Source organism: Zalophus californianus, chromosome 4, assembly GCF_009762305.2.
Source record: "Zalophus californianus isolate mZalCal1 chromosome 4, mZalCal1.pri.v2, whole genome shotgun sequence".
In the NCBI taxonomy this organism is placed as follows: domain Eukaryota; kingdom Metazoa; phylum Chordata; class Mammalia; order Carnivora; family Otariidae; genus Zalophus; species Zalophus californianus.
Genome location: NC_045598.1, coordinates 110,547,873 through 110,619,961, shown reverse-complemented (window position 1 = coordinate 110,619,961; position 72,089 = coordinate 110,547,873). Strand labels below are relative to the sequence as shown.

General features: G+C 37.7%; 2 protein-coding genes across 2 annotated transcripts; both read right to left on the bottom strand.

Moving 5' to 3' along the window:
* Nucleotides 1-27,439: 27,439 nt before the first annotated feature.
* PPDPFL (pancreatic progenitor cell differentiation and proliferation factor like) lies at nt 27,440-29,853 on the bottom strand. Its single transcript, XM_027601164.1, has 4 exons — nt 29,833-29,853; nt 29,353-29,451; nt 27,699-27,770; nt 27,440-27,597 (listed from the first exon to the last, which is right to left on the bottom strand). Exons 2-4 carry the CDS (start codon nt 29,405-29,407, stop codon nt 27,440-27,442), a joined length of 285 nt encoding a protein of 94 aa, XP_027456965.1. The 5' UTR covers nt 29,408-29,451; nt 29,833-29,853.
* On the bottom strand, nt 28,090-28,272 carry LOC113914266 (small EDRK-rich factor 1-like). Its single transcript, XM_035727375.1, has one exon. The coding sequence runs from the start codon at nt 28,270-28,272 to the stop codon at nt 28,090-28,092; it is 183 nt and encodes a 60-aa protein (XP_035583268.1).
* Nucleotides 29,854-72,089: the final 42,236 nt, after the last annotated feature.

The window sequence follows — 72,089 nt, the reverse complement described above, 5'->3', positions numbered from 1 at the left end:
CATAGAGAAGTGAGAGAAAGTAACTAATAATTTTCTCAATCTCTAAAACAACCTCTTGGAATGAGATAGTCTTGTCACCATTGTAAAATAATAGAAGGAATTCAGAGGTGTTAGCTAACTTGCTAATGATCACACAGCTATAATTCACATAGATAGATCTGGGTCTATCTGCCTCCAAAAATAGAATGCCAGCCACTTCACCACATTGACTCTGACTTCATGACAGTATTGGTAAAAACTCATCACACGATGTTTTAAATAGAGAAATGGAGTAATATATTGTTATTCTTACTATTTCTCTTCCAATCTGGTCTGCATACCTCACTGGATTGCTGTGACTATCAAAGGGGATATGGGAAATGCCTGTGCAAGTCATAAAACACTATTGTTTCCCTCAGATATTCATATTATTCTATCACATTTTAAAAAGTGGAAAATTTTTAAAAATTAGAAACTTCCATAAATAAAAATCTCTTTAGCTGATTAATTCACTTGGTTACAATATATGCTTTAATACATGCTCCACATGTATTAAAAGAGCTAACTATAAAACAGCTAATATGCATTAACTATTTTTTATATGCCAGCCACTAAGCAAAAAGTTTTATGTACATTATTTCAGTACATAATTACAATACACCCAAGTGATAGCTTTGGGTTTTGTTTTTAATTATCCCTATTCTGAAGAACAAAAAAGTGAAATTTAAGTTCAGTAAATCACTCCAAGTCATACAAATAGTGTTAAAGATGAGTTTTCAACCCATACAGTTTACAGCTCCAAATCCACTTTGTAACATAGGCTTAGATTTATGTTTTATCTTCATGCAAACCACCTATTTAATTATAGCATTAAGCTCTATGCCAGAAAAGATGATATATAAATAATTATCATTGCTCTCAAGAGCCCTAGCAAGATATTTTAGGCAAACAATTTGAATTAATTAATCCTGTGGTGATTAAAGTTTAAAGCACACATTCTAGTGTGATGATATTGCATATGTTTATTACAAATACTAAAATTAATTATTCTTTCTCTAGTTGTATATGAAGTTAACACAAAGTAGGACTGGAAACTCCAGCTTTAAGATGGCAACATCAAATCATGCTTTTACATTACTCCTCCTAAAATTCATCTAAGATAACCAAGAGAGTAAAATAAAAAACAAAACAAAACAAAACCCCAAAAAACAGAACTGAATAATCAAACTCCAGTGAAATTCAGAGAATTTTTGGACCACAATATATGAGAAAAGAAAAGTAAAAAATAAGAGTGGAGATGAAATAGAAATGCCTGGAGACACTCAGAGAAATCTGTTATAGATTTCAGAAAAAGTCAAGGGATCGCCCCTATGCATAGGAAATGATACAGCTTAGGTTTCCATAATCTCTGTGAGGCTGACCAGCAACACTTCTTTGATTCCCAATTAAAATAGAGTCTCAAAAACAGAGAAGATAGAAGAATGAAAACTCACACGGAAAAGCTATATTTTGAAAGAGCAATATATATATAAAACACGGGTGGAGGAAACTGTGTTGCAAACAATGCTGCAGTGACAATTTAAAGTTGCATTGGAACAATATAGTGTTAAGAACTCACAGATACATACTAAATTCTGTGAATGAAGGAGAATTAGTATTTGCTTACAGTACACAACTCTTATTCCACATACAAAACTCTTCAAAAAAAAAAAAAAACACCAAAAATAAACTCATTTAGAAATAACTTACTAGAAGGTCTTATATATATGTAGGGATGTGCAAATGCCCAGGAAAGGCCTGAGAAGATACTAAGCTTATAGAAAAAGCACAAGTATAAATCTTCATCAAACAATTGTTTCTTAGATATGAAACCAAAACCACAAGAAACTAACATTTCTTAAAAGATAAATTGATTTTATTAAAATAAAAACTTTGTGCTTCAAAGGACATCGTCAACAAAGTAAAAGGACAACCCACAGCATGGGAGAGTATATTTACAAATCTATATCTGATAAGGATCTAATAATCGACATATATAAAGGGCACTGACAACTCAACAATAAAAAAAGACAACCCAGTTTTAAAAGGTATAAAGAATTTGAATAGACATTTCTCAGAAAAAGATACAAAAATGGCATAAGAAAAGATGTTCAACATTATTAGTCTTTAGGGAAATGTAAATCAAAACTACAAAGAGATGAATGCCATTACACATCCACTAGGATGGCTATAATCAAAAAGATGGACAATAACAAGTGTTGGAAAGGATGCAAAAAAAATTGGAACCCTCATAAGTTTTCAAAAGGAATACAAAATGGTTGAGTACTTTGGAAACAGTTTCTCAAAAAGTTAGACATTGTGTTACCATATGTCTCAGTAATTCTATTTCTAGGTATGTAACCAAGAGAAATAGAAATATGTTCACACAAAAACTTCTACATGTGTACCCATAGTAGTGTTATTCATTATAGCAAAAAAGTGGAAACAGCCCAAATGTGCATCAACTGATGAATGAAGAAAAAAACTGTACTATACTCATAAACAGAATAATATTCAGCCATAAGAAGGAAGAAAGTACAGATAAAATCTAACAATATGGATGAACATTTAAAACATTTTAAGTAAAAGAAGCTATACAGAAAAAGTTCATGTATTATATGATTCCATGCATGAAATACCCAAACTAAGCAAACCCATAGAAACAGAAAGTAGGTTTTGAGTTGCCAGGGTCTGGGGGGAAGGATTAAGGAGAGATGAATGCTAATGTGAATGGATGCTGGAACTGCTAGAATTAGATAATAGGGATCAGTGCAGAGCTTTGTGAATACACTAAAATCCATTGAATTGCAGTTTAAAAGAGTAGGTTTTGTTGTATATGAGTTACATTTCAATTTTTAAAATATATTGTGAGAAAATATGAAAAAAAAAGAAAAATGGAAGTCAAGTATACAATGAATGTGTCCATGGAAAGAACTAGAACAATGAAACAGGAAATCATTATTTACATGTGCCATTAAAGAAAAATTTCCAGATATATTTACTTAAATCTTGATATTTAAAAGAAACACTGTGTACATAAGGAGGGGGAAATGACACCAAACAAGCAACACTAAATTAGCTTCATGAATTCACTTAAAAAATAATAATTTGAGGGTGCATGGGTGGCTCAGTTGGTTAAGCGACTGCCTTCGGTTCAGGTCATGATCCTGGAGTCCAGGGATCGAGTCCCGCATTGGGCTCCCCGCTTGGCAGGGAGTCTGCTTCTCCCTCTGACCCTCTTCCTTCTCATGCTCTCTATCTCTCATTCTCTTCTCTCAAATAAATAAATAAAATCTTAAAAAAAATAATAATTTGAATAGTTATGTAAAATATTACACTTTCTATACAGAAAGAAAAAGGCAGGAGTTAGCCAGCATATATTCTCAAGTCTAGACTACCTTAGAGCAATGGCCACAAAATCTTCATAGAAAAAAAGAATGGTCAAAGAATTTCATGACTAGCCAAACAATACTGCAAGCACAAAATCAAAATTAACACACACACACACACACACACACACACACACACAGAGGCATATGAGTGTCCAGGGAACATTGTTCCTATAAGTTACTCTTGAGGAAACTATTAGAGAATGAACCTCTGCTAACTGATTTGTGAATTAATTAGTGTAGCAAAATTCCAGCATTAAGTATTGAATACATGAATTTGACTAAAATCTAAAATAAATATGGTGATTATGGTTACAAATAATGGAAAAATTATAAACCTTGACAAAATAAAAATGATATAAGATTTTTAAAGGAAGGGGAAAGAGGGTAGGAGTTTTTGTACGTCTATGGTTTTCTCAATGTTTTTAAATAGCTGATTGACAGATATAATTAAAAGCTTAATAGCTATATTTTAGATATGTAGATATATTTGAAATTATAAAGAATAAGCAAAGAAAAACAATATAATCAGTTAAATATGTTGATGGAGAAAAAAAAGAAAACCTAATACAAAGGCTTTTTCTGAAATCCTTAAATCCTAAAAGTTCTAATGACAGCAACATTTAAGTAATCATTTAGTTTAAAACAATCTGGGGGAGGGTATGTGCTATGGTGAGCGCTGTGAATTGAGCAAGACTGTTGAATCACAGATCTGTACTTCTGAAACAAATAATGCAACATATGTTAAGAAAAAAAAAAGAAGATAGCAGAGGGGAAGAATGAAGGGGGGATTCGGAAGGGGAGACGAACCATGAGAGACAGTGGATTCTGAAAAACAAACTGAGGGTTCTAGAGGGGAGGGGTGGGGGGATGGGTTAGCCTGGTGAGGGGTATTAAAGAGGGCATGTTCTGCGTGGAGCACTGGGTGTTATGCACAAACAATGAATCATGGAACACTACATCAAAAACTAGTGATGTAATGTATGGTGATTAACATAACAATAAAAATTTTAAAAAAAGAAACATTTGAAAATAAAGGTAACTAGTGTACAAAAAAAACACTTAATCTGAATGTGAGGCTACTTGTAATACATAATAACTCTGTTCCTGCACTGTGTGAATGATCACATATTTTACTAAAGTAATATTAGGTGTGCTCAATTCTATGTTAGTATGTAATACATGGTATTATAAGCACCATGTTATCTTTCTAAAAATCTTTTTTTTAAGATTTTATTTATTTATTTAAGAGAGAGAAAGAGCAGAGGAGCAGAGAGAGAGGGACAAGCCGACTCCACACTCAGCGCGGAGGCCCACGCTGGGGCTCAGTCTCACAACCCTGAGATCATGACCTGAGCCAAAATCAAGAGTCGATCACTTAACTGACTGAGCCACTAAGGCGCCCCTCTATAATTCTAATAATGTTGAACTCGGTACATGTGGCTCCAAAGGTTTTGCCTGAGGAAAGCTTATATTAATTCTATCATCATATAGAATAGAAAAAAATAGATATTAATTAAAGAGGTTTAAAGATATTTTTTAAAGTTGTGATTACCTTAGATATCTACTGGAGTAAATAGTATACATCACAGAATTTTAAAGAAGGCAAGAGATTCTCAGGTTCTTTGTGCTAATCTTTGGTATCTATCCTTTATCAGGACCATCCCGGTTAAGGGGTGAAAAGAAAGAGCTTTCTAGTGAAGCCCATCATGTGTAATAAACTGTGTGAACACCCAGTGGTGCTACTCTATGGATTCTAAGGGACGTCCCAGGAACCCAAGGGTTCTGGGAGATGAGTGACAACCTGAACTGTGGCAACTGGCAAGAGACTGAGGACAGAAGAAGCCACCCCCAGGCGTCCCAGGTATGGCTCCATCTTGTATTAAGGAGGCCTTAGTAGCTGAGCTTGTGGAATGCTTCTTCTATGACTCAAGGTATATGGGCAGCTGGGCACAGAAGGTCATAGGCTCAAGGTCTGTGGGAGCCTGTACTTCTAGGAGAAACCAGGATGTTTGCAGTAATTACACTCTAATCATGTGTAGCAAAGTCTAAGGACTGCAGTTTCTTGCATCAGATGCCTTTGGGCAACTTGTGGTCAGCACAGGATGTATAAAGAACCCAGAGGCATGAGGGGAGGTTGCAAAAGCCTCTATTATGAAGAAGTATTTATTTTGGTGGGGTTTGGGGCAATTATGGGAGTGCCTGTTGTATTGCTATTTGGACATATTCAAGAACTTTTTGTTGGAGGGAGCTCCATTTAATGTGTGCTGATTTGCAGATAAGAGCATAAATGGGCTTAAGTAAGATTTGTAAATGAGGAATATGTTCCCCCCAGAACCCAAATGCCTAAAAGAAGTTGTGAATGCTGGGAAGGTCAATAGCTGTTTCTTGACAATCTCAGAGATTGAGTAGCTCTTGATTTACCAAATAATTTTTAGGAATTTAACCAAGTTAGGGAGCCTTGCACTATCAGGCACCATTTATTCTTTCCAGGTTTAAGAACAGGCCAAATTGGGCTGTTAGTTCTGTTAGTTAGAGAAGCCATAGGCATATCACCTTTTCACTAAAGAGGTCTTCTATAATGGGATTCAGGTCTTGAAGGCCCTGTGTAATTTACATCAGACCATACCAACTGTTTTACTGGTGGAAGGTCCAAGGAGTCTCATTTATTCATGCCAATTTGGAAGTGTCAAACACTTAATTTTACCTTATTATCCATTAGGTGAGAGCATCCATGCCCATTATGGGGTATTTTAGGGGAATGGGTTTTGTGACCCATGGGGGATAGTCCCAATTGTCGAGGTGAAGCATACCAGTTTGGCCTCTATTTTATATTCAAGAATGCCCCTAAAATTGTAGGAAGTACCTTATTTAAATTTAGTGACATTACAAGTGAGCTCTGATACTAATTAAGGTCATAAAGGTTTGTCAATTGATGCATTAGAGCACATATTAAATTTAATTCAGAATCTATGTCATAGAGGTGTAGGAGCCAGTAAGAGGCCTTTTATCTCTTTATTCTTTTAGTAGATTATTTTAATAAATGTTGGGTTGGATGTATTTCAGAGTGTTTTATCTCTGCTCTATTTATAAGTTTCTTTATCTAGAGAGCCTCCAATGAGTATCATAAGGGTTAATGTTATCCCCCATGACAAGGCTACCTTATAGGGTTGAAGGACCCTGAGCATAAGTCAAATTTTCATTAACCCCTTTGTTGTGCCACAGGATGGCTCTATAATCCTAAGGATCAGGATATAGGCATGGGCAGCAGCCATAGCCAAAATATGTAGGGTCCTGGTAAGTCAACGGCTCTCAGGAGTTTGGACCTCAGCACACCATCTTGTGACTACATTTTTATAAGCAACCACCCAGTGGATAGGCCTATATCTCACACAGGGTGAAGACATTTTCCCTGGTCACTATGTACATTGAAGCCAACACCTGGCTAAGACACACAAGTAGTTGGTTATAGGTTAAGGGTTTCTCCCCTAAGCTTAGTGTCAATCGGAGCTACCCAGATATTTGCTTATAAGAAGGAATTGGCTCATGTGGTTATGGAGGCTCAGAGGCCCCAAGATCTGCAGAGTGAGTTGGAAAGCTGGAAACCAGGGGAATTGATGGTATAAGTTTCTGTCTGAGTCTGCGACTGGAGGCAGGAAAAGACCAATGACTAAGGTCAAATTCTTTCTTTCTCAGTCCCTTTGTTCTATTCAGGCCCTCAAGAAATTGAATGAGGCACATGAGGGAGGACAGTCTGCTTTACTCAGCCTATAGATTAAAATGTTAATGTCATCCAGAAACACCCTCACAAACACTTCCAAAATAATGTGGGCTTTTTTTCCAGATAATGTTTAAACATAAAATACCCTACGGTCCAGTCAAGTTGCATGGGAAATTAACCATCACAGATGCACAAGTAAGTCCAGACCAAGATACATGACTCAGGGCTACTTTAAGGAGGGCCATAGTTCCATGCTCCTGTCCCTAAACACCAATTAATTCCTGCAAACTCTGGTATAAGTGAGCTAAATCTACAACAGAGGCTTGGTAGGACTCAACAAATACAGAACAGCACAGCCCTATCACAAGCTTGCCATAGGACAGCAGGGCCAATTAGCTGTAGAGCAAGAGCAGGAAGACCCCAGCAGCAGTGGTCATTGACTCAGCATCCTGCTAACAGCACCAATTACTGTTAACACCTGGATGAGAATGGAGCCCCCCCATGCAAAATTTGGCTTGCATGTCACAAAATGACACACACACCAAGAGGGTATGAAAAGGTGTATTGCCTATATAATGCAGGCTTTTGCAACATGTGAATTGCCCAAGCTGGTTGGAAAATGGCTTGAGAGAGCAGGGGAAGGAGACAGACTGGGGGGTGGGGTGTTCCATGTGATTAGGGGTGGGGCTGAGATGAGGGTACTTCATTGGGCAGAGGCTTGGGTGGTTTGAATCTCTTGCCAGAGCCACAAGGGGGCAGTACCCAGGCTCTCAAGGCAGCTTGCTCAGGTGTGGGGTGTGAGAAAAGAGAGAAGCCTTCAGACCTGCAGCCATAGGAATCGAACATGCCAACAATCTTAATCAGCTTGGAAGAGAACCGCAGAGTGGGGCCTGTGATACCCTGGGTACAGGACCCAACTTAGCTGCCCTGACTCCTGACCCATGAAAATTGCCAGGTCACAAGCCTGCGTTGCTGCCAAACTTGTGAAAAGTTTCAGGCAGCATCAGAAAAATGAATACAATAAGTCATAATTCTTGAAAACAAAGGTTAAACCTTTTATTTTTCCTTCACAAGCATCCATAGAGGTGTTCACAAAAAGTGAGATATATTAATCCACAACATTATTTGGTAATAATAGAATGTAACTGGGAATTGATGACAAAATTAGAAAAATAAAACAATATCAGTAAGTATTCTTTTAACTAGAAAGTTAAAAGTCTCTTAAATATCTGTTGAGTCAGAAGGAAAATCAAACAAAAATTATAGACAATGTTGAAAGTAACCAAAATTATAACTCTATTGCAAAAGGACTCAACTACCTCCATTTTGACCTCAAACTCTGTAATTAAGTTCTGCTTTCCAGCTTATTTCTTAATTCAGGCAAAAGATCTTGTGGGCAAAGCATCCCCTGATGGGATCCCAAACTTCCCCTTCAATAGGAACTGCCTTGAATGGGAAGACCCTGACTGTGATCTAGCCCTAGACATTGATGGAATGACCTGACCTTCAAGGCCCACCTGCATGGACCCACCTACCAATCTTTGTCTCACATTTTCCTTATTATATAAATCTGGGAGGGTTTTCAGCACTTAGGGGACAGTCTTTGAGATGTTAATCTGCTCTCTTCCAGATGTTGGTTTTACTGAAATAGACTCCTTTCTTGTTTCACCACAACTTGTTTCTCTGTCTTTGGATTTCATCAGTGGTATGTGGCCGAACCTGGTCTGTTTGAGACCCCCAAGCCGGATGCTCTTGCACCCCTTGCCCCCAGTACAATACCAGAGCTTTAGATCTAGAGCTAAAGTTGAAGTGACAGAAAAATTCATAACCTTAAACACTCATGTTATTAACAGTTTTCAAATGGAATGAAAATAAATTAATTAAGCTCCAACTGAAGACTTAACAAATAATAGAACAATTAAATAAATCAAAGAAAGTAAGATGATAGATAATATAAGTGCAAAATTTATAAATTCAAAATCATTTTTTAAAAGAGTAGAATTTTTAAAAGGTTATTTCTGACAAATAACAAAGTATATAAATGTTTACCATCCAGTGAATACAAAAAAGATAAAATATTTAAAAATGAGAAATATAATGATGGGGATCTCATAAAAACACAGCAGATTAAAAGAATTCCAAGTGATTATCTGGATCAATTGTATGCAAATAAATTTGATAACCTGTATAAAATGGGTAATGATGATGGTATCTGAGAGAAAAACCATTCAAAGGGCTGCCCTCTTGCAACCTCACACTGTTTCTAAAAAGCTGTGCTCCCAGGTGGATTTGCTAAGTAATTACGTCAAATAGTTAAGGAACAGATAGTGCTAATGCTGTTAAAATTTTCCAGAACTTAGAAAAAGAATATTGCAAAATTTATTGAAGACATGGGCCAACATTAAAGCAAGACTCCAAAATGATATCACAAGGGAAGAAAATTATGAATCAGTTTAAAGTTAAATAAACTGAGTTCTATGCTCAACTCTAGATATTTAAAATGCACTTAAAACATCACCTTCCTTTCTTTTTTAAAAAGCTCTCAAATATAGGAATAGATATATATATTTTTTAAAGGCTGTATCATGATGAATCCCAAAGCAAAATGCTTAATGAAAAGCACTGGAAAAATTCCAGTTGTAGGCAAACACAAGACAAAGGTTTTCAATCACTGCTCTAATATCATTGCACTGCAAGACAGGGGTATGTTTTCAAGGAATACGATGTGAGTGATGTCTCCTCCCTACCTTGTGCAACTCAGCTCAGTTGGACATTTTTATTTGACATTGATCTGAACAAATTGTCCAACAAAAGTAAGAAGAAGAAAAACTGTTATAATGACAGAAAAACGATTATAAATGACATGAGAGTTCATAACATATCTAGATAGAAAATTAATATACAGGAATCACTAGTCTGCAACACACAAACACAAGCAATTAGAGTAGCTGGGGGGATGTGTAATATAAAGTATCTATGAATGGAACCCCTTCTCCCCCAAACGCTGATCATTGTGAGTAAAATTTGAAACACTAGTGAGAAACACAAATGAGGCCATGAGCTGTGGAAAGACACACTTAATCTTGGGGGAAAATAATTCAATAAAAAGGAAAATTCTCCTGTTAGTATTGAAAGTTAATGCACTCATGTTGAAATAACAGCAACATTTTGGAAAAAAAAAGGAGGGGGGGCAAGGTTTTCAAACCCTATATAGAGAAATAAGAAAGTAAAAATAAAAAGGATATTTCTGAAGAAAAAATATGGAGGGAAAATTGGTTCTGGGGAGATGGAGTAGACATATTCCTCCCACTAATTAGAACTAACAACCCTGGACATTACATACAAAGCAAATATAAGAAGTCTTTAAAGAGGAATGGCCAAGATCCTTAGATTCAAGGAAGAATGTGGTGGTGAGTTCCCTGGGTTTTATTTTTCCCTCATATATCTCAAACTGAATACTGGAGAAGTAAGCAACCAGGAAATACCAATGGGCAACAAAACAAAACAAAACAAAACCCAAAAAGAGCACACAAAAATAAAAGCCCAAGGAAAGTCTTCAGACTCAGGTCCAAAGTACTCCAGACAGAGTACTTTTTTTTTTTTTAAGATTTTATTTATATGACAGAGAGAGACAGAGAGAGAGGGAACACAAGCAGGGGGAGTGGGAGAGGGAGAAGCAGGCTTCCCACCGAGCAGGGAGCCTGACATGGGGCTCGATCCCAGGACCCTCGGATCATGACCTGAGCCAAAGGCAGCCGCTTAACTGACTGAGCCATCTAGGCGCCCCAGACAGAGTATTTTTGATGATAATCATTCTCCTGCAGCCAGAACCACAGAAAAACTGTAGCCCCACCCCCATCCCTGCCAACAAAGGTGAGTGGGGACCTGGACTCCCACCCTGGCCAGGCAGCCATTGGTACCCCGATCCCCAGCACTGGTGTTGGAGAAGGTATTCCAGAGCAGAGCCAGGATGTGATGGTCCCCAAGCTCCTGGGAGCTTCCTGCGTGTGATTTGAAGAAAGAGGCAGGTGTTCCAGATGGAAAAGATGGGGAGGGAGCAGGCTCAATTAGCAAGGGACCTTATGTACATGGCTTGTTTTGGGCTGCGCAAGACAAGATGTCTGCATATGCCTGCCACATTTCAAGTTTATACAGAGCCCTTGACTGGGCTCAGTCATGTATCTTCAGCTCTCAGCACCATGTCACCCTTTCAAGGAGCAGCTTCTGGGAGAGGAAAGGCAAGCAGAACACACATTCTGAAGATGGGAGGAGTGTGGAGCCTCTGACTGCCTGGTCCAGCTCACAGATCAAACAGTAGTCATGTCGTCTTGATGACTGCCCCCAACACTCCACCTTCCAGTGACCCACTCTTACAATTCCATATGTACCTGCTCCCCCTGAAATCTTCTGCCTTGTGCCCTGAGATGTCTGAAGGAGTTCCATGAGGATGGAAGCTGGCTGCACTAGAGGCAAATGCCACAGCAACAATACGGGCTTATGCCAGAGAAATACAGATTAAGACAATGATTCCCAAAATCAGTGACAACGTTTTACCAAGAGCTCCATGATTTGAACCACTGATTTATTAAGTCTCTTACACTGGGGCATTCACTTATGTCCTCATGTGCTTTAATAAAAATTATATATTAGCAGACTCATGGGTATGAACACATGCATTCTGTTTGGATAACAGTACAGCTATCTCCTTCTGAGACAGTCATAATGTCCAACGCCATCCTACTTTGGAGGACAGTTCTTTTCATCTGCGGTCCCAGTGTTCAGTGTTCAGAAAGGACAGGTTTTTGTTACTATCATTTGAGACTTACTGGGTGAATTTAGTAAGGGCTTCTAAATATGTTATAACATCCTCCAGGCCAGTGGAGGGAACAAAGATGGCAACCAAACAATAAATCATTGGAAAACAGAATGTCCCCCCTTGGCCTTGAGGAGAGGGAGGCTGGCAGCTTTTTGGACTGTGACCAGGTTGTGCATACCATATAGGTTGGGGAGGCAGAACATTCAGGTGTGAGGAGACGGACTTGTAGTGGATATGCCAGACCAGGACTCCCAGGTTCTCCCCTCTTTCAATGGTGTGTGTTCCATTCCAGGTAGAGTGTTTTTAAATGCGTCCAGCTTGTAGCAGGACAATGGGATCCCATTGGAGATTGAGTAGTTCCCCCTCATCCAAGGGTGCAAAGTAATGAACCCATTGCAAATTCTAGTAGGTAACTCCTTACTCAAGTGTGATGGGATTTGGTGTTCTCAGCAGCATCACATGTTGATTCAGGATGAGAGTTGGGGCAACAGCTATTTCCTGTGACTACTACACCTTTATAGCAGGTATTGAGTATCTCAACAGAGGTCCCCAGCCTGTCCCAGGGAGCAGCAGGCCTCACTGTTTGATTATTCAAATGTATTAAAGCCTGGGACAGTACTTTAGTCTAGCCAGCTAAGGTGGTTTTACCTGTTAACAATTTAATTAGCTGCTTTAATATTCCGTTTTTTCTTTTTACCAACCCTGTTGCTTATAGATTTAGAGGAGATGAAACCTCATTTAATGCTATGTTCTTTTGCCCCATCTTATGTATCATGACCTCTGAAATGTAACCCCAATCACTGTCTATTCTATGAGGGTATCCATACATAACTCTGCTTCTGTAATCCCCTAATGGTGGTAGCCTGGTTTGCACATTGACAGGGGAAAGCTTGAGTCAGGCCAGATGCAGTGTCCACACAAACCAAGGCGTATTTAGAACCCTCATTCAGAGGGAAGGGGCCAATATAACCAATTTGTCAATCGCTTACCATTTGGGAACTCTGGTGAATGGTCCCAATCTCCTTTGGCAGTTGCCTTGTGCATTGTCTAAAACACACAAGACATGGTGTTACTGCATTAACCAAGTCACTATACTACAAGGGCACATCACCGTGCTTGGCAACACACCATCTCACCTGGGCACTTCAGTGGCCACTCTTTCTATGCACCTAATCTGCTATATCTACTGCAGGGTCAGTTGCTATGGTTTGTAGACTCTAGGGTATCAGATTTTTTTTAAGATTTTATTTATTTATTTGAGAGAGAGAGAGTGAGAGAGCATGAGAGGGGAGAGGGTCAGAGGGAGAAGTAGACTCCCCACTGAGCGGGGAGCCTGATGTGGGACTCAATCCCAGGACTCTAGCATCATGACCTGAGCCGAAGGTAGTTGCCTAACCAACTGAGACACCCAGGCACCCTAGGGCATCAGATTTTTGATTGCCTGGGAGTGTCAGTGGCTTATGAGCCAGGATGTGCAAAACAGTGAGGACTGCCTCAGGTTCTTGCAGATGGACTCAAATGCCTTTTCACATATCTTGACCCTTTTAAGGGCTTATATATAATCATCTACCCCTTGGCTTTTTATTGTCCAAGTCAGACAGTTAATCTTTAGAACAGCCCAACTCTCAGTGCAAAGGAATCCAAACCACTTTGAGTTCAGCCCACTGGCTACTGTGGTTCCTTCCTTCCTGAGAGGCCCCACCTGAAGTAGCACTCTGCACACTGCTAGGAGCTGTCACTCTGTAAGGGTCTCTCAGGCTCCTGCCACCTTCCAGAGCTGGGACCAAAACCTTAGGGGCACTCTTCCTTTTGTTGTCTCAGCCACAGTGCCTGATACACACCTTCCAGAATCACAGACACATCAAAATCAAATGGTAGCCCTGATTGGGGGATGCCCAGAGCTTTAACCTGCTTCACTGGTATTTTTGCCTCCTCAGAGGTGGTTTGTTGCTCTATCCCTACTCCTGCATGTGCCCTTTCTTTACGAGGTCATATAAGGAATGGGGGCACTAGGAAGGGTAAGAAATAAAAGTCCTCCAAACCCCTAAATTCCTAAAAAGCCTTATATCTCCTTTACATTTTTAGAGCTTGGATAGGCTTGTATCTTATCAAATCCAAGTTCTGGGACAGCATGTGTTTTACCCAACCAAAGGACTCCCAAAACCTTGCAGTAATACATGAGCCTTGAGTTTTCTGTGGTTTTACCTCCCATCTTCTTCCTCACAGATGTTTCAGCAAAGTCCGCAGAGTGTCCTGCAGCAGGGGGATGTCTTCACATGTTGATGTTATATTATTAATGTAACAAGCCCATGTTACTGTTGTATTACCATCTCATGAAATATTGTGGGGATGCACAGGTAGCTTTGGGTAAGCACTAAGGTCATTTTTTCATGTGGAAATAAATCTTTTTGTCCCTTCCACATGAAAAAAAATGATCTTAGCTATATCAGAAACTTGTCAAAGTCTTTTCCTTGAAAATAAAGCACTTTCATAGGAATACTTTTTGTCAAAGCATTGGAGTAAAACAGTAAGTATCTGCAAATGGTGAAGGACTTAAAATTGGTTATAGTTAAAGATATGATTGAGAGTTGTAAAGCAATGGACAAGGGAATTTATTTCTGTGACATGCACTTTAAATTTATGAATAATAACATTATACCAAGATATACAGATTTTTTGGAATTTTACATAAACAAACTCTAAAAAAAGTTTATCATTACCTCTTATTTGACAGTGTTTCCAATGAAATTTAACATATACAAAAATTTCATAAAAAATTACATATTTGTTGAAAACTGCTCTTTTAATCAAGACTCAGTTCCTTGAGTAATCAAAGACCTGATAAAAACAAAACACAGAATCTTTGTTTTCTAGGCAGACTACATCAAAGGTAAAATCAGACCAAAACAAAACAAAAGTCTTTTTTTGTTTGTTTTGTTTTGTTTTGTTTTTTTATTAACTAGCAAGCTGTTAATCGAAGACAACTTTGTTCTTTTAACAGAGAGAGAACCAAGTTCTAACATTGCACCAGTATACTTTTGGTATTAAAATTCTTTTCTTTGTTTCTTTTTTTTCCTTTTTAACTCTGTGGGCAGTGTTTTGGTTATCTCTTGGAGTGTTTAAGACAGGACAAGATTTACAACTTCAAAGGATGGAGAAAGAAGTCAAGTTTTCTCTTAGGAGCTTTGAGGTCATAGCTATTTAAAATTTTCTTTTGTAGCAGGGGTCAGACAGCATGAAACATTTGTCCACTTCTTCATCACAACATCCTCTTTGCTTTCCTCATTTTCCAGGGACTCCATAGCTTACTGTCCCAGTCAGGTTTTGTTACAAGCACTCAGACCTTAATCTGAGGCAGCTTGTGCCCTCTTAGCTTTGCAAAATACCATGCTAAGATCTCCACCTTTCCCACCTTGTTTGTAAGCCCCAAAGCCAGCAGAGAAGTGGACAACCTTGTCTAACCTCGGCTCCCCCAACTTTCTAACCTGAGCTTCAGCCTCTAGTTGAGCATCAAGGGCCAGTGGAACTGCCCATGGGAGAGGCCAGCTCAATGCGTCAGATATGCTTTTCTCTTCTTCGCCACAGTGTGCTGTGTGCAGCTCCTCCTACAAGTGCATTAGGCCATCTGACATTTTCAGGGCATCCCTGTATTCACAGAACAGTTCACATATGGGCCATCCCTCCCCACACAGAGGTCACTGCCAAGTCAAGAATTGAATTCCCCATGGATACCTCTTTCCCAAGATCCATTTCTTCTGTCTCCTGGCTGGCTTGGCAATTGTTGATTCACAAGCGTCTCAGGAGTTTCCCAAGTGTAATCTGAAACTAACCTTAGTATGTAGGGCAGGGACAGACTGAAGAAAGAGGCAGGCCACTCCAGGTTGGTAGGAGGCAGTTTTAATGAGCAAAGGGAACTTACATATGAAGCTTGTCTTGGACGGCTGCAAGATGAATAGATGTCTGCACCTGCTGGCCAAATCTTAAAAGTTTGTATGGTCTTAACTGGGCTCAGTGAGGTATACTGTTCAGATGGTCTCAACACCACATCACTATATCAAGGCTGTGTACTTGAGGCAGTTTCTGGGCTGGAAAGGCAAATGGAAAGCAAATTCCAAGGATGATGGAAGGGTGGGGAGCCTCCAAATTGCCCAGGGTCCAGCTCATGGATCAACCAGCAGTCACGTCCTGTCAATGACTTCCCCAGTAGACTGTCATCCCCAACAGCTCTTAATAAATCTCCTCACCCTTGGTGTCACTGATGGCCATGAGGGGGCCCATACTTCCAACATCATTCAACAGTAACAAGGGGGCTCTCCTGCTCCCCACTGGGTGCTGTCAGTTGAGCCCAGGTGGAGATTCAGGACTGTGGACTCACTGTGTAGTAACAAGGAGCTCTTCTTCTCCCAAGTGTCAAAAAATCTAGTGGACAGCCTGGATTCCCACATACACCTGGCAATGATGAGGTAGTGCTGTTCTACCACCCCTTGGAATGGTGTCAGAGGAGTTTGCTAAAAAAACATAAGATCCAAATAAGATCCAGAATCGTATAATGTAATACTCAAAATATCCAGGGTTCAAATGAAAATCACTTGTCATACCAAGAACCGGGAAGGTCCCAAACTGAATGAGAAAATTAAAAAAAAAAATTCAATAAATGCCAATGCTGAGATGAAACAGATGTTGAAATTATCTGACAAGGATTTCAAAGCAGTCATTATAAAAATGCTTCAATGAGCAATTTACAAACATGCTTGAAACAAATTTAAAAAAGAAAAACAGTCTCAGCAAAAATAGAAGATACAAAGAAGTATCAAATGAAAATTTTAGAACTGAAAGTTACAATATGCAAAATTAAAAGCTCAAATGTGAGCTCAATGGTAGGATGAGGAGGACAGAAGAAAGCATCAGTAAACTTGAAGATAGAACAGTAGAAACTACTCTTCATGAACAACAGAGAGAGAATAGAATAAAAAAAATGGGCAAAATCTCAAGGATCCATTGAACTATAACAAAAGATCTAACATTTGGCTCATTTGAGAGGAGGAAGGTGCAATAGGCTTTCCGTCTCTTGAGTTTTCTAAATGATGATTCATAATTGAAACAAAAATTAGCACCACACACTTATCAAAGCAACTAAAATAACAAAATGACAACATCAAATTTTGGAGAGGATATAGAAAAACTGAATCACTCATGCATTACTTGGGGAAATGTAAAATGGTACAGACACTCTGAAAACAGTTTTTCAGTTCCTTATAAAACCAAACAGCTACCATATGACCCAGCAATTACACTTGAACACTTATTCTAGAGAAATGAAAAGTCATGCTCACATAAAACACATGTACACCAATGTTTTTTGCAGGTTTGTTTATAATAACCCTACTTGGAAAGATGCCCTTCAATGAGTGAATGATGAGACAAACTGGTACATTTTTAGCCTGGAACACTACTCAGCAATAAAAGAAATGAGCTTTTGACACATGCATTCAGCAACTTGGATGAATCTCAAAGCAATGATGCTGAATGAAAAAACAAACAAATAAACAAACACCCAATCCCAAAAGTTTATATCGCATATATATTGTATTATTCCATTTATATATAATTCTCTAAATTACAGAATTATAGAGGTGGAAATAGGTTAGTGATTGCCAGGGGTTAAGGATGATGGAGAGGGAGAGGTATAGGTAGCAGAGGGAGGGAAATTCTTGGTGATGGAATAGTTCTGTATCCTTGATTGTGGAGGTGGTTACACAAATCTACATGTGATAAAATGGCATAGGACTATAAACACACCTTATATCAATATTGAATTCCTTCTTTTAATATTGTTGCATAAAAATTTAATTTGTTTATTTGACAGAGAGAAAGAGAGAGCACAAGCAAGGGGAGCAGCAGAGTGAGAGGGAGAAGCAGGCCCCTGCTCAGCAGGGGGGCCAACGCGGGGCTCAATCCCAGGATCCTGGAGCCGAAAGCAGACACTTAATGGACTGAGCCACCCAAGAAAGGAAATTACTAGAAATTTGAAAACTTTGTATGAACACTTTCCAGTAAAAGTAAATGCTTTACCTATCAATTTCCTGTAACTGTTATAAAATTTTATTCCATTTTTAGGAACTATTGAGTGAGCATAGTATATTTTAGAAATTATACTTTTGGGAAAAATACAAAACAATTAGAATTTTTAAAAAGAAGATCATTCTTAAAATACAAAATACATTGTATAAAACCTCATGCAAAAAAATAAGATAAATAAAACCTCAGGCAATAATAAAAGTCATGAGTATATGTTCTCATTTTTTTTCCTTCTTTAAAGCTATTTTAAATATTACTGTTGTTCTACTTTCTTAAAGTTTAAAGCCTCAGTGGTTATTTTTAACTTCAGCATACTAGTTATTCTTCCCTTTTACCATTCCACAATCTGGAAACTTCTTTAGCAGGCATTTAGTAGACTCATTCCCTCAGCTCTGCAGGAGAACAAGAGTGAATTCCAGCTTACCCAAGAGTCACAGATAGAATGTTCTCCTGAACTCGTATGAAGTAAGAATTTGGGAGACTAGAGTCTAGTTAAGTACCTGTCATATGGCAAACAGAAATAAATAATCACTGAATGAATACAACAAATATTGCCACTGAAATGTGCTTAGCAAAGTCAGCACACACCTCCACTGTGGGTAATCTTAATCTACAATGCTATAATTCATGTTCATGCTATTTTTGAAAATTAAGTGACTTTATAAGCCAGTTTTCTATATTTATTTTGACAGCCATAGTACTATCACAGAATCACAGAAAAAAAATTAAAATCAGATAAGCACCATAGGTGTTTTATGTGACAGATATGCAATGGAGATAAAGAAAAATTATCATTCTTTTAGACTGTACTTATCTCGGACATAGGTAATAAGTGAATTAAAAACTGAAAAACAAGAAGTATATTTTAATTAAAAAATTAGCAGTTTTTGAAAAAATAAAAAAAGAACACAAGAATTAGTTTTCTGTCATTAATATTTGAAGATGTATAAGGAAATTACCTACAAAAGTAAAAAATTCTTCCAAATTCCAATCTTTCTTTCTTCAGTCTTTGAAGTCTACTGATTATGCATATTCACTCCTAACATTTTGTCACTTGAAATGACCTCTATATTATGTGATTTTGTTTCAAGAATTACTCACATGCTCTCTCAGGCCAATTTGAGCTTTTCACATCTAAAATTACAACCACAGCAAACTATAGGCTAGTTTCCCAAGTTTGGGGAGAGGGACAGTTATAGTTTTTGCCAGCTTAATAAAGCCTTCTACATATCAGATACAATTTACCAGGAGCCCTTATTAAAGAATAAGATTCCTAGGCCTCAGCTCAGGACCATTGATTTAGGATTTCTGTAGATGGAGCTTTGATATCTGTATTTTATCAAACTCCACACATGGTTCTTAGGCACACTGAGTTTTGAGAACTGCAGGGCTGCAACTTTGCTAAAACAAGCATCTTCCTCTCTAGGCAACAATCAAGGCTCTTAACAGAGTTGTTACACTGTTGTAATATGCCTCCCTCCATTCTCCCTGTTCCTGTCATTTTTAATTACTTAGCATTAGAGAAGTTATTATTGCCATTTGAAGAAAGACAAAGTGCTTCACCCAAGCACTGTAAATAATGAATTAGAATAATTAGCTGGAGAGAGGTATGACTTGAAATTTAATATTTTTCTGGAATTTTGAAAGGACAAGGAGTATGGAATAGTTTTAAAAGGTGGTTTTCAAAAGGAAAATACTTGGTTGAATTGGAATTAATTGGTCAGTTACAGATTGGTTAAACTTTTCAAGATATGTGTGAGAAAAATTAATTCACTTCCACATTTCCCCAAATTTCCATTCCAGTCCTACCCTGCTGCTTTGAATGAAGGCTGCTTTGCTTTCAGTTTGGGACCCTGCTTCTGGAGTCCAGAATGCTGGGCAGATTGAGCTCTTATATTTGCCATCAAGTGGACTCAAATGAGCTCCTACCTCAGGGACCACAGAGAATGTCAGCCAGACATAAGAAAGCTAGAAGGATGCTTTCTGCACAATAGAAAGAATAATAGGGTGTCCTTCCAGAATATTAAGCAGTATCAGCAGTAACAGGAAATAAATAGATATGTGAAATCCATCTAGGATGACTAAGAAAAAGTAACATTATCAGTTTACTTTATGAGCTTTGTCTGTCTTCTCTCTTCATGGTAAAATTTAGCTTGAAATTTAAAGATGGATAGTTCTCTAAATGTGCTTTTTAAGATTGCAAAAATATTTTCAAAGGTAGTTTATTTGAAAATAAAACATTAGTCACTCTTCCTTGCAAAGGAATTTCAAAATCCCAACCTTTGTAGTCAGTTGACATATAAATAATAGTTCTGTTCCATTAACTGTTCATTCATTGATTTGAAAACCTCTGCTAGGCATGTAAAAAGGATAAAATATTTATGAAGCTTACATTCCAGTTGGCCTTTAATCAAGTAATTAGTATAATGCAAATGATTTAACATAGTTTGGGTTTACAACCTGGACCCAAATAAATTTCAATCTATCTAATTAAAAATGATGAAGCAAAACTTTTCTACCTGATCTATTTAGATAGAACTATAACTAAAAAATACAAATCATTTTTCCTGACTAGCTGAAATACATATTTGGTTAAAATGAATTTAATTAAAATGGACTAAAAGGTTGAAAGAAAGTTATTTGAAGCACTGTATTAGAATCACATACTTTTCTCCCCCTCTACCTTTTGGAAACCGGATAATTATACTGTAACAGAAGAATATTTTTCAGACACCCAAACTGAAATACATTCTTTCTAAACTTTTGAGGAAGGAGAGTAACTATGTAGCATTCTCTTTCACTAGTTTATTTTTTTTTTTTTTGGTTTTGTTTTGTTTTTATAAGATTTTTTTTAAATGAAACTCGAAAAGGATCTTTAAAATAATGTCAATTTGTTTATCCATTCGGTATGAGAGGTGGGGGAAAAATAACTGGATAAAACTTACCTTGTAGTTTAGAAAATTCTTTCTTTTTTTTGCTGGCGGTGGGGGGGAGGACTGGAGCCGCTCATGAGGCTGTGCCCCGCAGAATTCAAGGCATTCAGAAGAGCTGTGGGAGATGTCTGGCGACTTTACATGAATGTTGCTATGCAGTGTGATTTTGGACAATTTATAGGTCACACTGAGGGACTTTAAGAAAAAAGTACTGGGGCGCCTGGGTGGCTCAGTCAGTTAAACTTCTGCTTTCCGCTCAGGTCATGATCCCATGGTCCTGGGATTGGCTCCTTGCTTAGCAGGAAGCCTGCTTCTCCCTCTCCCACTCCCTCTGCTTGTGTTCCCTCTCTTGCTGTGTCTCCCTCTGTCAAATAAATAAATAAATAAATATTTAAGAAAAAAAAGTACATAACCCCAAACCTGACCAGACCATTTCTTATCCTAGCTTTAGTTGGAAAGAAACACAGTAGACAATTTGACCCCTATATAAAAAATACCAAATTCTCCTAAAGCAGCTATTTCTAGAAAATACCTAATTCTTCTAAAGCAGCTGTCTCTTGAAAATAGTGTAACAGGAAACTAAATATACTACGCAGAGTGTGGTAAATTGCACTGCCTATTTTTTCTGACTAGAGTGCTTTTCACAAAACTGGTTGCTTCCCCTCTTTTAGGATTCAGTCCTTGCCCACTTCTCAGTGAGGCTTTCCTAACTACACCAATTCAAGCAGCCCTTCCTCAACCTTTGTCTTACCTTGATCACTGTCCAACTAAAGTACATCATTTCCTTTACAGTACTTGCCACTGTTGGAAAAGGTTGTCTTTATTGATTTAGTGTTTACTCCTCTTTGCCAAAACATAACGCTTCTTGAGAGAAGGGTCAGCTCTAGCTAAAGAACCATTGTCATTCTTTTGACAAATATCTGTTGATACGTCAGAAGCTGGGTATAAAATGTTGAGTAGAGCAGACCTGATCCCTGCCCTCATGTAGTTTATGACACAGTGGGGAAAGTGTATTATAGTGCAGCAGAGAAAACAAACACCTAGGCAAACAAATGTAAGATTATAACCGTGACAAGAGCTAGAAAGGAGAGAAAATGGGCTATGAGAGCCTGTAATGAAAAATCTAATTTATTAAGTAGATAGAAGTTTTCTCTGAGGAAGAGATTTTGAGCCAGCATTTAAAAGATGAGTAGACATTAATTAAGTGAAGAGAGTCCAAGCTGAAGAAACAGCGTGTGGAAAGACTACATGACAGGAGAGAAGCTGATGTATATGAGAAACTGAAAGAGAGCTGACATAGCTGGAACACAGATGCTTTGGAAAGGGAGATACAAGAATAGATTATGGAGATCTGCATGGGCTAGAATAGGTGGGGATTTGTGTGAGCTGTGAGTTTAACCTGAGTGTAATGGAATTATTGAATATTCTGGGTGTGCTAGTGTGTTGGGGGTGTGTGTGTGCTCACAGGGGAGTATAATCAAATCTGTATTTTGTTAAGATGATTATGACTGATCTGTAGAAGACATTCAATTGGAGATATCTAAGAAATGGTGCGGTAGACCATTTAGGATGTCATGGCCGTTTTCCTCAGGAGAAATGATAAAAGTCTGGGTTCAGGTAGTGCTGGTGGGAAAGCAAATAGGTAGGTAGATCAAAAAAATATAAAAAATAAAATCAAAAGTACTTGGTGTTGGCTTGAATAAAAAGGCAAATATCACAGATAACAAACATGTTTGAGCTGGTGAACGTGTCACCATTTTCTGAGAAAGGAGAAAAAACAAGGAGATATTGTGAGCTAGCTGATCATGAGCTGGGTTTTGGCATGTTCTTTTGGAGGATGTCATTGGGAGGATGGATAAATTATGATCCTACATTTTTTGAATTTCTATGAGTGGGACGTTTAGCTACTCCATTTGACTTAAACAGTTATTTTCCATTATCACTTTTTAATAGGCAAATGGAATACCTGAATTTTATTTCCTACAATCTAAACTTCTGCATAATCTATAAAGCACCAAGTAGGCCTAAAATCCAGCTAGAGGACTTTGACTCTAGTGAGAATTGATGAATTGTCTGTCGGTGGTTTTATCCGTAAAAAAATGTGGGTTCAATAACGTGGAACCTGCTATCAAAATCATATTTCAGGACACCTGAATGGCTCAGTCAGTTAAGCTTCTGCTTTCGGCTCAGGTCATGATCCCAGGGTCCTGGGATTGAGTCCCGCATTGAGCTAAGGAGTCTGCTTCTTCCTCTGTCTGCCGCTCTCCCTGCCTGTGTGCACTCTCTCTCTCTGACAAATAAAATCTTTAAAAAAATCATATCTCAAAAAATTAGTGGAAACTTAACATATAATTTCACAGAGCCTGAGCAGAAATAGTCAAAACTTAGTTGCATTTAATACAGACATCCCAGCCAAGTCAAATAACATTTCATAATATTAAATTAGAGGGATTATATAGCACATCTCAAGTCATATGGAGTTATGACACCCCTGTAATATATTTAGTCTCCACTATTTGTTATCTAGCCAATAGGCAACAAAGCCAGGCAGGGGATGTTTGAACTAAAATAACACAGTTATGCTGAGATATATGTGTGAAGTACTTTTTAAACACAGCCCCAAGGTGTCTGAACTATAGGAAAACTACATTAGAAGCAATTAACTAGAATCTATCTAGAAGACATTTTGTTCTCTCTTTATATCATCCTCACTCTGTACAAATTCTGGGATAGCACACAAGAATCTTTTCAATTTTTTAAAAGTTCACTTTAACATTGCTTTTCTAAAAGATTCCTTATATATTTTTTCAGGATCCCTATCTATTATCTATCTATCTATCTATCTATCTATCTACCTATCATCTATCTATCTATCATCTATCTATCTAGTCATCCACCCATCCATCATCTAGTCTCACATATATATATGTGTGTGTATTAGCCACTCTAAAATGCTTAATAACTATTTATGCTCATTATGTTTGACTAAAAATCTTACGTAAAATCCAACCACTTTAAACAATAACTTTCAGCAACAGTAACACTAAACTACTTTAAAAGCAGTTATTTTGACACATTCAAAATATACAAATACATAGGCAAAAGGTATAATTTAATAAATGCTATCCTTCTGAGTAAACAAAGTAAATATCAACTTGATAACCTATTTGGGGAAATGCATCAAATAATCTAAACAAGCAATCTGTTCACACATATACCAAGTGGCTAAGAAAAAGGAATTTGTTGATAATCTTAAAGAGAAAAACAAAACCTCCCATAATTTACCATATTTGTTTCATCATATTTTTCTCTCACTTTAGAAAAAAAATAGTCTTCCATCACTGTAATTTAATTTCATGCTAAAGCCAAATGAGATATATAGTCTAAAAATTTAATCAGCCTCCTCAAATTTATTAAAAGTATAAATGCAAGCAACCACCAGAAGAGCACCAGCATGTAAATAATGATATACTATTGGGCCAACATGATATATGAGTCTCTTCATTGACAGCAAAGTGATAGAAAAACACAAAATTGAAGGAACGTATGTCCCATTTGGAAAGAGTAGTAAAAAATCGGTCAGTTGTGTCCATCACTGTAAATGGTCAGTCCTGATACAGCTGGGTAAGAAGACAGTCTTACTAACAATCATGTGTGTTCTCCTGGATGTTCAATACAACAATAGTCACATAAGACTAGTGACATCAACCTGAGTGAATTCACCATCCCTAATTTTGAAAGCCTTACATCTTCATTGAAAAATATTTGCATGCTGTATACAGAAACTTTTCAACTGAAACTCATTTAGTATTATCTACCCCATATTGAGGAAAGAAGGGAATATTCTAGCCAATGTAGGTTGGCTCACAAAATGTGCCCTGTGCTTCTTTTTATTATAACATCTATCATTTTCTAATTATACACAAAAACATCATATTAGAAAATTCGAAAAGATAAGGAAAAAAGACAAAGAAGAAAATGAAAATCATCTATAATTCTTTCTCCAGAAATAGCCACTCTTACCATTTTGGTGTATTTCTTCTCAGTCTATTATTATGAATACATACATATTTAGCACAACTAAAATCACACCACATATAGATTATTTTATATTGTTAAATATTTTTTAAAATCATGAATTTTAAAGTCTACAAATAAAAAATTATACAGGAATATAATGTAATGTATAATGTATTCCTGTACATTATACAGGAATATATTTTAACAGGTAATATATTTATGGGGATGTATTTTATTTCCAATGCTCATGATTAAAAATACAATTTTGTAACTGCTCTCTACATTTCTGAATTCGATGACCTTTAAACCATTCTTAGGTATCAATGTTTCACTTTTAAGGTATAATAAATCATTCAACAAGCATATAAAGAGTCTGACAATTTTCTGAAAATGTCAATTAGAAACTTTTGAAAACTTTTTGAAAAATAATGTGTATAAAAAAAGTCACTTCATACAAATCACTACATTTGAAGACTCTTTTTTTTAAATATTTTATTTATTTATTTGACAGAGAGAGAGAGGGAGAGAGAGAGACAGAGTGAGCACAAGCAGGGGGAGTGGCAGGCAGAGGCAGAGGGAGAAGCAGGCTCCCCACAGAGAAGGGGGAGCCCGATGTGGGACTCAAGCCCAGGACTCCAGAATCATGATCTGAGCCGAAGGCAGTCGCTTAACCAACTGAGCCACCCAGGAGCCCTGAAGACTCTTATTACATTAAAAAGGCACATGTTTTCAAAGGCATACTTTTCCAATATTCTCCATGTTGCTGATGCCACTTGCAGCAACAGTCTGTGTAATGAGGGAAATGCCTAATCTTTTGCTGTATGGGTGGCTGCAGGGATCCTATCTCATAAATGGCTTCTCCAGCAGGTTCCTGTCTTCTTATAACGAAGAAAGGTCATCTGGAATAGCTTAGTACTAAAAAGTGTGGTTCACAAACATAGCACTTCGGCAGGTAGAATCTTCTTGATTGTCAACTATTAGTGCTGTATAAAATAATTAGCTATTACAACAATGTTCATTGAACTGTCATACACAGTTAGCTGAGAAATGCTTAGCTGTAAGTTGTGTTTATAGTCAAAGTAAAGTGGAAAATGAGTGAAAGTTACCTAGATAACTCAAATTATTATACTTGATAAAGAATACATGTTTTCAACAATTAACTTCACTTTGATTTTTTTCTCTTTGATTTTTAAAAGTATCCATATTTAATTGATTCTATTTCAAATTTATATATGTAAAAAATTCATTCAAGCCCTTATGTTTTCATATAACACCCAGTGCTCATGGAAAACTACATCAAAAACTAATGATGTAAATATGGTGATTAACATAACATAATAAAATAAAAAAAAACTTATGTTTTAACAGTTGGATCTATGAAATCCATTATTATTTATTCTTTTTATTCTACTTAGTAACTAGTTGTTAGTTAAGTGTCTAAAAAAACAAAATAAGTATTTTAGAAACCATTAGAATAACAACTGTGCTATTCAGTGTGTTAGGGTTCAAAATATGTAGAAACACTTGTATGCAAATCCACCAATACAATCTTCTATCTAGTAACTGGCACCATACAGAGGCCAATCAAAGCCAGCAATGGGACTAAAGTAGGCTATCTAGGGCCTAAATAATTGTTTTCTGTTTGTTTTTGTTAAGGTGGTATCTGATAGTTTTCTCCAGTGGAAAATTACTATTTTCCTCTTTTAATTAATAAATATTTATGGGGAGACACTCTGAGAAGAACTCATTTCTCATACTTGTCCCCATTTATTTTAGCACCCATTGATAATCCTTGCCTGGAACAATTATTACTGTAATATATGTGAAGTGGTAATTCTCTATTTCCATCATTCCTTCTACATTTATTAGAATACTGCAATAAAGAGCTTTTCCTTCTCTCTCATTTGTTTATTCATTATTTTATATCAATAATAATTAACAGGTTTTATTTTATTCAATGGGCAATTATCTGTTACTATCATTATTTTGTTGCTGAAATTGTCCCAGATTTGGCTATTTGGGTCCTATGTCATTTTGACATATCTCCATCACTTTTTGAGCTTTTCTTTCTCTTTCACACCGTAAGATGATCCAGGTTCTTTTTTTTTTTTCTTTTCCTTCCCTGTCCTGGAGCTGGCTATTTCTCCAAGGAGCTATGTTTCCTTTTATTAGAGTAGATAAGTGTTATTTGTTTCCTAAAAGTACTGGAAAAACAAATTTAGAACTTTGCCTCTGATTCCCAATCTATCTCTCCTAAACAATGATAAAAATTGACACGTGACTTTCAATTTCTCTTTAGTGACAGAATTAGAAAGAGTGCTCATGATTTGACTGATGGTTAACAAAATGGGGGAGCAAACGTCTTCTCCATCTCAATCCCTCAAGTATGCTTTATATTAAAGCCTTCACCACCCTTAAGAAACAACTGTGTTTTATCCCTAATGGTTAACATAGTAATTACTACCTATATTGTTTCATTCTGATAAGGAAATATCTTTATGAGAGAAAAACTTAAGACATACCCACTAGCAGACAGATCTTTTCCTCTTACATCTGAAAGCACAGGTTCAGAATGGAAAAACGATTTAAACCACCAGCTGGATTCTTCCACTTTCGGTAACCCTATCAAATAAAAGTCATATTACCCCCTTCTCAAACAAATTTGGAAGATTAGAGACAAAGAAAACAATAAGGGTGACGCTGATAAGAAATAAACCAAATACCTTGTTGGGATTTGTCATCAGGTATGATGTTAACAGAATCAGTTAAAGAGCTAACTGAAGAAATACTGGCCTCTGTAGGAAACAAATGAGAATCAATAAACAAATAAATAATGGGCAAACAAACAGAAACATATTGTTTATGCATAAACTCCCAAGTAGCAAAGTAGCATGGTTTGAAACTCCTGGATCATGACTTCATGAATTGAAAAATGGATTAAAATGTCAATTAAAAAGTCTTCTGGAAAAAGCATATTACATGTTCTTTTCTTAAGTTTAAGATAAGTTTTAAAAGATATGTCATAATATATGACTGTTTGCTCCACATAATTTTGATCATAGAGCTTATGATACACCTAGTTGGCAAATAGCACCCAGGTTTTCCAAATAGTCATCATTTTTTTCTTGTCTGCATAGACTTCTCATTAGCTGTCTTCTGTATTTGCTGCATTATTTCAGAGTCCCTCTGCTTTCTCTGAGAGGTGGTCAAGCTATCCTTTCTTTTTCCCTTCCTAATTTCATGAGATTTCTTCATGTTTTTCTGGTGGGCAAGTTCTTGCTGATTTCTGCAGGCCATGCCGACCACCAGACCAAGCCTGGAAGAGAGCTATTGAAAGAGCAATGGTCTCCTAGCACACTCTTACATTTTCTATTAATAAGATATATTTCTTTCCATGGTGGACAACTCTGTCTCCCTCCATAGATATAGATGTAGAATTTAAAACATAAATATCACCAAATTCAAAATCTTAGTACAAAATCAAGAATGAATATTATTGTATTACATTAGAAATATTACATGTGCATATATTTAAATATTCTACAAAAGTTACAAATTTAGAAATAAAGGAATTATTTTTAAAGAATAAACATTTTATTTTGTTTTATCATACTTGTATTTTAAACCTATAAGTCTTTTAAACTATCAGAATACAAAAATAACTTCTATGGATATAATAACACTAAGTAAATGGAAATAGTTAAACAATTTTATAAAAAGAATAAATCAACAGACATTTCCAACTTTTATCTACAAAGAAAACTTGAAATTAGAATTTTTGACATGTGGGCATATTTTCACTAGATGATAATTTGTTTCTGAATGATTGTTTCATTCTATGAAATTTCCAAATTTTCTTTAAGAAGCTACAACTTTTTATTCAGCTATGAATATTCACAGATGGATAGATAAATAAAAATAAAACTGGCAAATAGAAGCTGACCTATTATCCAAGAGAAAATGGAAATTAAAGAATCCTTGAAACAGTCATGCTATCCCTTCTTTCATAAGAAAGAAATAGCATTTTCTTTAGGTAAAATTATCAGCTTTTAATGTATATCATTAAATGCAAGATACATGAAATTAAAACATAATTATGAAATATAAGCTTATTTTCACTTATTTATAAGTGTTAATGGTTTCATCAATATGGTATAATATAACAGAGTTAAAACAAAGAGATAAGCCTTAACTATATTGATTCAGAGAGGTTTCAATGAGTTCTATTCCTATTTTCCTCACTGTCACAGACAATTGTCAAGTCTTGTCCCTTAAGATCTGAGCAGGACACGATATGTAGGTTAATAATACCTCACAAACATCACCTCAAATCACATTCTCTAGGAGTATAGTACTCTAGTGATGATAACAACTTACTTCGATAATACTGATTTTTGGCCAGCAAGCAACCAATGGAAGGTACGGATGCCATTGTTTTCCCTGTGAACAAGAGCCAGAGAGACTGCGAACAGCTGTCTGGGAACAGTGACAGGGAAAGAGAGGTTGTTAATTGCACGGAGTTTCCTTTTCTTTTTCCATATATGTATACATATGTATATATATATATATATATATATGGAAAAATATATATACATATATATTTTTTGCAAAGCAACATAATTTACCATGTAATAAATATCTAATAGAAAGAATTAAAAAGCTTACACAAAATTGTAATCAAATATACTAAAAAAAAAACAAAAAATGCAATCAATGTGTATATTTATTTGGAAAAGCAAGAAAAAAATATATCCAACTATCCAACTACAAACAATGCCCACAACTTGTTCCAACTGAAGTAAACCTAAAGGTCAGTCAGAGAAAAAGTGTTAAGACAGCCATGATATAGTCTCTCACCTATTTGTTTTCTCCAATTTGTTCTTTTAAACAAACGTGTTCTAAGCTTTCCTCAGAAAACACACACTCAAAGAGTGGACGTGATCCAGGAGGGACCGAGTTCCACAGGCCAGGAGCACTCTGCAGTGAATGCAGTTGTGCTCTGGGACCCCTGAGCACACCTTATATTTAGAAGGCTGAAACCTGAGCTGTGGGCACAACAGAGGGAGGTGAAGCTCTTTGCCTGTCTGCCCTTCAGCTTGTCAGAGTGCCAACCAGGGCTGCAGGCAGCAGGGACGGACACTGTAAGGTCATGTCTTATGACTGCTTGTTTCTGCAGGGTGGAAGGTGATGCCCAGGCATCCCCTCAGCCTTCCATACGATCTCACACTGGGGAAAGCACCGTGCTAGGTTCCGTGGGGGTTGCAGGGGCGAGGGGGTCACTGCAGTCAGGCTGCAAGCCAGCTGAGGGAACTGGACATAACCACAGACACAATGATACAAAACTGAGCCACAGGAAGACCTCACGAGGAAGAGCTCCGTGAATTACTGAAGCCCTATGGGAAAGGACATGCACTACAGAAATTTATGGACGGCGAGTTAGAAATTCCAGTGAGAATGATAAAACAAGGATGGGGCAATCATGGGTAATGAGGGGAAATTATTGACTTCATAATATTGTATCGATATTATTTATTGATTCAAAAACTATATTTAAATTCTATTTTTGTAACATCTCTTAATGTGAACTGTTTTGCCATTTTATAGACTCAGTTTGTCACGAATCAAATCATGGCTCCACCCCGTTTCAATTTATTTAGTAGCCATTGGTTTTAACCAGCTTAAACCACACAAAATTTCTTGTCAGCTAGTTTCAAATATATTCAAAACATTGATTTCAGTATGCCATCGTGGTTCTTTCTAACTACTTAGTGCACCTGGTTATGGCTCCTTTACGTTGCAAGTGTTACTTACTTAGGCTTTTCTCTTGTCTTGATTAGTTTTTTAGGGGTTTCCCTATTACATTAGATCTGTCAAAGAACTATTTGTTCTTCTCTTTGTTTCTTGATTTTATATTTCCTCATTTTCTGTATTGTTTTATTGTTTTTCCTTTTACTTACTTTAGGAATATTCTTATCATCATTTATTTCAAAGTATTTTGTTAACTGCCATTATGACATTTCTTGAATATTTGAATTAAAGATGCTTTTCTTTTTCCAAATATATAAATGTTTAAAAATATCTTTTAGTTTATTTCTAAATCCACTGTATTGTCAAGAGAAAATGTTTCATTTTTATTCATTCATTAAGAGTGTTTTTAGAGGGCGCCTGGGTGGCTCAGTTGGTTGAGCCACTGCCTTCGGCTCAGGTCATGATCCTGGAGCCCCGGGATCGAGTGCCACATTGGGCTCCCTGCTCAGCAGGGAGTCTGCTTCTCCCTCTGACCCTCTTCCCTCTCGTGCTATCTCTCATTCTCTCTCTCTCAAATAAATAAAATCTTTAAAAAAAAGAGTGTTTTTGGAAATAGCTTTCTGTGTATTTGAGAGTAGTAAATATTCTCCATTTACTGCATATAGTCATTTTATTTTATTTTTACATTTAAAATAATTTTTATTTTTGCATTTTTTAATTTACATTTTTAGGAAAACATTTAAATTGCATTTATATTATTTTTAATTTAAATTCAATTAATTAACATATAATGTATTATTAGTTTCAGAGGTAGAGGTCAGTGATTCATCAGTTGTATATAACACCCAGTGCTCATTACATCACATGCTGTCCTTAATGTCCATCACCCAGTTACCCTATCCCCCCTCCTCCTCCCCTCCAGTAACCCTCAGTTTGTTTCCTATGATTAAGAGTCTCTTATGGTTTCTGTACCTTTCTGGTTTTGTCTTGTTTTACTTTTTCCTCTCTTCCCCTATGATCCTCTGTTTTGTTTCTTAAATTCCACATATGAGTGATATCATATGATGATTGTCTTTCTCTGATTGACTTATTTTGCTTAGCATAATACCCTCTAGTTCCATCCACGTCATTGCAAATGGCAAGATTTCACTTTTTTTGATGGCTGAGTAGTATTCCAGTGTGTGTGTGTGTGTGTGTGTGTGTGTGTACCACACTTTCTTTATCCATTCATCTGTCAAAGGACATCTGGGCTCTTTCCATATTTTGGCTATTTTGGACACTGCTGCCATAAACATTGGGGTGCAGGTGCCCTTTTGGATCACTACATTTGTACCCTTGGGGTAAATCCCTACTAGTACAATTGCTCAGTTGTAGGGCAGCACAAAAAAACATAAGATACCTAGGAATAAACCTAACCAAAGAGGTAAAGGATATGTACTCAGAAAATGATAGAACACTTATGAAAGAAACTGAGGAAGACACAAAGAAATGGAAAAACGTTCCATGCTCATGGATTGGAAGAACAAATACTGTTAAAATGTCTATGCTACCTAGAGTGATCTATACATTCAATGCAATCCCTATAAAAATACTATCAACTTTTTTCACAGAGCTGGAACAAATAATCCTAAAATTTGTATGGAACCAGAAAAGACCTTGAATAGCCAAAGGAATGTTGACAAAAAAAGCAAAACTGGTGGCACCACAATCCTGGACTTCAAGCTCTATTAAAAAGCTGTAATCATCAAGACAGTATGGTACTGGCACAAAAACAGACCAGTGGAACAGAATACAAAACCCAGAAATGAACCCTCAACTTTATGGTCAACTCATCTTCAACAAAGCAGGAATGAATATCCAATGGGAAAAGGACAGTCTTTTGAAAAAATGGTGTTGGGAAAATTGGACAGCCACATACAGAATGAAACTGGACCATTTCTTTATAACATAAACACAAATAGACTCAAAATGGATGAAAGACCTAAATGTGAGAAAGGAATCCATCAAAATCCCAGAGAACACAGGCAATCACCTCTTCGACCTTGGCTGCAGCGACTTCTTGCTAGACACATCTACAAAGGCAAGGGAAACAAAACTAAAAATGAATATTGAGACTTCATCAAGATAAAAAGCTTTTGTACAGCAAAGAAAACAGTCGACAAAACCAAAAGACAACCAATAGAATGGGAGAAGATATTTGCAAATGCCTTATCAGATAAGGGGCTAGTATCCAAAATCTATAAAGAACTTATGAAACTCAACACCCAAAGAACAAATAATCCAGTCAAGAAATGGGCAGAAGACATCAACAGACATCTCTGCAAAGAAGACATCCAAATAGCCAACAGACACATGAAAAAAATGATCAACACATCACTTGGCATCAGGGTAATCCAAATCAAAGCCACAGTGAGATACCACCTCACACCAGTCAGAAGGGCTAAAATTAACCACTCAGGAGAGGACAAATGTTGGCAAGGATGCTGAGAAAGGGGAACCGTTTTACACTGTTGGTGGGAATGCAAGCTGGTACAGCCACTATGGAAAACAGAGTGGAGGTTCCTCAAAAAGTTGAAAATAGAGTATATAGTCATTATTTTATATATGTTCTTTAGATTGTTACTTAACTTTGTTAAATTTCATACTTACTAACGTGTTACTGCTTGATGTACCAGTTTCTAGTATGATTGCATCATTGAATACTATCGTTTTTATTTTCTTATATTTTGAAGCTATGTGAATAGGTGCACACAAAATCATGATTGTAGTATTTTCTCAGTAGATCTTTGCTTTCATCTTCCTTTATCAGCACTAATGTTTTAGACAACCTGGTAATTTAATTTTCCCTAGATTTTTTCTTTCTCCCTAGGTTCCAGTTGGTCTAATATTAAGATTGCAGCACCAGCTTTTTTGTAAGTAATAGAAAGGTATATCTTTTTGGTTTCCTTTATTTTAAACTTGCTGTTCTGCTTCATCTTATATGCACCCTTTAGCTGTTTTATTTTTTTCCTAATTTTACATATATACTTTCTGCCACAATTATTCATCTTTTGGTTGCCTTTCTTACCATTAGATTTCTTTATAAGTTTTGGAATGTGTGTTTTCAGGTTCATTTTGTGTGAGAGAGAACTTGCATTGTTTTCTCCCCCTCTGTAACACATCCATTCACTACACCACTCCCCCCTCTCCAGGTTAGTGGTATCAAGGTTTTACCTACCTGACTCTAGTTTTTATATTTTTCTATTATAACACTACTCACATTTTATAAAGGTATTGTTTCTGTCACAAATTAGTATGTGAGTTCCCCAAAGGCAGAAAATACTCTATTCATTTTTGCTTTAGCAATACCCAGCACAAAACCTGATACATATAGAAGTCCTTGTTCTAAATATCTGACAAAACCAACATATTCTTCCTGTGCATGGTAATGAGGATCATATCCTTGGCTACTAATTTAAATATCATAACAGGGCTCAGATTTCCATGCTATAACTGTGACATAATGAGACTAATTTTTACCCAATTATTTTCTGACTCATGTTTTTTTTCAATAATCTAAGTATTAAAATTGGTTATAACTATATTTTCATTGAGCTTTTTGTCCTAGATTTAAGTTATGCTAAAATTTCTCTTTGATTGTAATAAGAGAGTGCCTGTCAACTCTGAGGACCCACTACAAACCAGTGTGGAAGATGGAGCTGTCATTCACAAATTTCTGTTCAGAAAGTTGAAAGATGTTGCTAATTGATGCCTCAAAAAGGGAAGAGAGAATTCAGCTAGATAGGGATCAAACCATTCTGAACACCTACAAACTCAACAGGAGAGCAAAGAAAAGAATAGCAGCAACTCTCTGAACAGAAAAGCGACCACTTTCTGGAAGAGTCATATTCTATCCCTTCATAGTAGTTAACCTTATTTTTGGTATATATATAAGTTGGTACCTATTTAAAATTTTGAGATACAGTTTCTTCTAACAGACCAAAATATACCCTAAATCTCTAGTGTATGGCTTTGTTCTAGTCTCCTGCTTGATCACATTCTCTCCTTTTTTTTTTTAATTTCTCTTCTTTCTTTTTTCAACCAATTTCTTATCTTATCAATTCCTTTTATAAAATCTTTTATAATAAAATTTAATTTTATTAAATCTTTACAGTCATATTCCATCCCCTCATCATATTTACCATTATTTTGTACATATATAAGCTTTTCTTTCTTTAAAATTTTGGGAGGCTGTTTTTTCTAACAGACCAAAATACACCCAAAATCTACTGTGTGGCACTGATCTATTTACCAGCCTGATCATATTTGATCATATTCTTTTTTTTATCTTTTTCTTTTTTTTTTCTTTTTTCTTTCTTTCCCTTTCTTTTCCTCCAGTTTCAGGTCTCTTCTGAATGTTTAGTGTACATTTTTCTGGGGTCATTGTTACCCTGTTAGCATTTTGTACTCTCATTCATCTATTGTCCTCTGGACAGAATGAAAAGACGGAAAAAATCACCTCAAAAAAAAAAAAAAAACAAGAGGCAGTACTGACTGCCAGGGACCTAATCAATACAGACATTAGTAAGATGTCAGAACTAGAGTTCAGAATGACAATTATAAAGATACTAGCTGGGCTTGAAAAAAGCATGGAAGATATTAGAGACACCCTTCCTGGAGAAATAAAAGAACTAAAATCTAACCAAGTCGAAATCAAAAAAATCTATTAATGAGGTGCAATAAAAAAAGGAGGTTCTGCTACGATAAATGAGGCAGAAGAGAGAATCAGTGATATAGAAGCCCAAATGATGGAAAATAAAGAAGCTGAGAAAAAGATAAACAACTACTGGATCACAAGGGCAGAATTTGAGGGTAAATGATACCATAAGATGAAACAACATTAGAATATTTGGGATCCCAGAAGAAGAAGAGAGAGAGAGGCAGAAGGTATATTGAAGCAAATTATAGCAGAGAACTTCCCTAATTTGGGGAAGGAAGCAAGCATCAAAATCCAAGAGGCATAGAGAACCCCCCTCAAAATCAATAAAAATAGGTCAATACCCGAACATCTAATAGTAAAACTTACGAGTCTCAGAGACAAAGAGAAAATCCTGAAAGCAGTTCGGGAGAAGAGATCTGTAACCTACAATGGTAGAAATATTAGATTGGCAACAGATCTATCCACAGAGACCTGGCAAGCCAGAAAGGACTGGTATGATATATTCAGAGCACTAAATGAGAAAAATAGGCAGCCAAGAATACTATATCCAGCTAGGCTGTCATTGAAAATAGAAAGAGAGATAAAAAGCTTTGAGGACAAACAAAAACTAAAGGAATTTGCAAACACGAAACCAGCCCTCCAAGAAATATTGAAAGGGGTCCTCTAAGCAAAGAGAGAGCCTAAATGTAACATAGACCAGAAAGGAAGGGAGAAAATATACAGTAACAGTCACCTTACAGGCAATACAATGGCATTAAATCATATCTTTCAATAGTTACCCTGAATGTAAATGGGCTAAATGCCCCAATCAAAAGACACAGGCTATCAGATTGGATAAAAAACAAGATACATCGATATGCTGTCTGCAAGAGACTCATTTTAGACCCAAAGATACTTTCAGATTGAAAGTGAGGGGGTGGAAAACCATTTACCATGCTAATGTACATCAAAACAAAGCTGGAGTGGCAATCCTTATATGAGAAAAATAGATTTTAAACCAAAGACTATAAGAAGAGTTGAGGAAGGACACTATATCCTTCAAAAAGAGTCTATCCAACAAGAAGATCTAACAATTGTAAATATCTATGCCCCTAACATGGGAGCAGCAAATTATATAAGCCAATTAATAACAAAAGCGAAGAAACACATGAACAACAATACAATGATCGTAGGGGACTTTAACACCCCCCTGACTGAAATGGACAGATCATCTAAGCAAAAGATCAACAAGGAAATAAAGACTTTAAATGACACACTGGACCAAATGGACTTCACAGACATATTCAGAACATTGCATCCCAAAGCAACGGAATACACATTCTTCTCTAGTGCCCATGGAACATTCTCCAGAACTGATCACATCCTAGGTCACAAATCAGGTCTCAACTGGTACCAAAAGATTGGGATTATTCCCTGCATATTTTCGGACCACAATGCTTTGAAACTAGAACTCAATCACAAGAGGAAACTCGGAAAGAACTCAAATACATGGAAGCTAAAGAGCATTCTACTAAAGAATGAATGGGTCAACCAGGAAATTAAAGAAAAATTAAAAAAATTCATGGAAACCAATGAAAATGAAAACACAACTGCTCAAAATCTTTGGGATACAGCAAAGGCAGTCCTGAGAGGAAAGTATATAGCAATACAAGCCTTTCTCAAGAAACAAGAAAGGTCTCAAATACACAACCGAACCCTACACCTAAAGGAGCTAGAGAAAGAACAGCAAATAAAGCCTAAACCCAGCAGGAGAAGAGAAATAATAAAGATCAGAGCAGAAATCAATGAACTAGAAACCAAAAGAACAGTAGAACAGATCAACGAAATTAGGAGCTGGTTCTTTGAAAGAATTAACAAGATTGATAAACGACTGGCCAGACTTATGAAAAAGAAAAGAGAAATGACCCAAATCAACAAAATCATGAATGAAAGAGGAGAGATCACAACCAACACCAAAGAAATACAAACAATTATAAGAACATATTATGAGCAACTCTATGCCAGCAAATTAGAGAACCTGGAAGAAATGGGTGAATTCCTAGAGATGTATCAACTACCAAAATTGAACGAGGAAGAAATAGAAAACCTGAACAGACCTATAGCCACTAAGGAAATTGAACCAGTCATCAAAAATCTCCCAAGAAACAAAAGCCTAGGGCCAGATGGCTTCCCAGGGGAATTCTACCAAACATTTAAAGAAGAATTAATACCTCTTCTTCTGAAACTGTTCCAAAAAATAGAAATGGAAAGAAAACTTCCAAACTCATTTTATGAGGCCACCATTATCTTCATCCCCAAACCAGACAAAGACCCCATCCAAAAGGAGTATTACAGACCAATATCCCTGATGAACATGGATGCAAAAATTCTCACCAAAATACTAGCCAATAGGATCCAACAGTATATTAAAAGGATTATTCACCATGACCAAGTAGGATTTATTCCCGGGCTGCAAGGTTGATTCAACATCCACAAATCAGTCAATGTGATACAACACATTAATAAAAGAAAGAACAATAACCATATGATCCTCTCAATAGATGCAGAAAAAGCATTTGACAAAGTACAGCATCCTTTCTTGATCAAAACTCTTCAGATTATAGAGATAGAGGGTACATACCTCAATATAAAAGCCATCTATGAATATTATTCTCAATGTGCAAAAACAGAGCTTTCCCCTAATGTCAGGAACATGGCCGGGATGTCCACTATCACCACTGCTCTTCAACATAGTATTAAAAGTCCTAGTCACAGCAATCAGACAACAAAAAGAAATAAAAGGCATCCGAATCAGCAAAGATTTCAAACTCTCACTGTTTGCAGATGATATGATACTGTATGTGGAAAACCCAAAAGACTCCACTCCAAAACTGCTAGAATTCATACAAAAATTCAGTAAAGTGGCAGGATATAAAATCAATGCACAGAAATCAGTGGCATTCCTATACACCAACAACAAGACAAAAGAAAGAGAAATTAAGGAGTCGATTCCATTTACAATTGCACCCAAAACCATAAGATACCTAGGAATAAATCTAACCAAAGAGGCAAAGAATCTGTACTCAGAAAACTATAAAATACTCATAAAAGAAATTGAGGAAGACACAAAGAAATGGAAAAACATTCTATGCTTATGGATTGGAAGAACAAATATTGTGAAGATGTCAATGCTACCTAGAGCCATCTACACATTTAATGCAATTCCTATTAAAATACCATCCACTTTTTTTCAAAGAAATGGAACAAATAATCCTAAAATTTCTAGGGAACCAGAAAAGACCCCAAATAGTCAGAAGAATGTTGAAAAAGAAGAGCAAAGCTGGTAGCATCACAGTTCCGGACTTCAAGCTCTAGTACAAAATTATAATCATTAAGACATTGGCACAAAAATAGACACATAGGTCAACGGAACAGAATAGAGAGCCCAGAAATGGACCCTCAACTGTATGGTCAACTAATCTTTGACAAAGCACAGAGAATGTTCAATGGAAAAAAGACAGTCTCTTCAACAAATGGTGTTGGGAAAATTGGACAGCCACATGCAGAAGAATGAAACTGGACCATTTCCTTACACCACACACAAAAATAGATTCAAAATGGTTGTAAGACGTAAATGTGAGACAAGAGTCCATCAAAATCCTAAAGGAGAACATGGGCCGCAACCTCTTTGACCTCAGCAACAGCAACTTCTTCCTAGAAACATCGCCAAAGGCAAGGGAAGCAAGGGCAAAAATGAACTATTGGGACTTCATCAAGATAAAAAGATTTGCACAACAAAGGAAACAGTCAACAAAACCAAAAGACAACTGACAGAATGGGAAAAGATATTTGAAAATTACATATCAGATAAAGGGCTAATATCCAAAATCTATAAAGAACTTCTTAAACTCAACATCCAAAGAACAAATGATCCAATCAAGAAATGGACAGAAGACATGAACAGACACTTTTCCAAAGAAGACATCCAAATGGCCAACAGACACATGAAAAAGTGCTCAACATCACTCGGCATCAGGGAAATCCAAATCAAAACCTCAAGGAGATACCACCTCACACCCGTCAGAATGGCTAAAATTAACAAGTCACAAATGACAGATGTTGGCGAGGTTGCAGAGAAAGGGGAACCCTCCTACACTCTTGGTGGGAATGCAAGCTGGTGCAGCCATTCTGGAAAACAGTATTGAGGTTCCTCAAAAAGTTGAAAATAGAGCTACCCTATGACCCAGCAATTGCACTACTGGGTATTTACCCCAAAGATACAAATGTAGGGATACGAAGGAGTACATGCACCTCGATGTTTATAGCAGTACTATCCACAATAGCCGAAATATGGAAAGAGCCAAGATGTCCATCGACAGATGAATGGATAAAGAAGAAGTGGTATATATATACAATGGAATATTATGCAGCCATCAAAAGGAATAAAATCTTTACATTTCATTTCATTCGTGGATGGAACTGGAGGGTATTATGCTGAGCAAAATAAGTCAATCAGAGAAAGACATATATCATATGACCTTACTGATATGAGGAATTCTTAATCTCAGGAAACAAACTGAGGGTTGCTGGAGTAGTGAGGGGTGGGAGGCATGGGGTGGCTTGGTGATAGACATTGGGGAGGGTATGTGCTATGGTGACCCCTGTGAATTGTGTAAGACTGTTGAATCACAGACCTGTACCTCTGAAACAAATAATACATTATATGTTTAAAAAAAAAAGAAGATAGTAGGAAGGGTTAATTGAAGGCAGGGAAATTGGAGGGGGAAAAGAACCATGAGAGACTATGGAGTCTGAGAAACAAACTGAGGATTCTAGAGGGGAGGGGCGTGGGAGGATGGGTTAGCCTGGTGATGGGTATTAAAGAGGGCACGTATTGAATGGAGCACTGGGTTTTATATGCAAACAATGAATCATGGAACACTACATTAAAAACTAATGATGTAATGTATGGTGATTAACATAATAAAAAATAAAACTACTGAAGTGGCAAAAAAAAGAGAAAAATAGATTTAAGAAAAAAATAAGTACTAATTAAAGTCAATTGCAACCTTTGTAAAAGGCGATCTATTTATCACATTTAAGATAACTCTTAGTCCTTCTAATTTTATTGACATTGAATGAAGTAGTAAATATGTATGAGATTGCTGTTTTAAAGAGCATGGAAATTTATGACAAGAAAAATGGTTAAGCTTATAGATAATTTATCATGACTCTGTGCTGCCACAGACAATTTACCAAGTATGTAGTATGAGATCAATATCTGACCATCCTGGAAGACTTAAATTGTCTATATCTAATTCCAGTCTGCAGTCATACAATATCTGAGTGTGCACACAACACGTCAGGGATTTTAAATATGTAGTAATATCCAGACAAATAAACATGCTGTATTAAGCATAGATTATTCTATGCTTAATAACTCTATGCTTAATAACTAATGCTATAAACAAATATGTGTAGCACGTGTCTTAAAAAAGCATGACTGTTTGCATTAAAATACTGTTTCATTTCATATTTTTTGTGGGAAAAATTAACATAAGTAGTCGCTGAATATTTCTTGGCCTCCACAACTGATAGATAAAATGGAAATAATAACAATTTACCTTACTTTAAATCCAATCCAGTCCTAAATTATATAATTCAATTGTTTAAATTTTATATTTCTCTGAATTACATATGGTCTATCAGTTATCCTGGCTGTACAAAACAGAAACCAATTCCATCTAGAAGCAGAGAAATGATTTATTGGGAGAATAGTGGTCAGTTCATAAAATCAATAGGAAACAGAGAGGTGTGGTCCGAAAAACAAGACCAACCAGTGAGATACTGGAAGCTGACATGGAGTAGTTTGGTCAATGAAACACCTGAGTGGGGGGTGCAGCAGGAGGTGTGACCACATTGAGCTTTATTCCATGGTTCAAGGGGCTAAAATTGTCATAGGTCCACATCCCAACAGCTGCTGCCTTTTCTAGACAAAGTCCAGTGCCCAATAAGTCCTTAAAAAGCGAACACCAGGGGGCACCTGGGTGGCTCAGTCATTAAGCGTCTGCCTTCTGCTCAGGTCATGATCCCAGGCTCCTGGGATCAAGCCCCACATTAGGCTCCCTGCTAAGCAGGAAGCCTGCTTCTCCCTCTCCCACTCCTCCTGCTTGTGTTCCCTCTCTCGCTGTGTCTCTCTCTGTCAAATAAATAAATAAAATCTTAAAAAAAATAAGTGAACACTGCAAATCCATTCTGCCTGCTAACAAGCAGTGTTTAGTTCTGCAATGAGAAAGTGGTTCCTACTCCCTAAGAAGGGAGAGCTGCTAGAACAAAGTACTACAGCATGTTCACCAGAAAATCCTAACCCTGTGTACCTCTTACAGGGATAATGAGAATTTGGGGCTAGGAATGCCTTCTCTTGCTGACCCTTTGCTCATAAACTTTCCCAACAAATCCTATTTCTCAACCCATACTATGCAACATTGCGCACACTGTCCTAAGAGCTGTTGCACTACTGGGAAGCCACCCAGAAGGAATCAGGCTTAGAATGTAGCAGGAACTAAATACACTTGAGCATGGAAGCACCTGCTCAAGTCACACCCAGGCAGAATATGATAAGAGGTCTTCTTTCAGTTATGACTAATCCTCCAATCCAAAGCGCCCAGTGGAACTGACCTTATTGACTAAGTTTAGGTCAGATGCTCAGATCAAGCTGCATATAGACAATGTATCCTTGCAGCAAAAATTGCTAACTGTACTTCAGAATCTATTCTCTCCTTTTCTTTTTAATATTTATGGGGCATAGTCTACCTAACTGGAGATTACATTTCTCAGGCCCCTTGCAGCTAGGAATTGGTGTGAGCCAGTAAAATGTGACTGGACTTATTGTGCAGAGGTAAGGGTCACAACTCATAGGGTGGCACAACAGTTCTTACATTAGAATGAAATAAAATTCTCTTCTTAGTCATTGTACCTTGTTACTGTTATTCAACTTATACTGCACCTTAACCAATAAAATCACTCTGACTTCTGTAGTGAGTGGTACAGAGTGCTGGATCCCCCAAATTGAATGGGTCCTCAGATGCTGGACTAACACGTATAAAGGCTGAGGTCACCAGCACTCTCCATTGTCTCTATTCCTGACATGCAACTGACTTTATTGAGCAGTTTTAGGCACTTTCTTCCACTAGGGCAATCTCACCCCCACCACCTGCTCTTATTTACCCTGTTTACTTGACCTACAAGTCTTTCTTTTCAGCTATTTTCCCTGATCCCTTGAAGCAAAGGAGAATTAAGTTCAAAGACTTCATGTCTGTGTAACTGCTGGGTGGGATAATGAGTCAGTTGCCAATTATACATATAGTCAAACATTTAAAAAAATCTCTCCCAGTCTTTATCTTTTTTTACCTTTGGCCCACATTCTCCCTAATCAGTCTCCAAACATTAGTCACAGTGTAAAAACACTGATTTATCATTAATTAATAAGCACTGGTCTTGATTCTTGAGGTTCTGCCCCACTGTCTGCAAAACCACTGGGCAGGTGAGTATCATCTGTGATAGCCAAATCTGTGAGGGCAGCAACCAGATCCTTCCTCAGTATTAATCATAGACAGAAGAAGATGGCTGCCTTTCTTGGTACAAAGACCATTTCTCAGTAGGCAATCTCTTCAGGATGCTCTTAGTTGCCAGTTTCCAAATTGCTGTCAGCATTTTCCTTCTTGTGGTAAGAAGCTATTACGCTCATCTAAGTGAGCATAATAGCTGGCAGAACTCCCCAAAGCTCAGCACCTTACATTCTCCAGGCCTGGCAGGGCAGATTCTGGAGAGCTTGTGAGGAAATTCATGACAATTACTTCATCAAATGCCTTTGTCTTCCTAAATGCTGAGATATTTAGCTAAGCAAATACACTGAAAGTAATAAATATGCTAGAAGGATTTCATTTCAATTTTCTCTCAGTTTTATGATTTGAGGCATAGATAAATATTCATAATTATCTAAGTCAGTATTTTCAGCTTGTGAATCCTATCCCTGCTGAGGTTGGTACCTGCTCTCAGCAATGATCAGTATAACAACAACTTGGAGCCCTATGAAAGAGTTTGGAGACATAAACATACTTTCTCTTTCATGTCTCCCCTAGCATCTGTGAGAGCCAAAAAAAAAAAAAAAAAAAATCATGGATTCGTTTCTTTTTTTAAATTTTAGATTCCTTTTAAATATCAGATCAAACTCCTAAACATCATTTTTTTGCCCTAATCTAATTGCTTCCATTTCCCACAAATCCCAAATCTAAATATGAGGAGGCTACTTATTTTGATATGCACAAAGATCCTAATCTGAATGCATGGAGTACCTAGTGATCGACTCTAGGTGTCTTAGGCTCCATTTTCAGGAAAACAGATACATCTGCATACAGTTTTACTAGAAACTTCTCTCCCCGCCCCCCCCCAAAAAAACACAAAAGAATGGAAGGGGAGCAGTGAAAAGAGGTGACGTGTGACCTTGCATGAGCTGATTTCATGAAGAAAATATGATGATGTTCCTAACTGAGGCAAAGCACCAGGCCTTTTCCCCTATACATCAGTGAGTCTTTGAATGTGAGCTGTCCCAGGGGGACACATGCCAGTGGAAGGGTGAGTGCTTTCAGTTGACAAAGATCCTTGGGGGACAGCTGCATCCTGTCAGCAAACAAGAAGTCATGATTGTTGGGAATGAGCACCTTTGTCCTAAAGGGAATGTGGGCAGCACAGCCTTGTCCCCAGAGGCCATGCCTTACATTGCTTGAATCAAGTGCTTTCAGGAGTAAGTTCATTCTGTTTGGGGCTTCTTTTCTTGGGAAAACTTACAAAAGGAAGGTGAGTGGAATGAAGTGTAATTCCTGACAGGGGGACTGGACTTATGTCACATCAGATAACTATGCTCCCATAATTTACTGTGTATCCTGTGTTTCCCTTATTCTTGGCTAGCATCTCTGCTAGTCCAGTTGATCTACCTGGAGGACTGACCCAAATCTTCATCTTTGAGTTTTATGATCCATTGAGCTGAGGATGTTTGTGTGGGGATGTTTGTGTAGGGATGGCATCTTAAGCTGAGGATGTTTGTGTGGGGAAGGCACATTCCCCTGAAAGACCTATTTTTATGACTGGCCCTTGGCTGTCTCCTGGGAACTGAGCTCCTGGAATGTTCTATCTCATAGGAGTATTTTTGCATTTCTTTGGCCTAGAGCCAAGCTGCACCAGTTGTCTAGAGGATTTATTCTAAAAATGTGATTTATGACAGTCTGGGGTTTCGGTAACTGAAGTAAGTCATGCTGGGACTATACGTGACTGACTCTCAATAAAAACCCTGGACTCATGGGGCGCCTGGGTGGCTCAGTCGGGTAAACGGCTACCTTTGGCTCAGGTCATGTTCCCAGGGTCCTGGGATCGAGCCCCGCATTGGGCTCCTTGCTCAATGGAGAGCCTGCTTCTCCCTCTCCCTCTGCCTGCCTCTCTGCCTACTTGTGCTCTCTATCTCTCTGTCAAATAAATAAAATCTTAAAAAAAAAAAAAAACCCTGGACTCCAAGGCTGAGATGAGCTTCCCTGATTGGTAACACTCCACACATGTCACATCTTTACTGGGGGAATTTAGTGTGTTCCAAGCGAGGCTTGGAAGGGACACCTAGAAGCTTATGCCTGGTTTCTCCAGACTTATCCCAACCAGGGGAGTTTTGGGAAGTCCATCATCACCTACAGAATCTAGCTCGTTTCTATAGGGATCAGGCAATTAGACTACATAGGTATATGATGGCCACCATATAGTCTTTGTACCTTTAGAAGTAGAATTAGTATCAACCATTCCTCCCAAGATGCAATTTTAAAAGTTTACTGTCTTAGCCATGGTGTGTGGGGGGCCAGTGTTGGAGGCTTACACCTGGTTTTTCCCACCAGTAAATCCTATACCACAGGATAATGACTAATATGGTGGTTTTGTCAACTAAGGAAATGACCATTAGGTCCATTGGACAGAGAAAGTGTGACCCAGACCTGGGTCAGGGCTCTGTTAATGACCTGGGTTCTATACCTTTCACTCTAAAAAGGATGTCATGAACGATATTTCTGATCCCTGGGAATCAATTTCAACACAGTCCTTTTGTTCAGAAGTCCTCAAAATGTCTGTGTATTCCCATCTCATGGTGTATGAATGGCCCTTAGGTCCCTTTGGGGAAGACCTAGGGGGGTTATTTTCAGATACACACTCCATTATGTTACAGGATCCTAACTCATGGGAACCCAGCCCTTCCTAGATCAATGAGTTCCAGGCATGAGAACTATCTAGGATCCAGACACTAGAATAGGGATCTGTGTATTTATTAATGAGCTGCTATTACAATCCTTGATTTTATCTTAATTGTATAAATTAAGCAAGGTTCTTGAGACTGCTTGCCTATATTGGCCCTGGGAACACCATGTTCTACAAGTCTTTCACTGTAGGTAAGTCTCCCTTTGTGGCTACTCAGACCTTATACCTGTTCTGATAGTTGCACTCACGGAGCTTCTAATGGTTAAGTGCCATCACCCAGCCTCCTTTTGGGGATCTTGTTAGCCACACTGAAGTTAGGGAGTCAATTCTAACAGCACTGTTTATTCTGAGTCTTGAACTATAGAGAAAAATCCTCACTGTGCTTTTCAGTGAAGCTGGTGCTCCTCTCTCCAAAGTGTTCCTTCTCATTTTGTGAAATGGGAAGTGTAGTCAGTTGGGTCTTCAGGCCTTAAGTAGGATATCCACTCTAGCATGCCCATTTCTATCTCAACCATCTTCCACAGCAATTCTGGAATTTCTATTTTACTTTGTAAGGACTATTATTGCTTCCGTGAATCACCTGACAACATATTAACATCATATGGTGGTCTTGCCAAGGCATTAGATCCTGTGTTATGGGAAATGTCACCCTTATGAATAGACTGTCTTGTTAAACAGCTTCATAACTGGTTTCCTTGACCCAGTACAATAAGGAACTGATTCCATTTGTATTTGCACATGTACATGTTGGAAATTTTTGCAGCTCCTTTAGAGTATACTCCCTTTGCACCTTAGTAGGCCCAGCTGCCTCAGCTAGCTAACATAACTGACCTGAGGTATTTGTCCAGTGACTAGGATAGGAAGTAGGGGGAGATCCTGATGGGGCATGTAGTGTCTTGCAAGCCAGAGATCTACGCATCAGCTTCAACCAAAAGAGGGACTCTGATTTTAACAAAGAAGTGTTGGCCATTTCTTTAGAAACAGAGTTTTGGGATGATCTTGACAGTCAACATTTTTTTAGTGCATTGGCTCAGATGTCCCTATCACAAATCTCAGTGTTCAGTTTCTTTCCAACTGGAGCCCTGAACTTGAAGAAGCAGACTTGCCAGGGTTGGGAATTCAACCTTCTTTGAACTCTGACACCTTTATAATCAAATCTTTGAGAGTTGACCTCAGTTTTTTTCTGCCTTTTAGTTGCAGTAGATAATAGTCCTTTTATATGCTGTCAAGGAGCCACCTGACTTTCATCATTTACCTTACATCAGTTAGGGGCACCTGGATGGCTCAGTTGGTTGAGCGTCAGACTCTTGGTTTCGGCTTAGGTCATGATTTCAGGGTCATGAGATGGAACCTGGCAATGAGCCCCACATTGGCTTCCATGCTCAGTGTGGAGTCGGCGAGATTAGCTCCCTCTGTCCCTCCCCCCACTTGCACACATGCTCTCTCTCACTCTCTCTCTCTCTCTACCTTACATCAGTTAATAATCACTCTCCTCCTTTCACAGATTTTCTCCATTGTGTCAGCGATATCCAGCTACAGACAGCTCATCCCATAGCACTATTAACTAATACTTCTAACCCTTTCAGACACTTGAGATGTTGCAAATGCTAGTACATCCCCTTCCACCATTATCCTAGGCCAGTTTACCTTTGGTAAACATTTTAACAGTTGTCTTGTGTATTCTTTTGCTAGGGCTGCTGTAACAAAGTATCAGAGAGTGGGTGGTTTAAACAACAGAAAATTGTTTTCTCACAATTGTGGGAGTTAGAAGTCTAGAACCAAGGTGTCTGCTTACTTGGTCTCTTCTGAGGCCTCTCTTCTTGACCTGTAGATGGCTGTGTTCTCTCTGCATCTTCACAGGGCCTTCTGTATGTGTCTGTTTTCTAATCATCTCTCTTATATGACTCCAATCATATTAGATTAGGGACCCACAGTAATGACCACATTTGAACTTGGTTACCTCTTTCAAAGGCCTATCTCCAGGTAGTAGGAGGTATTAGAGATTAGAACTTAATTTGGGGGGTAACACAGTTCATCCCATAGTCACCTGCTTAGAGCAGGTTAGGTACTATCAGCACTCCACCTATCACCAATGACACGGTCCACATTGACAGCCAGCTGAAGGGTGATCCAGCTCCAAAATCTCAGCTCTGCTGTCATACTGTCTTTGGCTGGGTTCCCTGGGAAGCAGACTCTGAGATGCACTTGAGGAGGTTCATTGGGCATGCCAGAGGGAAGACTTAAGCATCATCTGTTCAAACCATCTAGCTTTTCATCAATTACGTTATAATATCATTCAGACAAGTTAACTAAATAGAAGTAAGACCTCAAACACCAATTGTATGCTAAGGACAAAAATTTTAATTTTGGACATGAATTATCTATTTAATTGAATGCCCTGAATTATATCAATTTTGATTTATCTTTACCCATTAATATAAGCATTGCTATTGCTGGAATGTAATATACATAGTTCTGCCATAAAACCTCACACACTGCAGTCATCTTTTCACTGATCTTTTGACTAAACTTACACAAAACAATTTTTTGTTTTGAATTAAAACCAGACAAACTGAGCTTTAGAGGTAGAGATACAAGGTGCATTTTTAATAACCTCTTATAATTATCAAAGAGCCCAAATCAAGCCAATATGTTGTAAGCATTGGATAGTACATTATTTATCTGAAATAGTAGTTTTAAATGAGACCTACATATAAAAAGAAAGAATAGTTTTAAAAGTGGTATTATTTTATTGTACTTTTCATTCTTTATGCCTAATTGAGGATATAATTTTCAACTACAGTGTTATTTCACTTCCCATCCTTGTTTTTTTTTCTCTTATGGAAATAAACACTGCTGGACTGTCAGATTAAATATTAACTTTTATAGATAATCCAAAGCTCAAGATGGAATTTGAATTTCAACCCAGGGAAAGCCATGTACCTTGATGCTTTTCATCACAAGAAAGGAAGGGAAAAAATTACCTTTGGCAGTATCTTCACAAGCAGTTGCCAGAAACCATAGAAAACTCACTTGTATTGCAAATCCATTACGACATTTTTAAAAGTTTTTTATAATCAAGATCAGTACTTCAAAGTAGTTATATAGTTAACTATAGAAAGGCACAAGCAATTAATGTTAAGTTACCGATAGAGCTTTTTTCGAAATTATTTTGTCTAAATGTATTTAAACACCTATATTCAATTACAAAAAAATGCAAGGAGATATGGAATTTTAGGTGTTTCTATAGTAAGTGTTTGTAAAACAACAGTATTACGTACAATCTAGGGAAAATAAATTAGTAAAACATTTGCTAAAACAGAGTTCTCTCAGCAAACAGCACAATCTTTTTCCTATGCATCTTTAATATTGAACTCAAAGGTAAAATTTGATATTCTTTCATGAATATCCACACTCATTTGAAATTATTGGTGAACTTGTACAAATATTTTGAGGTTTTAGTGTTTCTTTTTTTAATTTTTTATTGTTATGTTAATCACCATATATTACATCATTAGTTTTTGATGTACTGTTCCATGATTCATTGTTTGTGCATAACACCCAGTGCTCCATGCAGAATGTGCCCTCTTTAATACCCATCACCAGGCTAACCTATCCCCCCAGCCCCCTCCCCTCTAGAACCCTCAGTTTGTTTTTCAGAGTCCATCGTCTCTCATGGTTCGTCTTCCCCTCTGACTTACTCACCTTCATTCTTCCCCTCCTGTTATCTTCTTCTTTTTCCTTTTTCGTAACATATGTTGCATTATTTGTTTCAGAAGTACAAATCTGTGATTCAACAGTCTTGCACAATTCACAGCACTCACCATAACACATACCCTCCCCAATGTCTATCACCCAGCCACCCCATCCCTCCCAACCCCCACCACTCCAGCAACCCTCAGTTTGTTTCCTGAGATTAAGAATTCCTCATATCAGTGAGGTCATATGATACATGTCTTTCTCTGATTGACTTATTTCACTCAGCATAACACCCTCCAGTACCATCCATGTCGTTGCAAATGGCAAGAACTCATTCCTTTTGATGGCTGCATAATATCGAATTGTGTATATATACCACCTCTCCTTTATCCATTCATCTGTCGATAGACATCTTGGCTCTTTCCACAGTTTGGCTATTGTGGACATTGCGGCAATAAACATTGGGGTGCACATACCCCTTCGGATCCCTACATTTGATTCTTTGTGGTAAATACCCAGTAGTGCAATTGCTGGATCATATGGTAGCTCTATTTTCAAATGTTTGAGAAACTTCCATACTGTTTTCCAGAGGGGTTGCACCAGCTTGCATTCCCACCAACAGTGTAGGAGGGTTCCCCTTTCTCCGCATCCCCGCCAACATCTGTCGTTTCTTGACTTGTTAATTTTAGCCATTCTGACTGGTGTGAGGTGGTATCTCATTGAGGCTGTGATTTGGATTTCCCTGATGCCGAGCGATGTTGAGCACTTTTTCATGTGTCTGTTGGCCATTTGGATGTCTTCTTTGGAAAAATGTCTGTTTATGTCTTCTGCTCATTTCTTGATTGGATTATTTGTTCTTTGGGTGTTGAGTTTGATAAGTTCTTTATAGATTTTGGATACTAGTCCTTTATCTGATATGTCATTTCCAAATATTTTCTCCCATTCTGTCAGTTGTCTTTTGGTTTTGTGGACTGTTTCTTTTGCTGTGCAAAAGCTTTTTATCTTGATGAAATCCCAATACATTTTTGCCCTTGCTTCCCTTGCCTTTGGTGATGTTTCTAGGAAGAAGTTGTGCAGCTGAGGTTGAAGAGGTTGCTACCTGTATTTTCCTTTAGGATTTTGATGGACTCCTGTCTCACGTTTAGGTCTTTCAACCATTTGGAGTCTATTTTTGTGTGTGGTATAAGGAAATGGTCGAGTTTCATTCTTCTGCATGTGGCTGTACAATTTTCCCAACACCATTTGTTGAAGAGACTGTCTTTTTTCCATTGAACATTCTTTGTGCTTTGTCAAAGATTAGTTGACCATACAGTTCAGGGTCCATTTCTGGGCTCTTGATTCTGTTCCATTGATCTATGTGTCTGTTTTTGTGCCAGTACCATACTGTCTTGGTGATGACAGCTTTGCAATAGAGCTGGAAGTCCGGAACTGTGATGCTGCCAGCTTTGCTTTTCTTTTTCAATATTCCTCTGGCTATTCGGGGTCTCTTCTGGTTCCATACAAATTTTAGGATTATTTGTTCCATTTCTTTGAAAAAAGTGGATGGTGTTTTGATGGGGATTGCATTGAATGTGTAGATTGCTCTAGGTAGCATTGACATCTTCACAATGTTGGTTCTCCAAATCCATGAGCATGGAACGTTTTTCCATTTCTTTGTGTCTTCTTCAATTTCTTTCATGAGTATTTGATAGATTTCTGAGTACAGATCCTTTGCCTCTTTGGTTAAATTTATTCCTAGGTATCTTATGTTTTTGGGTGCAATTGTAAATGGGATCGACTCCTTGATTTGTCTCTCTTCTGTCTTGTTGTTGGGGTATAGGAATGCCACTGATTTCTGTGCATTGATTTTATATCCTGACACTTCACTGAATTCCTGTATGAGTTCTATAGTTTTGGGGTGGAGTCTTTTGGGTTTTCCACATACAGTATCATATCATCTGCAAAGAGTGAGAGTTTGACTTCCTCTTTGCCGATTTGGATGCCTTTGATTTCTTTTTGTTGTCTGATTGCTGTGGCTAGGACTTCTAATACTATGTTGAAGCAGTGGTGATAGTGGACATCCCTGCCGCGTTCCTGACCTTAGGGGAAAAGTTCTCAGCTTTTCCCCATTGAGAATGATATTCACTGTAGGTTTTTCATAGATGGCTTTTATGATATTGAGGTATGTACCCTCTATCCCTATACTCTGAAGAGTTTTGATCAAGAAAGGATGCTGTACTTTGTCAAATGCTTTTTCTGCATCTATGAGAGGATCATAGGATTCTTGTTCTTTTTTTTTGTTAATGTATTGTATCATGTTGATTGATTTACAGATGTTGAACCATCCTTGCAGCCCAGGGATAAATCCCACTTTATCATGGTGAATAATCCTTTTAATGTACTTTTGGATCCTATTGGCTAGTATTTTGGTGAAAAATTTGCATCCATGTTCATCAAGGATATTGGTCTGTAATTCTCCTTTTTGATGGGGTCTTTGTCTGGTTTTGGGATCAAGGTAATGGTGGCCTCATAAAATGAGTTTGGAAGTTTCCCTTCCATTTCTATTTTTTGGAACAGTTTCAGGAGAATAGGTATTAATTCTTCTTTAAATGTCTGATAGAATTCCCCTGGGAAGCCATCTGGCCCTGGGCTTTTGTTTCTTGGGAGATTTTTGATGACTGGTTCAATTTCCTTAGTGGCTATAGGTCTGTTCAGGTTTTCTATTTCTTCCTCGTTCAATTTTGGTAGTTGATACATCTCTAGGAATTCACCCATTTCTTCCAGGTTCTCTAATTTGCTGGCATAGAGTTGCTCATAATATGTTCTTATAATTGTTTGTATTTCTTTGGTGTTGGTTGTGATCTCTCCTCTTTCATTCATGATTTTGTTGATTTGGGTCATTTCTCTTTTCTTTTTCATAAGTCTGGCCAGTCGTTTATCAATCTTGTTAATTCTTTCAAAGAACCAGCTCCTAATTTCGTTGATCTGTTCTACTGTTCTTTTGGTTTCTAGTTCATTGATTTCTGCTCTGATCTTTATTATTTCTCTTCTCCTGCTGGGTTTAGGCTTTATTTGCTGTTCTTTCTCTAGCTCCTTTAGGTGTAGGGTTCGGTTGTGTATTTGAGACCTTTCTTGTTTCTTGAGAAAGGCTTGTATTGCTATATACTTTCCTCTCAGGACTGCCTTTGCTGTATCCCAAAGATTTTGAGCAGTTGTGTTTTCATTTTCATTGGTTTCCATGAATTTTTTTAATTTTTCTTTAATTTCCTGGTTGACCCATTCATTCTTTAGTAGGATGCTCTTTAGCCTCCATGTATTTGAGTTCTTTCCGAGTTTCCTCTTGTGATTGAGTTCTAGTTTCAAAGCATTGTGGTCCGAAAATATGCAGGGAATAATCCCAATCTTTTGGTACCAGTTGAGACCTGATTTGTGACCTAGGATGTGATCAGTTCTGGAGAATGTTCCATGGGCACTAGAGAAGAATGTGTATTCCGTTGCTTTGGGATGCAATGTTCTGAATATGTCTGTGAAGTCCATTTGGTCCAGTGTGTCATTTAAAGTCTTTATTTCCTTGTTGATCTTTTGCTTAGATGATCTGTCCATTTCAGTCAGGGGGGTGTTAAAGTCCCCCACTATTATTGTATTGTTGTCGATGTGTGTCTTCGCTTTTGTTATTAATTGGCTTATATAATTTGCTGCTCCCATGTTAGGGGCATAGATATTTACAATTGTTAGATCTTCTTGTTGGATAGACCCTTTAAGTAGGATATAGTGTCCTTCCTCATCTCTTGTTAGGTCTTTGTTTTAAAATCTAATTTGTCTGATAGAAGGATTTCCACCCCAGCTTTCTTTTGGTGTCCATTAGCATGGTAAATTGTTTTCCACCCTCTCACTTTCAATGTGGGGGTGTCTTTGGGTCTAATATGAGTCTCTTGCAGACAGCATATCGATGGGTCTTGTTTTTTAATCCAATCTGATAGCCTGTGTCTTTTGATTGGGGCATTTAGCCCATTTACATTCAGGGTAACTATTGAAAGGTATGAATTTAGTGCCATTGTATTGCCTGTAAGGTGACTGTTACTGTATATTGTGTGTGTTCCTTTCTGATCTATGCTGCTTTTAGGCTCTCTCTTTGCTTAAAGGACCCCTTTCAATATTTCTTGGAGGGCTGGTTTCGTGTTTGCAAATTCCTTTGGTTTTTGTTTGTTCTGGAAGTTTTTTTATCTCTCCTTCTATTTTCAATGACAGCCTAGCTGGATATGGTATTCTTGGCTGCATATTTTTCTCGTTTAGTGCTCTGAAGTTATCTTGCCAGTCCTTTCTGGCCTGCCAGGTCTCTGTGGATAGGTCTGTTGCCAATCTAATATTTCTACCATTGTAGGTTACATATCCCTTCTCCCGAGCTGCTTTCAGGATTTTCTCTTTGTCTCTGAGACTCGTAAGTTTTACTATTAAATGTCGGGGTGTTGACCTATGTTTATTGATTTTGAGAAGGGTTCTCTGTGCCTCCTGGATTTTGATGCCTGTTTCCTTCCTCACATTAGGGAAGTTCTCTGCTATAATTTGCTACAATATAACTTCTGCCTCTCTCTCTCTTTCTTCTTCTTCTGGGATCCCAATTATTCTAATGTTGTTTCGTCTTATCGTATCGCTTATCTCTCGAATTCTGCCTAAAATTTTAAAGGAAGAAAGACATATATGTACAAAATAAGGGTTGATACAATGAAGGGATGGAAGATGACTGTAAAGATGAAAATTATGAAAGATTTTATAAAAGGAATTGATAAGACAAATTGTTTGAAAAAAGAAAGAAGAAGATTTAAAAAAAAAGGAAAAAAAACGGGAGAGACTGTGATCAGGCAGGAGACTAGAACAAAGCCATACACTAATGATTTAGGGTATATTTTGATCTGTTAGAAGAAACTGTATGTCAAAATTTTAAAGAGAGAACAACTTATATATGTATGCCAAAAATAAGGGTAACTACTATGAAGTGATAAAATATGACTCTAAAAATGAAAAATAAAAAATGTTTTTTTTTTTAAAAGAGATTGATAAGATGTTGGTTGAAAAAGGGAAAAAGAAAAATTAAAAAAAACAGTTAAAAAATTAACTTTGATGAACTAATGAATCATGGTAAAAAAAAAAAAAAAAAAGCCATGAATTCTATGTGCAGTATTCCCCTAGCGCTGGAGTTCTCCCGTTCTCGTTGATCAGTAAACTTGGTCTTGGCTTGCTGGCTGTTCGCGCTGATCTTCTGGGGGAGGGACCTGTTGCCGTGGTTCCCAAATGTCTTTGCCAGAGGAGGAATTGCCCTGCCCTTATCGGTATGGGCTAAGCAAGCTGCTCAGGTTTGCTCTCAAGAGCTTTTGTTCCCTGCAAGCTCTCGGTACAGATTTGGAGGACCAGGTCGAAAATGGCAGCCTCCCAATCTCCACCCGGAGGAGCTGAGAACTCGGGGCCCTGCTCTTCAGTGCACCCCCAGAGAAAAGCAGTGACTCCCGTCTCCCTGGTCTCTGGCCGCACTCCGTGCTCACCCGGCCTGTGACCGAGCATTTCTATCTCTGGCACCTGACCCCGTGTGGAGTCTCCAAAGCCAGCAGATCCCTGTGGTGCACTCCCGTGCTGCTCCTCCCCGGGGAGGAATGGGAGTCTCTCTGAATCTGCCGCTTGTTGGGTCCCTGCTGGGGGAGCAGTGGCCCGACTGTGCCGCGGATCACAGTTTATGGCAACCCCCAGCTGAGAGCCCGTGCCTCAGCTCTGTCTCTGCAGCCGGCTTCCCTGCTCCGATACCTGGGAGCTCTGCTGCACTCAGGCACCCCCGGTCTTTCTGTGACCCCGAGGGTCCTGAGACCACAGTGTCCCACGAGGGTTCCACTCCCTGCTTATCCACTGGAGCGACATCCCTCAGCGGAGCCGACTTCTAAAAGTTCCAATTTTGTGCTCAGCTGCTCTATCACTTGCCAGAAGTGGCCGATGGAGGCCCCCTCCCCCGCCATCTATCCTCCCGAATATCGCCTCGGATTCACTTCTCCGCACGTCCTACCTTCCAGAAAGTGGTCGCTTCTCTGTTCAGAGAGTTGTTGCTACTCTCTTGATCTCCTGTTGAGTTCGTAGGTGTTCAGAATGGTTTGATCCCTATTCAGCTGAATTCCTGGGACCACACGAAATCCAGGTCTCCTACTCCTCCGCCATCTTGCTCCGGTTTTAGTGTTTCTTGGCCAAGCCATATTCCCCCCCAACACATTCCCTTCCACCACTATAATTACCTTACACTTACCCTCACTTTATTTAGAGTCACAGATGTTTGGGGTTTTCTTCTATTTTATTCTGTCCCTCCTGTCCCAACCCTGAACAACAGGGAATGTATCTGGACCTAGGATCTGGAAACAAGAATATAACACTAAAGGGCAAGTGTAGAAGTAAAAGAATGAGACAAGATATAGCTCTCTTCTCTGTAGTGTTTTCTTTTTCTTTTATTTTATTATGTTATGTTAATCACCATACATTACATCATTAGTTTTTGATGTCGTGTTCCATGATCCATTGTTTGTGCATAACACCCAGTGCTCCAGGCAGAACGTGCCCTCTTTACTACCCATCACTGGACTAACCCATCCTCCCACCCCCCTCCCCACGTTAAAACCCTCAGTTGGTTTCTCAGAGTCCATAGTCTCTCATGGTTCATCTCCTCCTCCGATTCCCCCCTTCATTTTTCCCTTCCTACTATCTTCTTTTATTTTTTTTAACATATAATGTATTATTTGTTTCAGAGGTACAGGTTTGTGATTCAACAGTCTTACACAATTCACAGTGCTCTGTAGTGTTTTCATTCAAATTAAAGTAGGGATAGACAGACACTATTCTTGTGGGAAAGTGTCCATTTCTAATGGGGCCATAATAGCAATTGTTCAGTCCACATCATTATTCTGACTGTACAATATTCCTCAGGCATAGAGTGGAAGCAAAGAAACATCCCTGACATTGCATTGTTTACAGTCCAATGGGTGGAGATCACTTTACACACAGTCACCTAGAAAGAAGATACTTTTAAAGGAATCTATAAGTGGTGGAAGTAGCATTCTGGGTACTGAGGGAGAGCAGAGGGGAGTCTCAGTATGGAGCTGATCTAGCAAATTTCCTGGAGTAATGTTTCTAAGGTTAAGATTTCTTTGAGGCTCTTTATTATATAAATAAACCAATCATCCTTTCTGGTGCCTTTTCTTATGAAACATTTGTAGATAAAGTAATGTTTTAGATATCCTATCGCAGGCAATGTGCTAACTGTAAAATATGTAACCAAGGGAAATAAAGTGTTTCAATCTTTGTCATATTAGCATTCAGACTGCATTTAAGCTGTAATTAAACACATTTTTCTTTGAATGCTCATTTAATATGCTCAGTAAGATTGATTAAATACCTTGAGCAAGCTGATCTTTTACTTATTGGTTTCCAAGATGGCATATGCATTGATTCAGTATCTCACTTGGGATGCTTTCACTGTCTTCATCTCTCACATATTCCAAATGAGGACCCTCAAGCAACAAAAGAATGTCTAAACACGGAATTTGAATAACACATCATAGAGTCGCAAATTGTAATAAATGATGTATAATATACCATTAATTATGAATTGCTAATCTTTTTAATAAGACTATTTACATTTCACAGAATTGGGAAAAAATATAATTCAGATTTCAGGATTGAAAGCTAGAAGTCAGAGGTTTCAGGTAGAACTTTAAGTTAATTATATAAACCAAGACAATGTCCTTGTATTTAATCCCCACAATATATAATTTTCATTTATATCAGTTGGTAAAGAAGGCTAATGAAATTCAGAAGCCAGTCCATTTAGTCTGGATTTTGTCTAAATGTGCTGGGGTAAGCAAGACAGCAAATAAATACTCAATGTCTTTATTTCTTCTTGTGAAAATAGAGCTATTAAAATTTAAATATCTTTCAAAGTATTATATATAGGAATCTTTAAATTACTGTATGCATTTGGAAAGCATGACACATTACACCACTTGTTACCAATTTAACCCAATTAGTGTTCTCCTTTTACTTTTAAATTAACTCTAATTGTACATTAGACATCTGTGAAAGATCATGAACTATTTGCAGCCTCTTTTAGCAAATCCCCAGGGGGATAGATCTCCTGGAGTTCGGTTACCAGAGTTTATGATCATATTACAGGAGGTGAATGGCTTCCTTCAGCAAACTTCATTAAAACTAACTTCCCTTGGTCTTAAAATGCAGTTTGCCTTTGTAGCAGCTTTTCTTGGTGAATGTAGCCCTTTTGTGAAGCATCCTACACTGAAATTTGAGATTTTATTTAGAATTGCTAACAGAATTAGCATATCTTTTCCACAGTGCTTATGCTATCAACATATATAATGACTTCAAATTCACTATTATTTTATAAAATATAATCTGTCATGGGTTTAAAGTAAATATAACAGAATCCACTCTCTCATATCTAATGGGAATACTCTGAAAGAGTTTGTTTTAACTTTTAATTAGTTAAATTTTCCATACAAGGGATGAAGTGTTTATGATTTTTCAATGGATATTTATGAAAGCTCATTGTCCAAAATTCCCAAGCCTTCATTCAGACTCATAAAAGAGTTTATGAATATTTCATTAAAACCAAACCAAAATGAACCACTTTGTAATTCTTTCAAGAGCCACAATAAAGAATGTCCATGAATTAAAACCATGCATACGTTGGCAAGTATTAGTTTTTTTTTTTTCTTCAGAACGTATACTACAAATGCTTCCTTAGGTTCAACAGTGTTTGAGATTCCATTATGATTTTAGGAGCAGTGCTAATGGCTCCACAACTCCCACATATTGTCAAAATCTTTCAAAAAATATTGAGGGGGGAAAAAGACAAAATTCTCATATTAAGTTTAAAGATCATAATTCCCAAACCCTGAAACAGTACTGGGGAACTAATTTTACAATCTAGAAATCATGGATCTATGCTATGCATCATCAAATGACAGACTAAGATTAGAACAAATTTTCCCACATGTAGTTCACTGTAATAGTTATTTATAGAGTGGTTGCCATGTGGCAGGCACTATGCTGCTATTTTTAGCTCCAAGAATCTGGTAGACTTTAAGATATTGACATTTAGTAGAGTGTCATGTCCCTATCTACAATAGAATGGAAGGATAGGGATTGAAATCCTGCTTTTGTTTTGTTTCATGGATATTGTTCTGTAAACATGGTGAAAGCCAGTATTCTATCTGTAAATTCTCAGTACCCATTGAAGATTTGGGTTCTTTACCACACAAATCCTAACGATTATCAATCCATTCATTCATTCAGTGGTATTTTTTGAATGTATAACATATACCAGGACCTATTATCATGCAGATACTTAAGGTTAATAAGACAAAATCCTTGATCTCATAAACTCTAGTTAGTAAATAAATTAATAATATAATTTCCAGTAGGAAAACATGACACAAATAAAATAAAATAAAATAAGCAGAAAGAGTGTTGGGGGAAAACCAATTTAGGTATGGTCATGAGAAAGAGTCTCTCTGAGGAGGTCTCCTTTGGATGAACTCTAAATGAAGGAGAAAATTCATACATTAATTCAATTTGAGTAAAATTTCAGACAAGAAGAACATGTATGAATGCTCTGAGGTAGGGCACACTCAGAAACAGAAGGAAAGACATTGTGGATTTAATTGGGTGAATGAGATGGGGAGAGGAAGTAATAGGAAATGCAATCAGAGTGATGAGTGGAAACCAGTTCATATGTAGACTGGCAGGATGTGAAGAACATTGATTTTGTTTTATTGTGAACATGTTGAGGTGGTATTTATAGGTTTTCAGTAGAGGCATGACATATCTGATTTTCATGTTTAAAAACCTGTTCTATGGAATAAAGACTGAAGTTGCCAAAGTGGAAGCAAGTAGCTAAGTTAGCAAAACTTTAAGAGAGAGAAAATAGGAGCTTGGACAAAAATGATTGTGGTAGAGCTCAAATATCATATTCTAAAGGTGGGACTGATAAAAAAATGCTTATTAGCATAAGGAGTAAATGATTAAAAAACAAAAACAAAACAAAAATGACTCTATGGTCTTACCAACTGAGCAACTGATGATGTCACTGACTGAAATGGAGTAGATGACAACAAATTGAGTCTAGTATCTTGCATGTCAGAGTGTAGAGACCAAAGGCTCTAGTTTGGATAAATTCAAAAAGACAATCAAGTGGTGATGAACACAGTTATCTGGAGTTCAGGATAAAGTCCAGAACTGGGGTTGGAGATTCCAATTCTGGGTATTACTAATGTAACATGGTAGTTAACACCAAAAGCCTGCATGAAATGATCTAGTGATATGGTATACAGAGACATGAAGGGAACATGGAAGGCTGAGCCCATGGCATGCTAAGCCAACACTTAGAAATCAAGCAGAAGAGCAGGAGCCAGCACAAGAAATGGGATCTGAGCAAACAGTACAGTAGAAGATTTTGCAAATTTGACATCGGAGGAGTGAAGTAAGATAAAGGTGAGAAGGAGGAAGATCTGCCAATTGCTTCAAAACAGAATCCATTAATTTGCAATATGGAAGCCACTGATGACTCTGACAGGAGATCTAGGTGAGGCATAGTGAGAACTTTCAGTAACTGAAACAAGAGAATAGCAATGAGGATGGACAGGAGGGAAATAATATGAAGGTTATTTAATAAAACAGAACTCAGAAGCCAAATGACCATAGAGTCAAGGATGACTTGCAGAATGAGACCACAGTGCTATTCTCTAAATAGAAAACACAAAGAATTAATCTCATTTTAGGAAAATTTGGTGTGTTCAGTTTTAAACCTATTTATATTGAAATGCTTGAAGCATACATGGAGCTGTGAGGAAACTGGAAAACAGGCTTCAAGCCAGGGTTAAAGATGTACACAAAAAATAGAACTTTAAGGAACACCAACACCAACATTTCAAGAATTCATCAGACAAAATGAGCCTGCCCTAGAATATAAGAAAGAGAAGGCTGAGAGAATTAATTGACTTATATGTGATATATGCTTCTTGAATGGTGATGGTAAGTTATATTAAATTCCCTTGTCTTTCCCAAGGTTCTTCAACCTGGCTCCAAATCTATACCTGGAGAATAGGTAGAGTAATCTATAGTTCCCTCCACTGTGGTAAAGAGAGAGAGAAAAGGCAGGAGTTCTAGAAGGGTATTAATATATATTTTTTTCTTGGGCACCTGGGTGGCTCAGTTGGTTAAGTGACTGCCTTTGGCTCAGGTCATGATCCTGGAGTCCGGGGATCGAGTTCCACATCAGGCTCCCTGCTCAGCAGGGAGTCTGCTTCTCCCTCTGACCCTCTTCCCTCTCATGCTCTCTATGTCTCATTCTCTCTCTCTCTCAAATAAATAAATAAAATCTTTAAAATATATATATTTTTTCTTGAAAATTATTTTCTTTTCAAACATAGAATTCCAACAAATATTAGTTATTTGAGCATGAAGGAACTATAGCTCGATGTAGTGGAAAGGAGATAGATCCTGAACAAACTTATCTGAGGTTGAATTCTGGTTTTCCCTCTGCTTAGCTATATAGTCTTTGGCAATCGACTCGCTCTCCTTATCTGTTGAGTGAGGATCATTAAACAAACCTCACTAGGTTCCTGTAAATATTACTTATAACAATGTAGATAAACGTTCTACCATAGCACTTGGTGCACAAATGCTTAAGAAATACTAATTCACTTCCTGTCCCTCCAGTAGGGTATTTTGAAGAATTTTCACTCTTATTAAATCTAAGCTCAAGAACATAACTATGATTTCAAAACTATTTCAAATTGTCAATAGTTATAGTTGGGGAAAGTTGAGGTAACACATTTTGTTTTAGTTATTTACAATTTCATTACTTTTTATTGAGGTAAAATGTACACAGAGTGGAAGGCACATATCTTAAGTGTATATATAATTGAATGGGTTTTGTTAAATGTACACACCTATGTAAGCATCTTTCCAGTCAAGTCATATAGCACTTCATCACCCCTTTCTGTCACCCTCCCCAAATAGCTATTGTTCTGAATTATATCACAGGTTAGTTATGTCTGTTTTTAATTTCATATAAATGGAAATATACATGAAGTATTCTTTTGTGAATGGTTTTATCACTCATTTTATATCTGTGTGTACATATACATATGCACACACACATATAACTAATCCATGTTGTTGCATGTATAAGTAGTTTATTCTTTTTTTTCTTTTTATTGCTGAGTAAAATATTCCATTATATGACTTTATCAACTTGTTTATCCATTCTTTTGTTGACACACATTTGGGTCATTTTTGTTTTTAAGTCATTATGAGTAAAGTTGCTATGAACATTCACTTCCAAGTCTGTTTGAAGACAAGTGTTTTCATTTGTCTTGGGTAAATACTTAGGGATGGAATTGCTAGGTCATGGGATAGTATATGGCTCCTATCCTCCCTGATATTTATCATCAGTGTTTTTAATATTATCCATTTTGATGGATATGAAAAGTATTGAATTATGCCTTTAACTTGTGCTTCCCTAATATTTGATGATGTTGGGCACCTTTTCATGTGCCTATTGGCCACTCAAATATTTTCTTTTGTGAAGTGTCCAATTTTTTGCCCATTTTTACTAGGTTGTTTTTCCTTGATTGTTGATTTGTAGGAGCTCTTTATTCTAAATACATTTCTTCTATGTGAATTTTTTTTTACAACATGGGTGCTCCCTTTTCATTTTCTTCATGATGTGTTTTGATGGGCTGAAATTTTTAATTTTGTTAAGAGCCAATTAATCATTTTTTTAAATTATGTGTAGTGTCTTTTGTGTTTTCACTTAACTAAGAAATTTTTGCCTATCTCAAGGTAGCAAAGATATTTTTATGTCAATGTTTTATGCCTTTAGGTGTCATCTAAAATTATTTTATATTAAATATTAATATTAATGTGTTTTCATATATTCTGGATTTTCTTCAGTGGTTAAAACTTTAAATGTCTTATAATCAGATGTTGTTTATGACTAAGTATGCAATTTTGGGGTTGGAAATATGATCTCCTTAGAAGCAGATACATTTCTAATCCTACCAGTTTGACTAGTTACCTTGTGAATGAGATGTGATTCAATTAGACAATATTGCATTTTGTATCTCTAAAATTTAAAAAAGCAACTTGTGTTTCACATTAGCACTCATCAAAAATTGTAACAACAATATGAACAAAGTGCTTCAAGGCTTTCAGAAGAATACATGAGTATATAGAAGTAATGATTAGTAATTAGTAATTGTATCTTTAAGGGCTCTTTCTTTGAATCTGTTTACAATGTCTGAAGAAATACAAATTCAATACCAGAATTCAGAGGAAACTTTACATGATGATCTGAAATATATAAAACAATCTACAGACCACTTCTTGTTATTTTACACCATAATGGAAACATAACCAGGACCTCAAATTATTTTTATAGTAATCTTTCAGAAGATAATGATTTCTAACTTTGAAAAGTGAGGGGAAGTCCATTTTATATCACTCCATAATGAAAAGTGCTATTCCTCTAAATTAAAGTAAGAAAATGACCAATTTAAGTAATCTGGACATTGTCATTTTGTGTTATGCTCCCCACAGTTGTAGTTCATAAATTGTGCCAGTTTTATAATTGTTTTTTTTTATTTCTAAAAACCCTGTATATTGAAGAAGTATCTGTCAATTTGACAACAATCTGCATATGCAGTATTAAAACAATGGCTTTTTCTTGTGGTCTACATGATTTTGTATCTTTTAACTTGATGCTAGTGATCTACTAAATTTTATCTATATCTATATCATCTATCTATCTATATCACCTATCTATTTATCCACCTCTGTACCTAATGTCAGTCTCAAGTAGACATGAGTCCAGAAGTCAACCCTCCTACTTGCTCTGACCTGATGTGGATGGTTCACCCATACTGGGGTACAGGGGGAAATTATGAGGAGGCAGGGGGCACCAGGATATGCCCCATGGGTACCACATCTGTTTCTCTTGACTACCACACCTGTTGCTCCTGAAACAAAAGAAGAGCCATTCTGTCCAAGAGTCCTCTTCCTCTGCCAAGACTCAGGGACTCCAGATGCCCACTCCTTGGCACCAAGGCTGTCAGTGACTGAAAATGAGGGCACTGCCTCTCTCCACTGCTGCAGAACCACGAGCACCAAGAACCTTCAGCACACCGTGGATGAGTGCAGCAAAGTTGCACTTTAGTTTTTCTGCACTTTTTAATATGGTCTTCCCATACTGATGCATGCCTTGGTTCTATAGGTGCTCAGCCTGAGAAGACTATGCTCAGAACCAGCACTTCTCTTTGCCCTAACCACTGTCCTAACCCAAATATGCAAGTGCTTTCCTTTACTTTCCTTAGGATTTGTCTGTCCCAGAAATCTTTGTCAATACCTGTAGAAAGACCACTGGAGAAGCAATGTCACCAGATACACAGGTTGTGATCATGGCCAGCAAACTTCCTGGAACTTAAAGGACAGCCTGCCCACATACACACCCCTAGAAATAGGGTGTTCGCTCTTTCCCTCCAGACCTGCTGTTTTGGTCCTCTTTCCCTGGCTTTCTGCACCCCCTATTCCAAACCCCAAGGGCTAACACCAGTCTCAACCTCTCTGCTTTTGCAACATCTGTGGATGCTTTCCTGGCACAAAGAAGCCCAACTTGTGATGGAAAGGAGGGGAGTAAAGAGTTTGCATGGAAAAAGTGTCTGCAGGATAAATTTTACCTCTCAAATTGATTTTTCAATGAGGAATATGAGAAACCCCCAGAGCATGTACCACTGTCAAATCACTTCAACATGCAACTCAGTGAATTTGTTGTTTTAATTCAAATAGAAAAGGACCAGTAAAGTTATACTAAAACACCATGTAATTCAAAGTAATTATGCTTCATCTTTTCAAATACATTAAATACTCTCTTCAGTTATAATTTCTTAAAATAATGAAGTAGGATTATTGGCTGGTACACTAACTCACCTAAACAGATGAAAGCCAGGTGGCATAGAACTGCTGGTCTGCTCATACCAAACCACCTGGTGCGGGCTTTCAATGCCCACACCTGTGATGGTCCCTGCCTCAGGACTCACACAGGTTAGCTAAACTTCCCTATTTGAGTGATAATAAATCATTGACAATAACCATGAATGCCACACAGTGATATTTTTTATTTTATTATGTTATGCTAATCACCATACATTACTTCATTAGTTTTTGATGTAGTGTTCCATGATTCATGGTTTACATATAACACCCAGTGCTCCATTCAATACGTGCCCTCTTTAATACCCATCACCGGGCTAACCCATCCCCCCACTCCCAGAACTCCCAGTTTCTCAGAGTCCATAGTCTCTCATGGTTCCTCTCCCCATCCGATCCTCCCCCTTCATTTTTCCTTTCCTACTATCTTCTTTTTCTTTAAATATATAATGTATTATTTCTTTCAGAGGTACAGGTCTGTGATTCAACAGTCTTACACAATTCACAGCACTCACCATAGCATATACCCTCCCCAATATCTATCACCCAGGCACCCCATCCCTCTCACCCCCCACCACTCCAGCAACCCTCAGTTTGTTTCCTGAGATTAAGAATTCCTCATATCAGTGAGATACGATACGTGTCTTTCTCTGACTTATTTCACTTAACATAATACCCTCTAGTTCCATCCACGTTTTTGCAAATGGCAAGATTTCATTTTTCTTTTTCTGATGGCTGCATAATATTCCATTGTATATATATACCACTTCTTCTTTATCCATTCATCGTTGGTGGACATCTTGGCCCTTTCCATAGTTTGGCTATTGTGGACATTGCTGCTATAAACATCGTGGTGCATGTACTCCTTCGGATCCCAACATTTGTATCTTTGGGGTAAATACCCAGTAGTACAATTGCTGGGGTGTAGGGTAGCTCTATTTTCGACTGTTTGAGGAACCTCCATACTGTTTTCCAGAGTGCTTGCACCAGCTTGCATTCTCACCAACGGTGTAGGAGGGTTCCCCTTTCTCTGCATCCCCGCCAACATCTGTCATTTCCTGACTTGTTAATTTTATCCATTCTGACTGGTATGAGGTGGTATCTCATTGAGGTTTTGATTTGGATTTCCCTGATGCCGAGCGATGTTGAGCACTTTTTCATGGCCACACAGTGATTTCTCATACAACTTCAGTTCCTCCTCACTAAACCCAAACTGAAGTGTCTAACAGAATAGCTCCTGCCTGGCCAGAAGTCTCCTGGTGAAGGCCCACTGCCTCTGGGTGCCTCACACACTCTGACTGGGGACATCCCTTTTGTTTCTTGGCCACTGTCACTCTCTGAACATCTCAGTCTCTCATATCTAAATGTTAACCTTTCATTTCAGTATAGGCTTTACCAATTCAGACACTAGCCTCTTTGAAGTGTTCCCTTGAAATAGGGCTGCTTGCCAACTTTACCTGTTAAATTGAAGGTTATCATTCAAGAATCTGTGTTCTGTGTTGTGACACAAATTCTTGTCCCTGTGCCCACCACTCAGACTGTGTGAGGACACCCCCTTGCCCTGCTGTGTGTCCTCACTGCCTACCCATGACTGCAGCCACTGCTCTGACAACCTCTTTCACAAATGTTCCCAGGTTTTTTGAGCCAAGGCCTATGAACACTGGGGGCCAGATAATTCTATGTTGGGGGTGGGAAGTTGGTCTGCTCATTGCAGGATGTTTAGCAGCATCCTTGGCCTTTACTTGCCAGAAGCCACTAACACCCCTTCCCGTCATGAGGACTGACCATGTCTCCAGATACTACAAATGTTCTCTGGGGAACACAACAACTGTCCTTGGTTGAGAATCCCAGGAATAAACTAATAGCACCCCACATGAACTCCATCATGCTTCTCACTTTCTGGCACCACCATGAGGGATGGCAGCGAGAGCCCACCCTCCTCATCATAGCCTACGCAAGCAAGGGGCTACCTGAAGGGGATTCCTAAACAGAGGATGGTAACCTGTGGGCCAGTGTCTCTGTCTCTTTCTCAGTGTTGATCACTTCTTGCTTGAGAATACTGGCTTTGGGCTTATCATCTTGTACCACTATAACTCTCCCAAAGAAAGTAGCTCAGAACAGCATCATTAGAGATTTTACAACCATTATTAGTTGGACTACATTCTGCTAAAGCAAGCCATTACTAAAATCCCAATTCATGAAGTGATGCTCATCCAACTGATCAAGAAGGCTTGACCTAATATCTATGGCCAGAAGACATGAAACTTATCATTTCTGAATATTATAAGTTAAATAGGATATGGATTCTAAAACAATTTTTACTCTCTATTTCTTATAGCTGCCTACATGCTGTCAATCGTTTTAGATGTTTGGGTGACATTACTTGCTGGCTAAGTCACTGAATGCCCTAGCTAGACAGTTATGCATTACATTCTATATATAATAGAAAGATACTTTTTCTTACTATACTTGTCACTTAAATTGAGATGCTCAAATGTATGCACATGCACACAGGGACACACCCACACATACATACACACACACACACACTCCCATGCATAGATAATGAGAGATAACCCTAGGGAACTCTGCATCCAGCAGCATCCCATATCCAGGTGGCTTTATCTCAGCCACTGGAAGGATGATAGCTATGATTATTATGCTTTTTCTCTGATTATGATCCAAATTTAGTCAGATACTAAGACAGCTGAATGGCTCATCCATCATGATCAAATTGAAAAACATAGTGGAAAGGTGGCTTTTTTATCCTCAAATGTCTAGTTCTCTTTCCAAGGGGCCTCACTTATTCATACTTATGTAAATGGGTTGGGCATAGGGATGTATTTGGAAATTCACAATACAGTTCCAAATTTAGAGATGTTGACAAGCCAAAAAAGGATTCCAACTACAAAAAACAAACAAAAAACAAAAACAGTCTTAAAAGACCAGAAAATATAATTTAAAAATATCTAGGTTCCCTAGGGCAAAAATATCTACCCTATTGGGTAACAGAAATACGTTTCAGCCTATTCAAAGAGGATATACTTACAAATAAAAGGGGATATATATGTATGGGAGAAGATAGAAAAGGTTGTGATATGAATGATTGCTAACAGGTAGACATGGAAGCATAGAAAGAAAACATTGCACATTAGTTCAGTACTAAGATACTTTTGCTGGCACAGATGATGTAAGTGCAGACAAATGAGATTGCTCATAGTAGGAAACTGTTCACATCTCTCCACCTGCTTTATCTTCCACCCCATTTAGAGGGGGCTGCAGGATAGTAAGGGACCACCTTTTACTAACATAGCTGCTTTAGAATCCCCTTCAGGATTTCCTTTGAGTGGGGAAGGATGGAGTTTTGTTTGTTTCTCTTTGAATCAAAGAATTATAGTGGTCAGTTTGAATATGCTTTTCAAACATGCCATCTTTTTCAAAAGTAATTTTCAAATCCTGTTTCCAACAGGCAGCCACATTTTCACACTGGTCAGGCTTGGGTCCTTCACTGGGTTTTCCTAGGTCTGCCTCTTAGGGAGGTCTGAGGGAGTCACTCCCTCTGGGTATCTTCAGGGCACTCACATAAAACAATGATGTCCATTTCACCAGTTTCAGAAGGAAAGCAGGTTTACTTTGTCAAACCAAAAAGTCTGACTGCTGATAATGAAACCTACCCGGTGAGCCATTTTGAAAGGCCAAAGTTTCCCCCACAAATTTCCCCCCCATTTGAGGTCCTCATTATAAAGGGCTGCTGGCCGACTTGGGGAGAAAGCATAATTCTAATAATATCAACAACTTTTACATTATACAGATCCACTGGGAGTACCTCATCATATTTGAAAAGTTAATAAGCCAAGAAAAGCTTTTGATAATGCAGTTCTTGGAGCTGGAATTTCCCCTGTTCTTTCTGTCGAGGCCAGCACAGTGTTTATTAACTTGACTTTAAGCCTTATAGACTCACATATTTACCATGGACTAATCATAGAGAGATGGTGCATTTTGCTATGTCTTTGCTCTCAAGATAATGTGTGAACATGACAAAGTTCAAATATCATTATGCAGGTGCTACTGTAAGCAAATAAAGGAAAGCTGGAATCACATGACCAGCAAACATTTAACAATCATCTTCGGTGCAATAGGCTTTGCACTAGAGGCAGTGTGGGAGAGACAGCAGGGCAGTACCACTGGTATCAGACAGAACAGGGTTTGAATCCTGGCTCTACCACTTGCGATGATAAGCACAATGCTTCATCTCTCGAATCTCAGCTATCTGTGACTATAACAATACTGACTTCCAAAGATCTTTATAAGGATTTAAAGATTAAGGCATATAAATAACCTACTCAGTGCTGGCACTGAAATTTATTTCCCATTCTCCTTTCTTAGAAGATGGGGATGCAAGGAGACACAGTAGCCCCTGAAATGGAGGAAGGTTGCGATTCCTTAGGAAAAAGAACACAAAAATTGAGTTCTTAAAATGCAAAGCAGTAACAGGTCAGTTACATAAGAGCTGGAAATTGGAATTATTCAAATACCTATTGCAACCTAAGGTATATAATCCTGCCTTTGGCAAGAACATTAATTTAGGTATTATAGGCCCCCTGGAAGAAAATGTTTATATGTGCTTACCTGGCTCCTGGGTATAGATATGTGTTTACCCAGTGCTTCACATGTGTATTCACCAGCACCTGCTTCTTGATATATGGTACATTCTCAATCTTTTATGGGGTCTCTGGAAATGCTAAATTTAGAAAATGTATCTTATGACTAAATTCATCCTCTGGCCCATAAGGAAACTGCTGAGGGTGCACATCCCTTCCCCCTTCCTCCTCCCATTACCACCTTTCCTGTGGCCCAGACCCATAACTGCAAAAGAAAGTCTCATTGCCCTTGCAGCTCAGTGAAGAGCAAATGTATTCCCAATGTGAAGAGCACAGGGCAGCTGGCTTCCTTAGTCACATGTTGCAGTGAGAGAGGTGGGGCTGAGCTGCTGGGGCTGCACAGATTGTGCCACCTTGGGCCAGCCAGCCAGACTCAGACAGTGGGAACAGGGTCAGTGGTGACATGTGCATGTACTGTTTCTCCTCTAGGTTTTATGAATGTGGGGGTGTCCTCTATCTGGATATTATTACCTTCATGATTAGGTTTAACTACACAAATTACCAATATTGGTCACTTTTGATCTATAAAAATGACTGCTTTGTGTGATCCATTCCTACTTATCTTTTAAGCCTCAGTTCAGACTTCAGCTGCCCAGGTATCCACCTCCGACTGGCCAACTGGGTTACATGTCCCTCCTCTGCATTTCCAGTGCATCCTGGAAGCTGGTCATTGAACTTACTTCCTTACATTGGAACTATCGGTGCTTTTGACTTCCTCATTCTTAGATGTACAAGGTACAACGTACAAGGACGCTGACTTCATAAAGACAGGTCTAAAGAGAGGGTTACTCACTATTTCAAAATTAGTGATTTTAAAACTACTTAAGGCTGTTCAACATTAGTTCTCACCAAGACTAAATAGCTAAAATGACACAAATAATGCATGCACTTAGATTGTCATGCACACATACACATACACATGTAAACATATATAAAGTCTTCTTAAGTAATTTTCAGGTTAAAATTTTAATATTTCTATGGGTTATGAGTAAAAGCCATCTGTAGCTAGCAGCTTCCTTAACTGGAGAGAGGGAAGGGGAGCATTTAAACATGACCTTAGGCCTAATCACAATTTACCTAGAACCTAACAGCAACCTGTTCCACATGATTGAGGCCCAAGGCTTCAGAAATAACTTCCCTTCACAAATCTGCTTAGAACAGACTAACGCTCTGCCCTTGGTCAGACATAAAACCAAACTCACCTTCCTGAGATTTTTGGGTTAATAGAGTATGGATTTCTGCAAACAACCCTTTTTTTTTTTTTAACCACTTAGCTAATAATCAGAGGTAAAAGGCACTATGCCCTCTTTCTATAACTGATTTCCAGGGAGAATGTTTAGTAGAAATAATGAAGAGACACAGGGCCAGCTAAATGACAGGTGTCCATTTGGGGAGTAATTATACCAGATTTTCTATTGCTGGTCTCAAGATAGAAACTGGACTGCAATGGGCTCTCCCTTAGACAGAGGTTCCTAGGGCTTAAATACATGCTATCTCTTGGCCAATGACAATCTGGAGCTTGGGATCTTCTGGGGTTCTGAACTCTGGAATGAGTCCATGGTTTCAAAAGCAAGGGTGTTTACCCTCCCCCAAAATCCCAAAACATTAATGTGGAAAGATATGTGCACCCCTATGTATATTGTACTAATATTTACAATGGCCAAGATATGGAAGCAACCTAGTGCCTTTGATAAATGAATGAGTAAAGAAGATATAATACACACACACACACACACACACACACACACACACACACACAGGAATATTACGTAGCTATTTAAAAAAAAAAAAAAGATCCTGCCATTTGCTACAACATGGATATATCTAGAGGGTATTATGCTAAGTGAAATAAGTCAAACAGAGAAAGATAAATGCCATAGAATTTCACTTACATGTGGAATCTAAAAAAAAAAATACAAAAAAAAACAAAAAACAGAACCAAAATCATAAGTACAGAGAATTGGTGGTTGCCAGAGGGGAGGAGGTTGAAAGAAGAGTAGAAAAGCTGAAGGGGATTAATTTGCATAAACTTCTAGCTATAAAATAAATAAATCACAGGAATGAAAAATGCAGTATAAGGAATATGGTCAATAATATTGTAATTACATTGTGAAAGATGGTAACTACATTTCTGTGATGAGCATAATTTAATGCATAGAATTGTTGAATCACTATGTTGCTATGTTGTACACTTGAAATAAATATAACCTCTTATGTCAACTATACTTCAATTTTTTTAAAGTGAGTGTTACTTAAAATATGGAACCAAAAGCTGAATCTTTGAGTGAGACTTCTTGGTTTGAATCCTGGTCTCACCATTTAATAGTTTCTGACGTTAGGCAAGTTATTTAACCTTTTGTGGCTTAGTTCTTTCATCTATAAACCCAAGAGACCAATAATAAGACTGTATGAAGATGAGGGGAATACTTCTTGTAAAGTGTCTGACATGTTGCTTGCCACATAATAAAAGCACAATTACTGAAAGCTATGTTAAATGAAAAAACCACTTAATAAAGCTGGAGTATAATTGGGATGTTGGCCCACACTGTTTGCATAATATGACTATACTAGTTAACAGAAACTAATGATAGCAGGTGTTATTGTTGCCATAAAAATGTAGAAATGATGTTAAAAAATTCTTTCCTGCTACAATGAAATTTAATACCTTCATAAAGAACATTCTTCATATAATAATAAATATATGCATTTTCCTTTTAGTTTTGAAGTGACTTTTGCTGAAGTCTCATATATTTCCTGGACTTAAATTTATCTGCACTAATTTCTTCACCCATATAACCAAGCCATTCTCTAGGAATAAAAAGTAATAAGAATAGCATTCATTGGTTGCATATTTCATGTGTATTTAATCCTCATGACAAGCTAGGAGGTCCATGTCATTGATACCACCATATTATGAGGACATAAGCATGAAGTGGTGAGTCTTACAGTTGCACAGCTCATGGGTAACTTGAGCACCAATGTGCCCATCCTATGTGCTCACACAGTACCTTCCACTCATCTCAGTTACAACACCA

Coding starts and splice junctions, on each gene's coding strand:
- PPDPFL (XM_027601164.1), bottom strand. CDS start 29,407: ATGGCATCCGTACCTTCCATTGGTTGCTTGCTGGCCAAAAATCAGTAT. Junction 27,771..29,352: donor CAAAAATCAGTATTATCGAA/GTAAGTTGTTAT, acceptor TGTTTCCTACAG/AGGCCAGTATTTCTTCAGTT. Junction 27,598..27,698: donor TGATGACAAATCCCAACAAG/GTATTTGGTTTA, acceptor TTTATTTGATAG/GGTTACCGAAAGTGGAAGAA.
- LOC113914266 (XM_035727375.1), bottom strand. CDS start 28,272: ATGGCCTGCAGAAATCAGCAAGAACTTGCCCACCAGAAAAACATGAAG.